This window comes from Primulina huaijiensis, chromosome 6, assembly GCF_012295235.1.
Source record: "Primulina huaijiensis isolate GDHJ02 chromosome 6, ASM1229523v2, whole genome shotgun sequence".
In the NCBI taxonomy this organism is placed as follows: domain Eukaryota; kingdom Viridiplantae; phylum Streptophyta; class Magnoliopsida; order Lamiales; family Gesneriaceae; genus Primulina; species Primulina huaijiensis.
This window is the reverse complement of record NC_133311.1, coordinates 19,335,120-19,398,756: the sequence shown is the minus strand read 5'-3', so window position 1 is coordinate 19,398,756 and position 63,637 is coordinate 19,335,120. Positions and strand designations below refer to the sequence as shown.

The window sequence follows — 63,637 nt, the reverse complement described above, 5'->3', positions numbered from 1 at the left end:
TTTTTTTTTTTTCTAAATAATATTAAATTTATAGTATCTTTTTTTAAAAAAATTAGTATTACCAAATTTGTATATTAAATTCTTCAACTATTTTTATTCTTTTCGTTAAAAATTAGATTAAACAATACTTTTAGATATCATTTTTATTGGGTTTTGTGTAAAAAATTTTAAAGGCTTTGTGTTATTTCACTTAAGAATGTATTTGAATAAATATATCAACAAATATAAACTCATAGTTTATTTCATGTTTATATTTCAAATCTTTATGAGATAAAATAAGATTTTCGAAAATTATTAAAGAATTATTCATTTATTATGAATGACTGATAATCAAGTTCTTTTTTCAGAAAATTCTTGTTAATTTTATCAGAATACCAAGGAGAAAAACTAAGGGGCGATTTATTGTTATTGTTCATGTTGATAATAATAGAGAGTTTTTTTTTTAATCACGATAGAGAGTTTTATACATATACTTGCATATTAGATCTTATAATTTATGAAACCATATGCCGGGAATTTTCCAGGCAGCGCTCCACGCGTTAGAGCAACAATAAATCACCGCTACAATGCAGAATGTTGAAAATTTGAAGTAAATTTAAATATTGAATAAAAATTATGTCTCATGAATGTGGGAGTGTCTTTTGGTTTTCCACATTCTTGAGTTAATTGAAGAGTTTTGACTCTTCATATTCTTGAGTTAATGAGAAGATTAATTGAGTTATTTAATCTTGCATGACTCTTGGTGTGCATTTTGGGGCTTATAAATAGTGGGGTTCATTTCCTCATTTCAAGTACATGAAAATCTTTTCTCTTTCAAGCATTCTCTTGCATTTCATATTGTTAGTTTTTCATTTGGTCTCCGTTAAATCTCGGTTATAAAGTAAAGGTACGTTTTCAGTTCGCCGTAGTAGTGTCTCGTGCTAAGTCATTGCTGGTTGTTACGTTGTATCCTGGGAAACAGACGTCCAAGACGATCCTCGAAGCACATACAGGAGGGGACGTTTGTCCCCCAGTACTATCGTATCAAGTTTTCCTTCAACTTCGGCGCCTAATTTACATTCATTAAACTTAAAAATTCCAAAAAAAAAAAATATAAACCAAGGATAATGATAGGACAAAAAATTTATGTCTCCTACACTCTTTCTTTGATACAGCATTTGCCATGAAGATGTCACAATATTCGGGGATGCTTCCAACAACACCATTATCACCATCAGCACCCTACATCGAATAACCTACCTGCCACAATAAAATGTAAGAACAAAAATTTAAATGAAAGGCCAATTATGAACAGATCAAGCAACAAAAAATACGGCATAGCAGTATGTATTTGAAGTATCATACAGTTCAAAAAATTCATGTCCAATCATATAAACTAGTTACTTTGCACACGCAGTGCGTGTGTGTACAAATTTTTTTATCATTATCGATGGACTAAAGTGAAATTTGACAAATTATGGAAGGACTAAATTGATATTTGAATCGTTGAAATAAAAAAATAATAAAAATAAAAGTGTGTGTTGAATTTTTTTTAAAAAAAAACAAAAGTGTAATATTAGTATCATATAAGGGTAAAATTGGAAGAAAAATTTGATGTCCTTTCTAGGTAGTTACTGTCATGTCCTCAACTTTAATAAAATAGAAAAGATGATAATAGAGTTATTGTTGCATGCCAACTAACTTGGTGAAAATCCAGCATATGTTTATAAATCTCCACTTTGGGCTGATTATATCTTTCACTCGGCCCGTTTGCTCCAGGTTGACGAACTATTAAGGACAAAAGTTATTGGGTCAATCCTTGATGGTTGCCTAACTGGACAATTGGATCTGTTCGTGGGCTACTTTTATCGTTACATTAGGCCCACGATCACCCTTCGGCCTTTTCTCCCATACAAATAGCGGGAGACCCGATCTCATCGTTATCTGGACAAGAACGTTTTACAGTTTGTCCGACCCGATCACAAAATTTTTTTATTTTTTTTAAGATGATCACCCGATGACTGGTAAAGAAATTTGTTTTATTTTAAAATATCATAAATTTTTTGTTTTTAATTTTAATCATAATATTATTTTTAAAAACAAATATGGTTAAAAATTAATTCAAGCATTTATTATAAATGAAAAAGAAAAGAACGATTGATAAAATATTTGCTAAAAACAGTAATAAAAATTTGTTTTATTTTGGGAAATAAAATATATTTTGGAAATATATCTAAATATTAAAAGTGATTTTTGAATTATAATTATAATTAAATTTTTAAAAGGGGAAAAATGAAAATGATAATAGGGGTATTTTGGTCAGCACGAAAAAATTAACACATCTTGTTAAAATAATATTAAACATCATAAAAATTATAACTCTATTATTTATCCTTATTTTATAATTACTTATCATTTGATTACACATATTTTTTATTATCCTGTCATTTAAACCAAACATAACCTTAAGTTATTGATAAAAATGTTAGTTACGTAGTTCGTTGAATATTTTAAAATTGACCCAACTAATCCAATAATTTAGTGAGTATTACATTTGTTATGTTATCATATATCAATATTTATAAATCAATCGACTCGATATATACTTAGAGTGAAAAATAATGATTTCGATATAAAATAATTTTTTCATAGATCATGTCGGATAGAAAACGCCCGTGAGATTGATTTGTAAAACGGGTTTATAAGAATTTTTGTGATTTAATATATCTAATCGAAGACCTTGATAATTAATTTTTAAATGTAAATCCACGTATTTAATGAGTAAAAATTATATTTTGAGTCTTGTAATTTACAACTTTTATACGTTTGATCATGCTAATATTTAATTTATATTTTTAGCCCTACAACTTGTATTCTTTCATATTTAGTAATTTCTTGATCACAGTCCAGCTTGTCGTCCGAAAATTGCTTATGCAACGATCGCATATGTCGACATGAATTTTTAGAAATCCATGTGATATTTTTAAAAAAATCATGACTCTTATGCAAGTTTTCTTAAAAAAATGATATCATTATTTACGTGTAACACATAAATTATTCTTGTAAAAAAAGATAAAAATATGCAAGTTATAAAAATAAAAATCACCTTTGGCAAAAAAAAAATACAAATAAACAAATGTAATTATTTCTATCTCATTAACTTGTAAATTAAAATTTTAAGTTACGTAAATTATGACCCAAAAATACAAATAAAAAAATGTAATTATTGCTGGTTGTTACGTCAATCCTACCCATATTCACAATAAAAAGTAATACTCTTAGCATAAAAAGTAATACTTTTTCATGGATGACCCAAATAAGATATCCGTCTCACAAATACGACCCGTGAGACTGTCTCACACAACTTTTTGCCTACTTTTATNTATATATATATGTTGTTATTGTTTCACCTCACCTTCTGTTTTTGGACTTAGCAGAAATCGATCAATTCAAAATCGGTAATTACTGAATCTTTTCTTGGAAAATAAATGGATTCTTCTTCTACTTCTCCGCCTTCTTCGAACTCCGCCTCGGCTCAGCCGCAGCCCGATGGCGAGGCGAAGAGGGAAGAACGCGAAAAATCGATGGTGTACCGAACAAAAGTCGTACAATTCTTAGGACGGACGACTCCGATCATTCTCCAGAACGACAATGGCCCTTGTCCTCTCCTCGCTATCTGTAATTTCATCCCTAGGGCTTTATCACAATTGTTTGTTTATGTATGCCTCCTCGTAATATGTTTGTTTTATGTTTTATGAAGAATTTACTCCTTTAATTGGAAGAAGAAATGCTAGAAATTGGAAATTTAAATGGAATTGTGAGTTAAATTTTTTTTGGCTCTACTCTTCATTAGAGGGGGTACTTGCGAATGTCAGATGGTTTTATTGGGGTGGGTTGAATTGGTGACGTTTGGGCGAGAAGTAAGAAATGGAAAGCGTTTGCAAAAGAAGCTTAGTTGCACCCCAGAACTCGATAGCTTTTTTTTCCCAGTTAGAGTATGTCTAGGTTGGGTATTTTATTTTAACTTAAAAATTATTTAGACCATTTGTGGCCTTTTATTTTATATTTTATCACGTGGCTCATCATTTCTGATTGTTGATAGCACCTTGGAATTTTATTGGCACTCGTCTGAGGTTGAAGGAATTGTTATCACATCTTGACAAGAAAGCATTTCTAAAATTGTGAATTATGGCTGTATGCATATCAAAGAAGACTTTGTACAGCGGCTGATATTATGAATTGTTGATTTACTAATTTCTGTTTTCATTCCATTACTTGCAATTTGAATCTTGGATTTATTATGTTTGGTTCTTGCTATTGATGACTCTTGTTCTGCGTATTCAAAGCATGTCATAAGTCATTACAAATTTACAATCTATATTGGGCTAGGTGTGTGCTCCGATCAGGCATGTCTTGGCACTTTGGAAATTCAGTGAGTTATTTTGACAATGGATTTCTATCGGTCAAGCTTGGATTAAAGTTCAGTAATTTATCTGAAGTTGGAAATTAAGAAGGGGGTTGGATCTTGTTGAACTTCATTAGTCTTTGTCACATGATTAAATTTTCTTTCGCGGGAATACTTTTGGAAAAACTGTGTGTGGACTTCCATTTCTTTATATCAACCTATTTGTTCAATTACTAATTTCTTGGCACATCGTTAGTATTTTCTGTTGGTTTTTTGGTCCCTATTGCTAGAATGGATTATTGTAGTCTATTTTAGATTTGGTATGTGGCATAGCATGTTTTCTGACTTTGGATACAAACACATTCTTACTCATTGGATGGTAATTTTTGTTGTATTTGAATTTATGAATATCCTGCATAAATTTTACTTTTTGAGTGTATACAGTTCCCATGAAATACCTGAATTTTGTTTGTAATTTCTGTCGTATTAATTTGATGTTTCATGTTACGATAGGTAACGTTCTTTCACTAAAGAACAGTCTGAATTTGAGCCCAGATATTCCTGAGGTTTCGCAGGAGAAATTGCTTTCACTTGTTGCAGAGCGGTTGATTGATTCAAACAGTAACAATGAAGTAATTGCATTTGGTGCATTATCATCTTATTCATTTACTAGCATTGACAAATTGAATATAGATTCTTCATTTCAATATGTTTACTCCGTTTTACAGAACTAAAGCGATCTTTTTCCTTTTTTTGGTGGTTTTCCTTTCTAATTTGATTTGTTTGACCTTGCTAACTGTTTGGCAGAACAAAGATACTGGTTATGTTGAAAATCAACAACAGAACATCGCTGATGCAATTGATCTACTGCCTAGACTGACCACTGGAATTGATGTGAATATAAAATTTAGGAGGTAGAACCGCTCTTATTATCTTTTTATTATTCATCAAAGATTAGACTCTACTAATTATATGCTAGAGGTTATGTCGGTGGTGGTCCTGATGCGCTCACTTTATATGCATAATAAGTAAAGAATATACTATTTATTGTGATCTATTGTGATTTGAATGAGAGCACCCTTTGTTTTTCATTGTAAAATTGATGGGTAAATATTTTATTTTTCAGAATCGATGATTTTGAGTTTACTCGAGAGTGTGCGATATTTGATTTGTTGGATATTCCACTCTATCATGGATGGATTGTTGATCCACAGGTATGTATCTCGTGCCTCACCGCTCGGCAGGTGGTATTTAATTTTGAATTGAATACTTCGGCTGTTATTTTCTTTTATGAGTTTTATTATCTTATTTACTTTCAATCACCCGAGGCATTTTGTGTTCTGTATCATTTTGTTAATGTGTGCTTTAATGGCAGAGGATATTATTTTGCAATGAGGGTTTTTAGAGATTACATATGCTTATTTGCTATGTCTCTCTCGGTGTATTTGTTTGCATCCACAGATTGATAAGTAAAATTCGATTTCGATGTATAGGTTTACTTAGGTATGTTGCTTGGAAGCAGCCTTCTCAATTTAGAGTCGATGATTCTATGCTCGTGAAGAAAAATTAACAAGGCTATTAACAAAAGCGTAGCTCCAAACTTGATTTTTAGCCTGTACTCAATCTTTGGATTTTTTTCCCCTCCCATAACCTGTATCTTCACTGTAATCTTTGGCCCTTTCCTCCACCTTGCACAGCTTCTCACATAACATGTTTTAATCCAGAAGGCATGCAGTAAACAAAGATCCATAAAATTACTCTCAGAATAATGTGTTTAACGATCTTTTGCGTTGACTTAACAATGTTTGAATGCAAACTATGCTTTGAGTGGAACTTCTGCTTTAAGATCTTGGGTTTTGTATTGGGTGATTTGTCTCCTTCCAAAGATGATATAGTGTGAAGAATCTTTGTATTAGTTTAGGACCACTCTGTCCAACCGACCAAAGTGCCAACCTACTTTGCGTAATTGCATAACAGAGATGTAATATTGAGGGGTATTGCAATTGGCAAAGGGAGACTTGGATTCAGACATGAAAAAATTTAAGGTTATTTAAATTAATAACTTTCATTATTCTTCTAAATGATGCCAAAATTAATGGATATTTTCAAATTTTGTGCTATTTCATTATGTTGCATGATTGATTTGACTCATTTTCAAGCCCAGAAGTTTACCATGTAATGGTATGAGATTAAAATGTTTGAAGTGATATATCAGAATGTAGTCTAAATTAACTCGAGTGAATAATCGATTCATAGCTCAGAATATTCAAACACGGAAAACTTGATTTTCCGCCAGGCCTGGTTGAATGGTAAAACAAGGGATACGCGACAATGTTTTACCCCATTCAGAGACCTCAAAAATCAACGATGCATTGCCGGGGCTTATTGCAATGTGAAAATAAATCTGTTAAACGGAGAAAGAATGTTGTCGAGTTGTTCGACCATTTGTTTTTTATGGTATTTCTTGTTTGTTAAAACTTATTTTTCTAGCCAAACTAATTAGTCTATTCAAACATGTTATATCTCAAACATTTTTTCCTTGATAAATTGATTGGCAAAGAAAAACATGTATTTTGCACTAAAAATCAACCTTCTCAACAAGGCTAGAATGTTAGGTGGTTTGAAAAAGTAACTGAAATATTTTGATTTCTAGTTCACATGAATATGTTGTTCTTTGCTACCTTTTTTCTTTTGAACGTTAATTATTTATTGGATGCCAAAATTTTATTCATTGGCGGATGATAGAGCACATGTGAATCTGATTATTGATTCAGGGTCTTCAAATGTCAAGAAATCAGCTTCCAGCAGAAAATGTTTTGATGATATTTTCATTAGAATTAAGGTGGAGTGCAAAAGTATTGAGAGGTGTGGTTCGTTGATTTTTGGGTCAAAATGATTTTAGTCAGACTAATCTCTCCTGTTATGGTGCAATGGCATCTGGCTGTGATTCTTATTTTACCTTTTAAGCTTTAGCTGTCGCTGATTTTCTTCTTCAAAATCTCAGGCATTCATGCTTATATTTTAATGATGGTTTCTTCTGTTGATGTATACCAGGACCATGAAACTGCTGATGCGATTGGATCAAAATCATATAACTCTCTCATGGGGGAGCTTGTTTCATTGGACACACAAACTTTGGAGATGAGTGATGATAAAAACAATCAAGAAGGTGATAGTGTTGATTTTGTGGCTGCAACAACTGCAACTCTTGGAGTGCCTTCACCTTGTCTTTCCCGAGGCCAATCCTTTGATGATTCTCCTCATAGGGCAAAAAAAGCCGACATTGAGGAAGAAGCAGAGCTCCTCAGAGTCCTAAAGTTGTCAGAGGGCGAAACTTCATATCCCCCAGTTGGTGGCGTCGTTCCTGATGTAAATTTCCATGAGATTGCACAAATCAATGAAACCGAACTGGCAACACATTCTGAAGCATTGGAAAAAAATGTTACCGATGTATCTGTAAAGACAGGGACATTTATGTCAGATAATATCAACGTTCTGAGCAATGATACTATAGATCTAAAATGCCCTGAAGAACTTTCACCAGAAGCTGATTGTTCAATCTCAAACGCCTATCCGCAAAACTTCTGTATCCAACCTACTCATGAAGAATCTACTGGACATCATAAAAATGTGGCTGAAAACAGTGGTTCTGGAGCTGAGAATGAAAATGTTCATTCTGTTTCATTTAGACAAGATCCTCCATCTGTGTCCGATAGCTTTCGAGATAAATCCAGAAGTGAGCATGCTCAGAGTGACTTCACTTCCACTACTGACTCAGTGAAACCAAGAGAGAATCAGAATGGTTTTAAAGCAGGAGATTCTGCTAGCATGTTGACCACCACCATTGTTATGGATTCGGCTAGCGGCCAAATGCATATCAGTGCTGAGCCTGAAGTATTCATTCCAAGCATTGACAGTGGTGAACCCATTTATGAAGGTGAAGAATGCATATTCAAGCCAGAAGCTGTAGTTTATGAAAATCGAGAGCCTGTTTATGAAGGTGAAGTGGTGCTTGCAGAGCAATTGGATAAAGATCACGTGGATGACAGGGACCTTAACAGCAAAGACAGAATATCTATAAGACAAGGTGAAACTGCCACAAATGAATGAAAACATCGATTCATTAGTGTCTGACCTAGTTTATTTATACCATTGGAAAAAGTAACACTGTCATTCTTGTTTAATTATTTTAATTCCTAAAGTTGTAGGACATTTGTGTTAATTCATCTCGTCATTTTGGATTGATCATTAGGGGAACTGATCCAGAACTTTATGAAGAACAGCGCTAGTCAGTTAACTATATTTGGGTATGTTTGTTTGCTGTGTTGCCTCATGGTTTAGAAGATTAGTTTCTGATTTTTTGTTGTGTTCTGCAGCCTATTTTGCTTACAAGACAAAGTGAAGGAACGTGAGCTTTGCGTGTTTTTCAGAAATAATCATTTCAACACTATGTTTAAGGTTAGTATGCGGCAACTGGCATTGTCATCTATATCTGTTTCTTCTAGCAACTGTTTTCTTGATCCCCGATAAACTATTGCAACTTGTTTACTAAGTTTATACTTTGTAATATTAACTATTTTGTTATTGATTGAGATATTTACCATATTAGTATGACAGTGCGTGGAAGATGCTCACCTTTCTGGGGTTGATGTATTGGTTTGAATAATGATGAAATTATCCCTTTTTTGTGTGGTTGATGACATGCCTACATCACTAGGTCCAGGATGTTTAACAAGGGATGAGAGATTACTGAATGGATCCAAATTCTACTCTGACCCATCTTAGACTTTTAAAAAAATATAAAAGTGTTGGCTGCATGATTAAAGAAATCAAGTTGCCATAATACATCATTTTGACTTTTCCTATTAATGCTTGTTGATTGTTCGAGTTTCGTGAAAAAATCAGAATCGTTTTCTCCTAAGTCATAATGAACGAGAAACATTTGCTACATGAGACAATATCAACATGGTACATTTCACATTTGTTCATAGGTTTATATATTTATTGCTTGAAACACAAGTCTTCTCTTTTTAGTCAAATTGTTACACTGTGATGGAACCATTATTTTATGTTTAAGACTACTATTCTTTTGCTCTTGACAAAAAAAATGAAGTTCCTACATGGCCTGCTTGCTATTTGTTATTCTACATAAATGGAGATTTTTTTATAAATTAATAAATTCAATTTTATTATAATATCACAAATATTATTGACGTTGAAGTTTCTCAATTAATCTGAAAAACAACATCATTTGAAATGAGTGATGGGATTGTAACCTAAACTTATATGGATTTTTTAATATAAACCTTCTACTGCTTTGTTTATTATACAAAAGTTATTGATGTTGAAGCTTCTCAAATAATGTAAAATCTCACATTTTGCTTCCCAAAAAAAGAAGTCATAATTTCAAATGAGTGATGGATATCGTATTGAAATGCTGAATAAAAAAATATGATAATATTTGATATTTTCTACTGTTGTGACAAACTAAATGTTAAGTAAATTATTTTTATTGATACTTGATGTTAATAATTCATCGGAATGTTAATTTTTAAAATTAGAAACGTCTTCTGAAAGTCCAGTGAGTATGCTGTAAAGCTACTACAAGCTAATTTAGCGAGTTTAACAATTTTATTATGCCCATATTCACGATTATGTTTCTTAAAATCTTGTTAGGTGAAAGAAAATGGCCTTAAAAATGAAAAAAAAAATCATAAATATATCATTTGACTATATAAATGAGTGCTAATCTATCTATCAATACGATTTTCAAATACATGAATCAATTGCCTATAATATTCTCATGTCTCCAAATGCTTTAGGGGTTGAAGTTTGTGTTGATTCTAATTTCAAAATGTGCCATATGGTTTCCTCTCTATTTTTTTATACTAAATTACAGCATGAACTTTGTTTTGTTTCTTGATGCAAAGTTGTTTGTTTTGTACCTTATGACTTTGTTTGCAGTATGAAGGCCAACTGTATATTTTAGCGACAGACCAAGGTTATATAAATCAGCCAGATTTGGTGTGGGAGCAGCTGAATGAGGTGAGCTGATAGCATGGAAATTATTCATTCTGTTTTTATTATTGGGTGATTGGAATACCACTGTTACAAAGATGACAACATTATGGAAGGTATACCATGTCGTGTTTCAGAGTTCTCCACACTGTTTGTTTCATATTTATTCAGTTTAGGTATAAGCTACCTTTGTATTGTCATGCATAACACCTTCCACTTGGTTGAAGTCAAGAGACACTTCTCTAACATTTTTAGGTGATCAAAGATCGACAAAATCATCAAAAGATGTTCAAATCTTGGCTATTCGGATTGTTTAAATTTGTATTCTGAAGCATTTAAACTGTATCAGGCACCTTTATGATACATATAAATAAAGTTTTAAAAGCTAAACAACTATAAGTTGTCCATAGTCGAAAATTCAGAAGATTCTGAATGTAGAGACACTTCCATATGTGACATTCTTCAAAATTCGAAGTAGCAACAAATCCAGCGCCAACTAACAGGTTACCAATTCTTTCATGATTACAATTGAAACACAAATCATGGAGGGGCTTTCATGGTGACAAATGTACCATGAATGGACATATTTTCTCTATTTCCTACTTTCCTTGCCTAAACCTTGTTACACGTATAGATATTATTATGCTTTGCTTATTGCTCCGTGTTCATTAGTGTTTGAAGAACTGGAGTAGACATCAACTTCTTCTCTTTTAGACTTGGTATTGCATCCATGCTTCACATCTCATAACTTGATTCCCATGATTAGGTGAATGGTGATACGGTTTTTATGATGGGGAACTTTAAGGTATTCAAGATGGATGACAATTCCAACAGCATATGGGATGAACAGAATGCCATGTCTACTACTGCAGTATGGAACTTTCAATAATCTCTGTTTCCTGTTATTTCTTTTTTTTTCTTTCCGTATCAATTTGAGCTTTTGGTTTCCAGGACTATCTAGCTAGCATTGACAGCACCCCTCAACAACATTCAAGTTTCAAGTATTTCTCTTAACTTATCTGCGGCCTGTTGTCCTCAATTATCTGGTTTTGTGATGAAAATTGACAAGTCATTTCCGACTGTGACCTTGTACTTCATCCAAAGTTTGATATTTGTCAAATTGGGGCTTGGGCCCCATGTTTCCAATGTTTAATTAACATATGTTTCCATTAAGATTTGTTGTGATAGTGTGTATCGTTGTTTGTGGTATCTTTTCCTGGAAAATTTTTTAGATTTCTCTTTGTTCGTTGGTGAAACAATTCATATTTGCTGCCTATCTTTTTATTCTATGGTCTATACTCTATTATTCGTTTATGGATATGAAGCTGTTCATCGGGTTCTTCTGCATCTGTAATGCATTTTTATATTCTGGGTTCTTCTTTTATTCACCATAGCACTTTTTCAGCTGTTGTCATTTTCTAAATTTCAATTTCTGACAGCAGGAAATCTTTTGTCATGGGAATTCTTTTATGTAAATAACTTGGATGCTGTTTTTGGCAGTTCTGATTTGCAGTTGGCAATAGCTCTCCAGCAACAAGAATTTGATCAACAACAGCAACCACAGCGTATTTCGCAGCAATCAGCTGTAAGTGGCAGTTCAAGGATGGTCACTGGTCCACAGGTAGTTTTGTGTTTTTCCCTTGTGCACGTGCTTACGTATCTGGTGTAATTTTATTGTGTTTCCATTAATGAATGTGCATGTCCTGTATATTTCCTTCCAACTTTTTGCTGGTTTCACAAGTTAGAAAACACCAGTTGTGGTAGGATAACTCAGTGCACAAGTCTCTGGTAACTATTACCATTTCACAGTTGCTGGACCTTTTACACTAAATATAATGTAATGACGTGGTTGTTTTGTATCATTGAACAATATTTCTAGTTTATCAAGGTAACAAGTGTTAGCTAAATATCTTAATGTTATGAAGTTATTTTGTAAGGACCAATACCATGGACCTTGACCTGCTTAAGCCTGTGTAGCTTGTACAAGCTTACTCTTTCTTGGTTCATAAAGTTAAAAGATGTTGGTTTTAATGCTCTTAATATAGGGAAGTTGTATCATATGGACCAAAGTCACTCTCTTGGACTTGGTTTAGACTCCGATTATTTGTACAGGATAACCATACTTTATAAACTTATCATGCTTTTGGTCCTTGACCAATATGAGATGAGAAGTGTTAGACTCTCTCCCCACTTAATCAAACACATGGTGTTAAAATTGTGTCCAAACCTTGACCATGACTGTGTGGATAGCACCTAGAGAGGGATTTGATTTGTATGGACCTGTTAACTTGGGTACCTATCAGCATTTTATCATTTTACGTGCTAGAAGTGCTAGTCCCACTTCCCCCTTACAACGAATTGGGGTTGAGTTTTTACGCATCTAATAGTTTGTGAAGGAGATGATGAAAAGAAAATTTCTTAGTCAGACATTGAGAATGTGCTCAATCTAGTTCATACATTTGGTTAGAGACTTCAAATTAAATAGTTCTTGACTTCAAGAAAACTGGGTGTGAAAGTGGTCAATTGATGTTCGGGTGGGACTCCTAAAGGCTTTTTCAATCTTTGAGTGAGAAATTGTGAACTTAAAAAAAAAATAACATAGAGCTTTCTGTGCTTCTAGAAAACCCTTAAAAAAATGGTTTTCAACTATTACAACAGAATACGAAACTTTTTCAACTTCGTTTTTGAGAAAAGAACACTTCATAATATATGTTTGCAGAGGGACCTTATTGAGCTTTGTGAATTTACACAAAGTACATGAAAACACTGTTGGATTTCCCTTCTAGTGCCTCTGGTCGTTATAGTCCTGAACAGGGTCTGATCCCGTTTTTAGAATACTCAACTGAAACAACAGGCAAAGAAATGAGTCTGTGCTCGTATACTCTTGTGTAGCATTCACACAATTATTTTTCCTCCTTTGTTTTATTCTCTTGGGCGTTGTGTCACCAGAATGTTACTTCATTGTGTACTTCTCTGTTGGATGCAAACTTTTGCAGTTACATTTCTCAAATAGTGTAATACGTGCAGTGCGTACACATATTTACGAAGAAGAAACAGCACCGGAAGCAAATAGACAGTTCTATTCGATCCAATAGAAAATTCTGACCTTTATTACTATGCTCATTTGCTTGAACTTAACAAATTTTCAGGTACCACGAAGTAGTGGGAAGTATTGCACCTCTTCCTCGAAGCAGGAATCAAAATCAAAAGACAAATGCATTGTGATGTAATTACTTGTTCTGCACAAGAAACTTCTGTGAGTGCTATTATCAGTTTCTTGATCCCATAGCAATGTAAACCAAGCTTAACGCCATCATGTTGTTTTTTCGTGTAGATAGATATCACATTTTTCAGCTACATAAATTTGCTTTTGTATCTCACAGTTGTAAATTATTCATTCTAGTCGTAATAATTGAGATGTTAATGGCATCCTCTTGATTTTGTTTTCTGGTCATGCTCAGGTAGATGCTAAGAAAGTATGATCTGTTATTTCATGACTGCATTTAGAGCTTCATAACACTACTTGTATGTGTGTTAAGGCAAATGGCTTTGCAAGTGTGACGTATTATGCAGTGATATTGGATAATGTTGATTTTGAAAATCGTTTACGGTGGGGGGGGGGGGGGGGGGGGTGTTTATTATTTCAAAGCCCGAACACTGGGAGATTGGATTTTTCATACTTTTTGTCTAAGAAAACCTTCTGGGGTCAAGCATACCGAATCAAATTCAGTCATGTTATCCCATAACCGATTCATTCGGGCACACATGGGAAACGTTTGAGTCATGTTAGGTTCCTATGTATCACACTCGCGCACAGATGCAATCCAAGCGAACTCAGACACCATGTCTTTCAAAAAGTGTGCGTGATTGTGTGTGTATCTATAGACAGATACGTACATATATAAAGATTAGAATATCTATTAGATATTTATTCACACGGACTGTACATATCAGAAGTTGGAAGAACGATATGCCAGCAAACGAGTAAATCTGATTAACAAATTTAATCACACTTCGGAAATAACAAGTATGGAAAATGGTGAAAACAAGAGAGATCATACATGTACGTACTAATGTACATGTTCTGTCCACGCATGCAAAATCCTTGTAGCATTTCTTGACTTTTCGGCTCTCCACGTTCTTCAACTCGAGGAAAATTAAAGAGAAAAAGATGTAATAATAAATAAATGTTTATCCGTCCTAAATATATATAGAAAAATCATTGGTTATTATATCATTATTTAATTTAATTTATTAAAAATGGTTGTATATTTTTCAAGAGTTATTTAATAGGGATACATTAGTATGTACACAAGAAATCCTGTGAGATGATCTCATTGGTCAATTTCGTGAAATTGATATTCTTTTTGAGTCATATATTAAAAAATATTATTTTTTATTGTAAATATGGACAATGTTGACCCGTATCACGAATAAAGATCTGTGAGACCGTCTCACAAGAGACCTACTTTATTATATATTAGTAAAACTAATAAAAATTTTAAAAATTATTATTTTTTATTGTAAATATGGACAATGTTGACCCGTATCACGAATAAAGATATGTGAGACCGTCTCACAAGAGACCTACTCTAGTATATATTAGTAAAACTAATAAAAATTCTACTAAATATAAGAATTGGACTATATATTTGAGACGATTGAAAAAAATGAAGCCTATATAATCGAGACGGAGGTAGTATTATATCATGCTGAAAATGTTAAATTGTTTCTTCTTCAAAATAAAAAAGAGAAATAGAAAATGTTAAAAAAAAAAAAAAAATCAATGCTTGAAAACAACCCTTTGTATTTATATATTGCTTTCTCAATTTAAAGACTTTTTCGTAGAATATGGTTAGGATTTAATTACTTTTGGGTCCCCTCTCCACTTCTCTTCAACCTTCCAAACGTGAGTGTGACCATCATTTCGCTGTCCTAACCACCATTACCATTCCACACAAGATAAATTAATTAATCGTATTACCAACATATTACTCCATGTCTCAAAAACATTAGACTCGAAAAAAATATTAGATAATTATAATGGATTAAAAATTAACATATATCATGAAGCAGTTAATCGTGGGTTTAGTGATTCTATTACACATATATGATTTTTAAGTAAAAACAAAATATTAAGCGTCATTTGGTTCGTGTATCAATTATATACGTGGATAACGGTGAATGGTAAGTGTATATACATGTGACGATGATATATCCATGTTTTTAATCTCAGCTAATTGAAACTTGTGAATATGCATAATCTTTAAAATACAGGTACAACTGAAACAGGATGAGGGTTGTCTTAGAGTGACAAGATCTTTTGTCATCTTCATTTTGTTTGTAATTTAAAGATTCGCCAGTTATAGTATAGTTTCTCAAGTCTAAAATCCACCTCTTGAGTGTACGCATCGACCACTTAGTAATGATTCTTGTGGCCCTAATTCAATCACTCGCAAAATATTATTTATTTTGATATATAAGCGATCGAGCCAATAATGTGGTGATGATTATTTACTCAGTTATTGTAATAATTACTATATAATAATATATAATTGTTTAATTAGAAGTTGAGAGGGAAAAAAAAATAATCATAGACTAATATCTTAGTGGAATTTGAAATTTCTTATAGTGGATTAATTTCTTCATTCACGAAAACGCATACAGACTCTAATCGGTCTCTAACAAGGAATAGAGACTGATCAACGACCGATTTTTCAGATATAAAAAGTTTGGTCATTAATTGTTGGAGATCGGCGTTATCTAATATAATAACTTGATCATTCAGTGCACATTAGATAAATTTTTGAATGAATACAATAACGTGATTTACAAGTTATTGTATTAGTTCTAAAGTTTATTAATGTGCATTGAATGATATCGACGGTGAATTTCATCGTTGTCGAATAAAAAAAAGCTATTGAATTATTAAAAAAAAAGGAATAGAAAATTTTAAACTTTTGGATTTTATTCAAGGGCAAAGTTTGATAACAACGAACTTATGGTTTGAGCTTACAATCAAGAATTGGAGGAAAAATAAATACTCGATAGAAACGAGAGTTGCATAGTTGATCCTTACTTTGAAGCTTTGGTTTATTTGTATCAATTTCAATGCTTCATTTTATAATTATTAATATTAATACATCGGCCCGAATGATTATGGTCGAATTGAGTAAAAATAAGTCGAAAAGCCAAATAAACGAATTACAAGATTATATAGTATCCGAAACCAAAAATCAAATCAATTAAAAATAAAACACCAATCGCAACATAGAAACAAATAAGAAAAAACATATTTAATTAAAAAACGACACGATATATAATTGATCAAGTTTGATAAACTCAAAAATTAAAAAAAAAAATTAGAATACAGTAAAAATATTCTACCTTATAGTAGTGTCAAATAATCCCGAACTTACAAGTACAAATGTAAAAACTATTTCGGGCCGGTTTCCTTGGCCCGGCCTTATGACTGTGCATTTGAGTATTTTAATACACGGTATCAATTATTGGGCTTAATTAGTGAGCTGATATTTAATTTTTAAATTGTTATATTAAAATAAATTATATTTCATGTTTAACTTCCAAATTCATAGATGAAGTCAAAAGATAACTTGTATGAGTGGGCAAGCAAGATTTTTTCTTTTTTAAAAAAAATCAAAATATATGATTAGCCATTTTTGCATATGCAATATAGATTTTTGTTGAATCTTCTATATTGTATTTTTTAGTAAATCTTTTATGAGATGGTTTCACAAATTTATATTTATGAGATGAATCGACCCAATCTATAGTTATAGTAAAAAATAATATTTTTGATATAAAAACAATATATTTTCATGAGTAGGATCATATAAAATCGACCTGTGTGAATCTTATAAGAGTTTTTGAGTTTTTTTAATCAAGAAAGTTAAAGGTTGATAAGGACATTTATTTTTTAATTTTTAAACAAAAACTTGTCCCTGAAATTTTAATATTATGTTTTTCATTTAATTATTATAGTATTAGCATAAGAAATTTATGGAGTGAATTTAAGGATTCATTGGTATATATAATAAAAGTAAATATAATATTTGGTAGGAAGTCATATTTGACAAGTTAGGCCAAAACTGAAAAGCAAAATAAAATAGTGACACCTCAACCACTTTTAGCCGACTTTCTTAAATACGATTGAAAAAAAATTGGAGTTTGTACCAACCATTCTAGATTTTACCATTGTTTTCTTTAGAATCATTGATTACTAAAAATTAAGAAAATAATTTATTTATCTATAATATGTACTAGCAATTACCATCACATATTGTGTGTTATTAACGTATATATTATATATTTTACAATACATACGTATATAGATACATATATATATAACCTGTATTTTTTAATTTCAATTTTCTAATAAATAAAGACTGAGTGAGACTATCAATAATACATTTCACAAAAAAAAAAAACCATAAATCAATCTTACTCATAATAATTTTTTAGAAGTAATTCAAATAAAGGATCTTACAAAATTGACTTGTATATCGTCTCACAATTTTTTTTTATTTTTTGTATGACGTAAATTATCACATAAGGATTTATTTAATATATAATAAATCACATATCATTTTTCACTCACGTTCGAGACATACTCTCTTTTTATGCACTATCACTCTTTAGTCTTTACAGTGACTTCGCCTATCGATACGTAATTACATGATAAATTATGAGAATACTACGCATTTGTAAATATAATTTCAGGGTAAAATACAGCAAAAATAATTTCAAAGATATATCCAACTCTGTCCATTTTTTTAGTACTATCTGATTTTTAAAAATATATGATTGTAATATTATTTTATTTTTTATATTCTCCGGTGACATAAATATCAGCAAGCTCGCTGACTCGGTGCAGAAAGTTGTCTGTTTGTGATCCCGATATGGTGTATGCCCCCATCAAGATCAAGAAACAGCCTTTGTTTTTCCTCTCCCTCACAGAAAATTTACACAAAATTATCATGCAAAATCTGAAGTAAATCCAAATATATATATATTTTTCACATGAAAACATCGTTTGCTTGTCTGAACAAGGAAACCCTTTTTCCACCCAGTGGTCCTCACCTGTGAAACTCTCTACTTTTTGCTTTGATCTCCACACAGCTTCCTCTTTTTTCGTTTGTTTCTACTTCACTGCACTGTTCCACTACTTGCATATAGGAAAAGGGGGTAATCGTGTAGTGTGAAAAAGACCGGATCTTTGGGGCCACGAAAATATCTGTTATGCAAGAACAAATGATGGGTTCTGGAGGTACTGGTGGATTTAGTGATGGGCCCATGGCGGTTTCTGTCGAGCACCACCACCAACTCAAGGCGGAGATCGCCGCCAACCCGTGGTACGAGCAGCTTCTGGCTGCACATGTGTCATGCCTTCGTGTGGCCACGCCTGTTGATCAACTGCCGTTACTTGATGCTCAGCTCTCTCAGTCTCACCACATCTTGCAGGCTTATGCCCACAATAACAATCATTCACTCTCTCCACACGAAAGGCAAGAGCTTGACAATTTCTTGGTATGTTTTTCTTCTTCTTTTTTTTACTTACTTTAACGAAATCCCGTGGCGTGTTTTTCGTTTTCTGATATGGGTTTCTTTGAATTTTTTTCCTTTTTTCCCCTTCATTTTTTAAAAACTTCTCAGTTGTTCACTGCTTTTTTATTTGAATGATACAGGCACAGTATTTGTTGGTATTGTGTTCTTTCAGAGAGCAGCTGCAGCTACATGTCAGAGTCCATGCTGTTGAAGCTGTCATGGCCTGCCGTGAAATCGAGCAAAATTTACAATCTATCACTGGTAAATTAATGGTTTCTTCTCATTTATTTCGAATTTTCTATCTGTTAATTCATTATTTTGGTACGAACTTCGAATGGCAGTTCTGTCTCTAGTTGCGTAATAAATTCATCCTTAGACAGTACTTCTGAACTTTTTCTTCCTTAAGTTCCTTTCTTGTCCTTGTTAACTTTATCCATGACTCAAATCCAAGATTTTAAATGTTAGCGAATCAACTGATCAGCCTGTATACCCATTGATTGGGCACTAGTATTATGCCTTTTAATTTCATCCAACCAGGAACACCAACTTATCAAAGCACTAAAAGTGGAAATTTTAGTCTTATTTTTGCAGATAATGAGAAGGCATACTAAGATGATTAGGGAAGTGTCGGTTGTGTATCATTTAATGTAATTTAATTTATGGGGTGTCTTAACAGTCCACGCCTAGCAAGAAATTCATAAATTAGCATTATTGTTTGGTGAGTTTAGAGATGTGATACAACCAAACCTAATATGAAATACTATAGTTTATATATATTCCAATTTGGCAGGAGATTTTGCTTATTTCATTTCGTAATTCTTATGTATATATTGATTCACATTTGGTAGTCAAAGGACCAGAGAAGGATTTAAGGATTCTGTAAGGTATTGTGACTATACAACTACAGGTGGGTGTGGTGGGATCCACTGAGGATTAGTTTATATGGTTTGGAGAGTTACGGTTGGTTGGGGTGATGGATGTAACAATTAAGTGACAATCAACCAACTAATATTTATAAATCTACCTCTACAAACCAATGAGGATGTGTTATGTTATATCTTAATATTTATGCTACTTCCCATGGTCAAAATTAACGTTGGAACTTACATCTCAAACTATACTTTGATATATTGAATGCAACCCCGATAAACTTTAGTAGAAATTAAGGATGTTGATACAAATGAGAAGATGCAAAATAAGATAGACACAAGTTTGTGATGTAAGTAAAATTTTCAATGTTTGAATTTTCAGGACTACTGCTTTTAGGTGAGTTTATTCACTAGATGAAATCTTACTTTAGAGTAACTAGGAAGCATGAGTGGAGTTAGAACATCAGTATTCTTATATTTTGACATTTAAGATTAAGCAAAGACTTCTTAGTCCAATTTGACAATCATATTTAATTTCTGGTGGCGATCATAAAAAGGAACACCATTCTAAGTCTGATAAAAATTAGTTAGATGCTCGAGAAGAATACTGTTCTTGGCACCCTTCTTTTAAAAAGATAATGAATTATCTCTCATTCTCTTGCCATACAATTTACGGTCTCCAGTGTAAAGTAGAGTTTTTTGTCAAAAATCATCCTTTTCTTGATCGTGCCAGCCATTTTCCAACTTTCTTCAAGTGTTTGGTCATCTCCAAATCGCTGACGTCTTCTAGTGGATGAATTACGTGACTTACAATTTCATCTTTGATATGGTATTACATAAAGTTTTAGATCAATCTTAAGTTTTTATTCAATTTTCAAAAGTTAAAACTGAACATATTGCTTAAATGTGTATGTTGTAGCTTAATGTTGGCCAATTTCAAAGCAAAATAATCTAAAATGATTTACTATGATGATAAAATAATAGGCACAATACTGGTGAGTGATGGATAGAGTGATAAGTTGTTGCACATTCTTTAGCTGTATATCTGGTTTCTTGTAACCACTTCCGAGCAGCCTGCAAGCATACTTTGCAGATTTAACTAGAGATAGTTCTCTTCACTTTGGAAAGATATTTCTAGCCTGAGAACCAACCAACTATTATATTAGAGCATAAATCAATTACCTATAGGGCATTTTGCCCATATTCTCTTGCTCTATAATCGGCGAATGTTCTTAAGAACATATGTTTGATATAACTAGCATTGTTCCATTTAAGTTCTTGCACTAAATCTGCATACTGCTTGTCAAGATTTTAATAACTTAAAGTGGTCAAGAAGTAAAAACAACTTGCGGTTGAAGCTTTCCAGGCCATGACCAAACACATTGAGAATTTGGTTATTTTGTTCCCTACAGGTGCAACTCTGGGAGAAGGAACTGGTGCGACTATGTCAGATGATGAAGATGAGCTACAGATGGATTTCTCTTTAGATCAATCAATGGCTGATGGTCATGACTTGATGGGATTTGGTCCATTGCTTCCAACAGAATCAGAGAGGTCTTTAATGGAGAGAGTGAGGCAAGAACTGAAAATCGAGCTGAAACAGGTGAATTTTTTTCTTTGAATAAAAAAGCTGTTTCAAAGCAGGTAACTCAGTAGATTATAATGTATGAATGCGGTTTGATTCAAGCTATGATTTTTCAGGGATTTAAGTCGAAAATTGAAGATGTGAGAGAGGAAATATTAAGAAAAAGAAGGGCCGGAAAATTACCTGGTGACACCACTACTACTCTGAAGAACTGGTGGCAGCAGCACGCGAAATGGCCTTATCCAACTGTAAGTGTCTTTTCTAGATACCTTGTTTCTTGATATCTCAAAACTAGCTCCTGCAACTTTGAACCTATAAATGTCTGGCTACTTATTCATTAAACAATCCAATCATTGGAAACGAACCAAAAAAAATTATGTATTCTCTACAATTGAAATCTTGTTATTATATTTATTATGCATAATTCCGATAAAGATAAAAAGAACCAATGTCAAAATCTATATGGCTAATAGTTTATATTGTCTCTGCTGATTCACGTACAATTCTGGTCGACTGCAGCAGTCTTTGTGTCATATCCAAACTTAAGTTAGAGTCAAGAAAGAGCAAAAAACACAGCGATAACCACCCTGACAAGTACCATGTAATTTTACCACTCTTGCAGGAAGATGACAAGGCAAAGCTTGTGGAGCAGACAGGGTTGCAGCTGAAGCAAATAAACAACTGGTTCATCAACCAACGAAAGCGAAACTGGCACAGCGGCTCACAGTCAGCTACATCTCTCAAGTCCAAACGCAAGAGATGAAAAATTGACTAGTCTTGGATCTGAATGCACATCTGTGTTCGTAACTGAATCTTAGGCAATATGTGAATAAAATTTCAGCGTGACAAACTATGGAAAATTGGGAACTAATACATAATTTTGTGGTAGATGAGGACATGGGGTGAGGTTGGGGTGATACATAAGTATACATGTTGCTACATATTATTTTGTATAAGTAAACTTGCTAACAAGTTGCTTGTAAGAACTGGTGTCACTTCATTTATCTTTATTGTAAAAGTGTCACGGATTTGTTTGATGATTTCTTTGGAATGCCGTCGTCTCAGTTACATAATTACAAGACAAGATATCAAATTAAATAGAGATATATTAATTAAAAAAATATGATTAAATATGGATACATGTTTATATATTTGAGATAATCCAAGAAAAAAGAAGAGTGACTTGTGTAATGAGAACAAATGGAGTAATTATTTTAATGGCTATTTAAGATTTGATACTCTATAGAAGATGATGAGACGGTCTTGTGAGGTTTCTTGTGAATTATTTTAATATTTTCTTATATTTAATAAAAGAAAAATGTATACAAAAACATTGTATGTTTATATCAATATTTTAAAAAATCATTTGAAAATATATTAGGTATTTTAGACTAAAAAAAAAGAAATACGAAGAGTTTTTTTTTAAAAAAATGGTGTGTAAATAACACTCTCTTAAATCTTTACATTGGTCGTATCATTTATTTAATTTCGATCGCGATTTTGGGTTTTTGGTATATTGATTGTTCATATATCGATTTTATTATTATTTAATTAGAACTTTAGCATAAATATTTTTCAAAATGTTCAAAAAATAATTAAAATTTTCATCTAATAAATGAAATTTTTAAATTTTTTAAAAATATTTATTTAATCTTTAAAATTTTCACAGACAAACAATGTATGATTTTTTTAATATTATTTCAGGTTTTTTTTATTAGTAACAGTTCCATTCTATCAATATATCAAATGAAATGATAAATAATTTAATTTGATGACAAGATTATTATCTTTATTTGAATATAATCTCAAATGATATTAATTTTTTTTTATAATATTTAAACGTATTCATTATATCGATAATATTAATTAATTATTTAAATATTCATATTTATTAATTTTAATACTTCATGTATCGCACGAGAGAGTTACTAGTTAATAAATAAGCGACGACTATAATAACTAATTTTTGTTGAAGATCTGTTTTGTAATTACTAATATAGCCCTTATTTGAGGGTTTTTTAAATGGAAAATTGAAAACAATATAAAAAACCATGTCCCAAAAACTATCCCTGCATTGACTAAATTTAATATATGCTATTAAAATATTTTAGAAAATAAATATTTTAAAATTATGCAAAATAATATATACATTCAATAAGCGTGCTCCAATTATCATTATAAAGAAAACCAAAAAATGCAACAACAAAGACCAACACAGGATTATTTAAATTTATTCAATCGAGCTGGCCACATTTCCTATTTTACGTGCGTGCCTATTATTAAACTATTACACAGGATATTCTTTGGGTGCATAAAAATAAGATTAAGTCTCATGTGATACAGTCTCACAAATTTTTATTTGTAAAACGGGTCAACCCTACCGATATTCACAATAAAAAATAATACTCTTAGCATAAAAAATAATACTTTTTCATGAATGACCTAAATAAGATATTCGACCAACGAAATTGATCTGTGAGACTGTCTCATAAGAGTTTTTGTGTAAAATTAATAATCGATTAAAATATAAATTAACATATTTTCAATCTTTTTCACTGACACACAAATTAAAATTATGAAGTTTATTTAATAATATCCGACTAAAACCCTCAACTCGCATGTCAGCACCAACGCACTAACAATGAATATCTTTAATTTATTATTATTATTATTATTATTATTATTATTATTATTATTATTAAGAATAATTATTGCTAATAATTTATGGACAAAAAGGTAATAAGGTATCTTTTTTTCAAATTTAAATATTCATAATAATATATAACATACTTATCAAATAAAAATTAATTAATTTGATTTCTTGACTCGCACTGAAAATAAATTTTAGTTGAAATCAGTTGTAATGCGAATTGTATGATTTCAATTCCATTCTCAGTCATGCCAATTACATTTCACCCTTAAAAATAACAAATGTTTTATACTTTTCCACAATCTATTTATTAATAACATTTCTCAACAAATAACAATTTTGCACAACTTTCCCTAACAACTTAATAAAATAATAATTAAAACAATCAAATTAAGTAAATCAAAATTCTTAAAATAGTCAAACCAATGGAATTAGCCAAGCTAAATATTAAAAATACTATTTACTATATTCTAGAAATTTAAAAATTATTATTATTACAAAAAACATGAGTGAATCCCTATCAACTACATACTTATATATGTATGTTCTGATATCAAAATTTCAAATGATTCGATTTGAGACTTAATTATTACAAACAATCTCGATTCGAATTTTGTGTAGTAACACTAATATCTATTTATGGAATTAAAAAAAAAAAAAAGACAGATAGCATTCATATGTATTTATTTCCCCACATTCATTTCACTGTTTATATTGCATAATTTATTAGGAATACTCCACACAATCGGTTTTCACAGAGGCGACACACACATTATTTTCCGCAATGGGCGCCACTGCAAATGGCTCATCAGCTCAGCCTCTCAACTTCCTGATCTACGGGCGCTCCGGTTGGATCGGTGGCCTGCTTGGGAAGCTATGTGAAGCTCAGAGCATACAGTACACCTACGGGTCGGGCAGGCTGGAGAACAGGGCCTCACTCCAGTCCGACATCGCCTCCGTCCGACCCACACACGTGTTTAACGCCGCTGGTGTCACTGGCAGGCCCAACGTCGACTGGTGCGAGTCCCATAAGGTGGAGACTATCCGTACGAACGTTGCCGGGACGCTGACGCTGGCTGATGTATGCAGAGAGAACAATCTGGTGCTCATTAATTATGCCACCGGTTGCATTTTCGAGTATGATGAGGCGCACCCGCTCGGGTCCGGTATCGGGTTCAAGGAGGAGGACAAGCCCAACTTTATCGGATCCTTCTACTCCAAGACCAAAGCAATGGTGGGTTTTCTTTGATTTTGTCATGTATATATGAATTCGTTGCATATTCAAGATTTCTTGATCTCAAAGGCGGATCTTTGTTCGTTTATATTGTTATGTGGTCTAACCGGTGGATTTTTTTATGGTGACTTGATGCCGGCTGCTAGTGTAATTTATTGTTATTGTTTTGCTGAGTTTTGATTCGAATCTAGTAGATGCTTGTATTGCTGGATTCGTCCATTTAAGTGTCTTATTTTAGTTTAAGAAATTGGTGTATATTATCTAAAATAAGGTAACAAATTCTGTATTTTTTACTCGAGATCTTGGACGTTTATCCTAATAGTGGTTGTTTAAAATAATTTGGCTTAGAATAATATTTTTCTTGGTTCTGCATCTATATTACATATCAATTATCATGTAATATTGGAAGAAAAAGATTGTTTTTAGAAGATACAAAGGTATTGTAAATTCAGTGTTTTTCTTTGAGATGAAGATTCTATCACGGATGAGGCATTGCCCAGCATTAAAAGTGTGCGGTTGTGGAAATTTAGCATTGTGAACCCAGGGGATTGAGTCCCACGAAAAGTGTGTTGTAGTTGATACTTAGTGTGTTCAACACTGACATTCTGATTAACGATGTTGATTCCTTTACTTAAAATCAAGAGAAGAAGTTAGCTACCAATGCTGGTTGCATGATTTGATTTTATTTGGCAAAGAATTGTCTTTGATTTTGGATGAATATTCTGCAGATGGTTATTTATCTCAATGTTGTATAGCTTCTAGTCCTATCCTTTTCATCTTAATCAGAAACCATGATTGAGGTCTGAGGCTGCTATTGTGGTTTCTTTAAGAAAACACATGCTTAGTTATGGTCTTATAGGTGCTTGAATTATTTTCTCTAAGTGCGTCAAGAACAAATATATGGGGATGCATTAGAATGTTTTGAGGTGGGTGCTTAAGGCTTATGATTTGTATTGCTCGAATTGAAAAAAGATAATAATAAATTGATAATAAATTTAACTTCTATTTTCAATTTTTACCTCTTCCTCCCCTTTGATGAACTTAACATAATGTAACCGCCAAATTCAAAAGGTTCTTGTAATTTCATGGTTATGTGGTATATTTTACATTAATAATATACTTTAATAGAGTTAAACGTTGCGAGAAAATTTAATATATGATATGCATAATTATGCCTCCTGATTTTTGTTGTTTCTTCAGGTTGAGGATTTGCTAAAGAACTACGACAATGTTTGTACACTACGAGTTAGGATGCCCATATCATCTGATCTCTCTAACCCACGTAATTTTATAACGAAGATCACTCGGTATGAGAAGGTTGTGAACATCCCAAACTCCATGACAATCTTGGACGAACTGCTTCCCATTTCCATTGAGATGGCAAAGAGAAATCTCACTGGGATCTGGAACTTCACTAATCCTGGAGTGGTCAGCCATAACGAGATCCTAGAAATGTATCGGGATTATATCGATCCTGACTTCTCTTGGAAGAACTTCACCCTTGAGGAGCAGGCTAAGGTGATTGTCGCCCCAAGGAGTAACAACGAGCTTGATGCCTCCAAGCTGAAACAAGAATTTCCTGAACTCATGTCTATCAAGGAATCCCTCATTCAGCATGTGTTCTCCCCAAATCGAAAGACCCCTGTAGCCTGAATTGAGAATCTGTGCCCCGACGATATTATAATTGTTATTGGTCTCTTTGTGTGGTCTGATACATTTTATGACCACAATTTTCTGTTTTGATGTTGATGAACGAGTCTTGTCTTATGTTTTATTGTATTGATTGGATTTCTGAATAAATGGTCTCTTAAAGTATTGGTGTATTTGATTATAAGGAGTCAGTTACTTATCTTTTTCATTTCGGTTGCAAATTTAGAAGCCTGTTACTCATTCTAAACCAGAGAACTTGTTTTACCTTCATTGAATTTTGTAGCTGTCAAGTGACTTATTGACGGTGAAAATGGTTGTAAACGAGTTGCAGTTGGATTCAATTCTGGGAAAACGACTTGATTATTGCAGTGGCTTACAAGTACATGACAGTTTTGTAACTCATTTGGAACCAAGGACTTTACGCCATTGTGACCGAGGTAGCTGATATCTGACATTATTATTGAAATCGGAAATATTAAGCTATAAACCTTTAAAGTGAATGTTGAAGAATGATATGCTGCACAGTGCATCCAAGTGACTGAAAATTATCGGTCGGTTGGATCAAATATGATAACATTGCGGCATTATTTCACGAAGTCCGGTGTAATCTGTAACCTGCCTAAACGAAAACAGGACACCCATGAATTCATGGCTTTCATGCTGTGGGGATAGGCTGTGTCGAGAAACGTTAGTCTTCTTGGAATTGGAGGCAGACTTTTGTTTACAGTTGAAATCATGATTATCTTTTCAAGAATTCCAATCAAGAATGAAATTCCTTGAATGATTTCAGGCAATTTTGTTTATATTTGGTTTTTTAAATGGCCACCACAACTATTAGTCTATTAGCCATTAATAATCCTTGTCACAAGAAAAATTGTTCAGGGGAGTATTAGTTACATTCATGGAAAGTGAACTGCAGTAAAACCTCATTGTTCTGAAGGAACACAAGTTTTGCTTTACATACGAAAGATACAGATTCTATCTATTTAAAGCATGAATTATTGGAATCCTCAGGACAATTCCAGAAGAGTCAATCGAACTTAACACCACTTTTATTTTAGTAGTTTTGTATAAAATTTCAGGTTGCTGTCAGGACACTCCGGTGCCTTAGTTGACACTTTGCCTTTGCAAAGATGAGACTTCAAGTAAAAACACATTATGCTGCTGACGACTGTTAACCAGCTAGAGGAACATATAAACTAGAATTGATCTCCCTCACTAATGGGGCTTCAACCATAAAATTACTGATGCGACATATGGTTCCGGAAGTTCCCAGTTCTTGGATATGCTGGTGAACGCTTCAACTTTGGTTTCTTTTCAAGCACTGAAGACTCATCCGAGTAGAGGCTATAAGGGGCACCCGGAATATAATTATAAACTACAAGAGGTGTTCTTACGGCATGAGTTCCATCACTCCAAGTAATTGCTCCTGACATAATCGGCTGCTGTGAAATGGTAGGTCCAGTGACCTTAACAGTGAACGACTGTGTCTCCCCAATTTCTGAGAATGTCAAAACCGATGGTTCGATGGTGACACTAATAAGCGCCACATCCCGCGCGGATGCGCGCCTATTGCTGCACGTAGGAGCCATCGCCCAGAACAGGGCGCACGGCCGTGCAGCTTCTCGCGCGGGCGCGCGCCTTGCTGTGCGCGCTGCTCAGGAAGGCAGAACGCTGCGCGCGGCCGCGCGTGTTGTTGCGCGGCTGCGCGCGCAGCGCTGATTCTGAAAGCATGCGCGTCCCTTGGCTTAGATGGCATCTGTTTTTGGCCCAACCAATGTATCCCTTGACTAGAATTGTGTCTCTTCGAAGCATCCGGTCTGGAGAAACGTGTCTCCTCCACACATCCGATGATCATCTATAAATAATCCCTCCAACCATTGTCCAAAGTTGCTGAATTTTTTGCTTCATCTCATCCTCTCATATTGCTGCATCAATTTCGAAAAAATACTTAAAAGCTCTACATATTTTGTTGTTCCCTGTGTTCAAGAGTTTGTAGTGCTGCATTCTCTTGTTTGAAGTCGTTGTATCTTGGGGACGATTGCTTGCAACGTATAGCACTTTAATACGGGCAATTTCGTCTTGCGGAGAAAGGATCTTCCTTGCCTCGACTTGATCTTATTGTTGCTGTGATTTGCTCGTGATTCAAGTTGCTGCGTTTTGCTCGTGTTTAAAGACTTCCAACATATCCAGGGTAATATCTCTCAAACACCAGCAAGAATATCCACACCGGGGGCAGTAATATCAGGCTATTTTATCATGGAAAAAGGCAAGAAAAAATTCTCAGAAAGATACAACTGGCTGGAACATACAAGTAGTCAATCAATAACCTTGAGAATATATGGGGAAGTAGGATTCGGCCCTCTTGAAGAAAATGAAACTACCAATGGAGCCATAGCATCTTTCCAAGTCTCACCAACCAAAATGGTCGCCACAGGATGACTAAAAAGTATGCACGAATTAGTGAAATTTACTTAAGGAGCCTTTAGAAGCAATTCTGGAGAAAGAATCGCTTACTGGGTTGATCTTATGTAATCGAGAACCTTTCTGCCATCTTGGGGACTGATCAATGTAGCTGGTAACTGATAACTGAATGCATAAGTTGGATTAATGATCAATTCATCGGACATAATGGTTCCAACTCCATTGGCTAAAAGAATTGTGGAACCGTCTTGATGAGCTTCACAGAATACTAATTTCCCAGCCAACATGTCAGCATTCATGGCATCTTCGAAGCAATATCTTGCAGAATCGGGACTAGAACCAGCAGTATAGTTCACCGCATCTCCTCCCCAGATTAAAGGATAGGTTGTTCCATTCAAATCGTAGGTGTTAATAGAGATCCCCTTCATTTTTTAGATGAAATTAGCCAAAAAATGATCCAACTGCAAATACTTATCGATGAGTGAGGATCCACGAACGGAAAATTCCTACTTACCGTCAAGATTTCACCATTTCCAAGTGCTAAGTTAGAGACAAATCTTCTATCAATTGTGCTAGCAGCAACTGTCAGTGTCCAAGGAGCATAGTTTGAAATACTAACAGGGTCAGGGCCATCATTTCCGGCTGAATTAGAGACCAAAATCCCATTCTTCATGGCGTGGAAAGCTCCGATGGCGATAGGGTCCTCAAAGTAATCTTCGGGGCCCCCTCCCAAAGAAACCGCTATGATATCTACTCCATCTGCAATGGCATCATCAAATGCTTTGAGTATGTCTGCTGTTCCGCATCCATTCGCCCAGCAAACTTTGTACACCGCAATTCTTGAATAAGGCACTCCTCCGCGTGCTACACCCTCCGCTAAGCCGAAAAAGCTCGTTTCTGGTAAGTACACACCAGCAACTGTTGATGATGTATGAGTACCATGCCCTTCAGAATCTCTTGGAGATGGGATATCTGTTTCATAGTATGAGTTGTCACTGTTGTAGTATCGTGCCCCAATCAGCTTGCTGCGACAAAGAGTGAAGTAAATCCTACGGATTTATGATATCTAATTTTTAAGTAGTTACAATCTTGGGTGCATACTTGTTGCAGGTGAAATTTTTGGTCTGGCATGTACCCTTCCATTTAGCTGGTGGAGAGCCATATCCTGTGTCATTGAAGCTAGGATGCTCCGGCCAGGCTCCTAAAATTTGTAGATACAAGACATAAGCAGGTACATATAGGATTTTCAGTACTAGTGAAATTTCACGTACTTTTATCTGAAGAAGCTACTGCCGTTGAAGTAGCGTGCAAACTCATTAAGGAGAAAGGTTAATAAATTAACATATCCGTTGGTTTACCTGTGTCGAGTAGTCCAACAATGACCTCTCCCTCTTGAGCAGCTCCAAGTTTTCCCTGGCTGAATCCCATGAAATCCCAAGACCTTGTGGAGTGTAGTTTTAATATTCGGTTCGGAATTACAGAAATTACTTCTTTCATTTCTGCATCCATTTTTCATGTCACTTTCTGCAAAAACTACATATATATATATAGATTTTCTCATGTTTGCTGCTTTGAAAATTATTGTCTCACTTGATATGCTTTCTGCCTCGTCTTTTGTAAGTTTTGCGGCAAATCCATTGAAACTTCTGCCATAACTATATATCAACGACTCTTTGGCCGATGAAGCACTGTAATCAGATATTAAAACTTGAGTAACAGAGCAAAAGCCCCACTCAACTGATCAAATATTTTTTATTAAAAAAAATATCAACTTTCGTCCCCGATTCCACCAATCTTGATGTATACTCGGAAGCATTCTACCTGCCAAGGACACTGTGCAGCATGGAGAAATGTGAGTGATACCCTTGTAAGAGCCCGGGTCATGGATGACCCGGGATATCAGATGGATTCTCAAATCAAGGTCAATCTGCAGGATGGATTCTTGTGAAGCCGGGCAGGTGCAAGCCCGGGCTCTACTCCCCGGGCAACCAGACGCCTGGGCTCTTATATAAGCCCCCGGTAGGCATTCTAACCGGACCACCTCGATATGAGCACCGCACTCGAGTACACTAGCAGAATAGGATGTGGGCGATTGTCCTATCTCTGACAATAATCCAAGTGGTTGACAAAGTCAGACAGGCGGGATGTGACTAGTGTATGATTTGACTTGTCAGAATGTAGCCGCCCTACTATAATTAGTAGGTAGCACGCAGAACGAGGTCATCATCACATCTCCTACTATAAATACCAGGTTTCATCTTCACATTTACAATTCATTTTATTGCCTACACTCTTACACCAATATCACAACAATCACTTGGTTACATTGGTTTTTTGTTGAGTCATTCACTGACTTAAGCATCGGAGTGGCCACGCCGGACTCCCCTCCGGCGCCCATTCACGAGTTCATCTCCTTGTGTGCAGGTTACAGCTGGAGCCATATTACAGAGATATATCTTCATCACAGATATACTCTCCCTTGCTCTTATTTCCTTCATTATCTTGATAGCAGATCCGTTGGAGCTCCTTACCCAGCTCGTCCATTTCACCCGGATCGCATCATTGGCGCCGTCTGTGGGAATTTGAGCTCAAGACGTAGATATGGTTTCCATTCAAAAATAAGCCCAACTCTGCTTGGCAAACATACAAGTCCGACCAGCTCGGCACTCAGATCTTATATGTAGATTTCATATGGGCTCAAAGCTCAGCAGCTATCCCGGATTGGCATGAAGAGCATTTGCTATGTACTCAGTAGCATACAGTTATATTAGTCACCTAATTTAGCTCAACCAGAGAAGTTTCACTCTATCGGAAATGAATTCAGATTCAGTATTTCCAGGTTAGTGATTTGGTTTTTAATAAAACTAATATAGCAGGAGAAGCAAAAATCTTTTAAAGTCCGGGAGGCACGAGGCCCCGGCACATTATCTTAAGCCCGGGAGATTTGAGACCCCGGCACCGTATATTCAAAGTCCGGGAGATATAAGGCCCCGGCACATTATTTAAAGTCCGAGAGGTATCAGGCCCCGGCATATTGTCTAAGATCGAAGGCACTATACCCTGGCTCGGGGAACCACACCTCGATCAACAAAAAGCCCAGGGTTCTCAAACCTGGCTCGGGGCTCCGCACCTCGACCATTCCCAAGTCCCGGGACATGTTCCCCGGCCCAAGGCTCCGCACCTTGGTTATCTATAAGCCCAGGGTTCTCAAACCTGGCTCGGGGCTCCGCACCTCGACCATTCCCAAGTCCCGGGACATGTTCCCCGGCCCAAGGCTCCGCACCTTGGTTATCTATAAGCCCAGGGTTCTCAAACCTGGCTCGGGGTTCCACACCTCGACCACTCCCAAGTCCCGGGACATGTTCCCCGGCCTAAGGCTCCGCACCTTGGTTATCTATAAGCCCAGGGTTCTCAAACCTGGCTCGGGGCTCCGCACCTCGACCATTCCTGAATGCTAGGACATGTTGCCCGGCCCAAGGCTCCGGACCTTGGTTATTTATACGCTCAGGGTTCTCAACCCTGGCTCGGGGCTCCGCACCTCGACCATTCCCAAGTCTTGGGACATGTTGCCCGGCCCAAGGCTCCGAACCTTGGATATTTATAAGCTCAGGGTTCTCAAACCTGGCTCGGGGCTCCGCACCTCGACCATTCCCAATGCTTGGGACATGTTGCCCGGCCCAAGGCTCCGAACCTTGGATATTTATAAGCTCAGGGTTCTCAAACCTGGCTCGGGGCTCCGCACCTCGACCATTCCCAATTCTTGGGACATGTTGCCCGGCCCAAGGCTCCGAACCTTGGTTATTTATAAGCTCAGGGTTCTCAAACCTGGCTCGGGGCTCCGCACCTCGACCATTCATGAAGGCCAGGGCTCCGCACCCTGGTTATCTATTAAGTCCAGGAATCCGTACCCTGGCTCGGGACTCCGCACCTTGACCATTCATGAAGGCCAGGGCTCCGCACCCTGGTTATCTATTAAGTCCAGGGATCCGTACCCTGGCTCGGGGCACCATACCTCGACCATTTCGAGCCCGGGAGACACGAGGCCCCGACATCTTATCTCAAGTCCATGAGACACGAGACTCCGGCTCCTCATCCCATCTCTGGGAGACATGAAGCCCTCGATGCATTAATAAAGTCAGATTGATCATCTCTTTGGGAATCCAAGCATGACTAATCGGGACAGCGAGTATGACTCTAGCCCGACTATTTAAGAGATGTGTGATGATACCCTTGTAAGAGCCCGGGTCACGGATGACCCGGGATATCAGATGGATTCCCAAATCAGGGTCAATCTGCAGGGTGGATTCTTGTGAAGCCGGGCAGGTGCAAGACCGGGCTCTACTCCCCGGGCAACCAGACGCCTGGGCTCTTATATAAGCCCCCGGTAGGCATTCTAACCGGACCACCTCGATATGAGCACCGCACTCGAGTACACTAGCAGAATAGGATGTGGGCGATTGTCATATCTCTGACAATAATCCAAGTGGTTGACAAAGTCAGACAGGCGGGATGTGACTAGTGTATGATTTGACATGTCAGAATATAGCCGCCCTACTATAATTAGTAGGTAGCACGCAGAACGAGGTCATCATCACATCTCCTACTATAAATACCAGGTTTCATCTTCACATATACAATTCATTTTATTGCCTACACTCTTACACCAATATCACAACCATCACTTGGTTACATTGGTCTTTTGTTGAGTCATTCACTGACTTAAGCATCGGAGTGGCCACGCCGGACTCTCCTCCGGTGCCCATTCACGAGTTCATCTCCTTGTGTGCAGGTTACAGCTGGAGCCATATTACAGAGATATATCTTCATCACAGATATACTCTCCCTTGCTCTTATTTCCTTCATTATCTTGATAACAGATCCGTTGGAGCTCCTTATCCAGCTCGTCCATTTCACCCGGATCGCATCAGTGAGGATGCAACCGAGCTAACATCTTGAAGCCGATCTTCCATGTAAACCACATGAAGCTACATATAAAAAGAAAAAAAAAAAAAGAATGTCGATAAAAGGTGACAAATCAACAACGCAGCGGCCCTAACCAGTTCGAGTTAGATATACCTTTCTTTCATCGCATTGACATTGAAGCACAAGGTTTGTAAGAAACAAAGAGTACAAGAACAAAAGAATCCCAGATTCTGCCATCATGATTATCTGATTATCTCTACTATGGTTAAGTTTAGTTCCATTTTGTATTTTAACATCTGAAGTAATATAGCATGGTTGCTTGAATCGTTTTCTCCGAATGTCACAAGAAATTTAGCTGTAAAAGTTCTCATTGGGCAACTTGTTTTTGAGATTATCGTTCACTTCTAATGCCTAATCATCCTTGTATCATTGACGGATAACTTTGTCTCAAATGATTTTGTATGATTTAATTTGGGAGTTTTAAGAACATAAAATATCCTATATTTTGTTGCTTTGTTACTCGTTTGTTATGACCCAGTGAACGTTGTGCAGTAGATAGCGGAATCGCTGTTGTCTTTTTCATATATATGGATATTTGAACCGAACAACTCTTCCGTAAAAGAGAGACATTATGTCATCAAGTCAAGAGGTTTGTGACGAATCGTTATTTCTACAAAGAAAAAAATGAAATTTACAATTTGTTAAAATATAAAAATTTCAACCTTCCGCTAATATTTTCCGAGTGTTATTATATTTTTACTAAGTATATGTGTGTGTGTGTGATTCAGTGTGAAGTAAGCAAGAAAGAAATAAATAAGTGGTACAAAGTAAGTGTAGAATGATTCAATTTTTAAGGTGTTGAACTCGCTCCACTACTATAGAAATAGGTGGAGGTGACCCTTTTACGTAGACCATGTATCCTAAAAGATCGCTTGACTAATGGTTTCCGCAAAATATTACATATAGAGAATTGAGTAAGTTTCATTACATATAGAGAATTGAGTAGGTTTCTTGTGAGGCGATCTCACGAATCTTTATCTGTGATATGGGTCAACTCTATCGATATTCACAATAAAAAGTAATACTCTTACCATAAAAAATAATATTTTTTCATGGATGACCCAAATAAGAGATCCATCTCACAAAATATAACTCGTATGACCGTCTAACACAAGTTTTTGTCTAGAAAATTATGCCAATAATTTAAGCACGGAAATTGTGTTTTAAAAGTTTCCATCTTCAAAACGTTTATTATCCAGTATAGCTATATTATATAAAAAAAACTATGTAATGTAATTTTATAAATTTTATGTAAGTAAATTATTTTGAAAAATATAATTTGTTGTGCATACAAATTGAAATATAAAAAATTATTAGTAATGTTATAATAAAATATATCTTTCTAAAAATATATTATATTAGTGAATCTTGGTTCACACTATGTGTATATTTCCTCGCTAAAAAATAAAAAAAGGAGTAGTTTTTATAAAACTTTTAAAATAAAATTTATTAATTTTTTAAGTTGTAATGATAGGAGAAAAAAGTTTATAAATAAAAATATTATTATAATATAGTAAAATCATATAGTTATTTTGATAAAATGTCAAGTGCTCTTGTATTATTAAATGAAGTACACCATACAAATTATTTTCGATCTTTTCCATATATGCATTGTCTGTACGAATCAAGATCTTGACATGTGTCATTTTTTAATAGGATGATTATGGCCCGTACAAGTAATACCTGCACCGATAGTACGCTGGAGTACCTAAAGGAAGCTCAACATTTTTTTATATAAAAAAAGTGACACATTAATTGAGAAAGATAGTTTGAGAAATGATCTTTTGAGTTGTGACTTTTTTTCCTTTTGATATAATAGGGTGGGGGATTTTCTTCTAACTAAACCCACGGTTGTGGGATTCAAACCCAAGATCTCTGGAGTGTTCATCCGTGCCAACAGATTAATACCGCTTGGATCTTGAGTTCTCTCATAATTTGTCCGTAGGCCAATAGATCCTTGGTTGAATTGTGACATTTTAAGAAAAAACAAAAAAATTTGCAAATGACCTTCAAAAGTCTCTAGGTATTCCAATAAAAATATAATTTTTATTTTTATTTTTTTGTTCTCTCAAACATAAAATGAATAAAAATGGCGATGTGATATATAAATCTTTAATCATATATATCTTCTTCTTTCTGTTAGAATCGCCTGTTTTCAATTTACTAAGCGATTTCTTGAACTTACTAACTTATCAATGTGATTATTATGCGATTCTAACTTTGCATATTCCGTTTGAATATTCAATTTTCCGCAAAATAAGATCTTTCTGCCGATGAACTGTTAGAACGACGCTTTCAATATTTTATAACTTTGAATTGTCCGATTAGTAAATTTTTCCTCTTGAAACATTTTTAAATAGATTGACTGCGCTAATTACGAATCTATTTACTCTTTTCATTTTGAACACGTCTTCTACACTTCAACTATTTGCCTGCTAATTCAACATAGAAATGGAATTCAAGAAACCCACAAAAAATAAAGTAAAAACTAAAATAAAATTGAAAAAGGGAATATCAATTTCCAATAAGCCAAAAGGGGAAAAAGAAAAAGAAACTCAATCATTTGCTTGTACTTGACAATGAAACAAGGTTATTTTTGCACGTGCCAGAATAAGTAGACACAAGAAACCGAACCATTCAGACTTCAGTGGCCATTGGCGAGGGTGCCGTTCTCACTAGCTTTCTTGGAGTAGAATCGTCTGTACTTGGAATCCACTTCAGTGAGATAATATGTGCCTGGTGCAAGAACACTGCAATCCTTGCTCGTTACAAAGTCCTTGCCCCCGTACCTATGCTCCATCACCTTCATAGTTTCGACGAATTTTTCGGGAGGGAACTGCAGGATTTATAATCATTCATATATCAGAAAACCAGAAAATATTGAATCCAAATGTTGGCAAATGCACCATAATGCATAAAATATATAGTTTGGTGGATTAAATTTTGAATCGAGGAAAAAATGGCCTACCTCCTGTCTTGACTTCAACTTCTCTGATATATTCATTACGGATGCAATGTTTGACAAGTTAAATGGGAGTTGAACCTCGTTAAGACGGACAGAAAACATGGATGATGAGAGACCACTCCCATAGGAAAACAACATCACTCTTTGTCCAGCCTGAAATTAGGGGGGAAATATCAATTCCAAGATCGCAAAATTTTGCTTTTGCTAAAATTATCGAGGCTACAAGGATTTTAAATGAGCATATTGGTTTGTACTTTACCAGAGTGCTATGTTTATTGTGAATGAGGGATGCAAATGCAGCATAAATCGATGCAGTGTACATGTTCCCGACTTGGTTTGGTACTAGGGTAGATGGCTGCACTTTTGAATCATAAAATGGTTTTGCAACTTGTTGGGACGCCTGTAGATATAGTAAAGTTAGGGTTGAAAACGAAATTTTGTTAATGGAAATTTCTATAGTGATTCAAACCTTCTCAAGATCACGGCTTTGATAGCTTTCATCGCTTGTTAACGATGCAAAAGGTGCAAGTTTTTCCTTCGCAGACTCGTTAATAGAGCTGAAAATCAATAATAGACAAAACAACTAAGCAGAAACCTTTTAAGCAGATTACTGCTCGTTCAAGGCCAGAGAAAGTTATTACCTGGCACTCCTTAAAAAATCATTGAATAGCAATCGAGCGAAGCTTTTCTGTACTAGCTGCATTTTTCGAGTAAAAATGTTAACAAAACTTAGATCCGGTAGCTCTAAATTTCAATAAGAAAAGAAAAACACAATTTCTTGTCAAGTACCCTTTTTCTACATGTAACTACCTTATTGTATGGAGAATGGAATACAAAGTAGTCAACATCAGAAACTGAAAATTGTTTGCCCTCAAGCTTTTCATACCTATATGCATGATATGCAGTTAAGAACCTGGTGACAAAATTTAAGCAGGTTAAGGAGGAAGTGTACAAAAAATTCTTACTTGTCGCATAAGCTTTTGTAACAAGAATCGAGCGCCATGAGGTAACAAGTCTGAGAAAGTTTTCCATCAACAACCTACAAACATAACATTAATTGCATGAAAAATTAATAGGAACAAAGTTCTGTGATTCAATCTATTGCCAAATAGTATTTATGGTGCCAAGGTAAGGTCATCGTCGAACAAGAAAATTTAATCAGTCGCAAAGTAAACTTGCAAAATGATTAGCACAATGTAAAAAGGGAGGTAAAAAGGGATTTAGCAAATAAACAGTAGGAAAAAAATCACAGTGAGGACAAATACAATACACGAAGTATATACATGGTTGTTTAATAGTCATAATGGTTCTTAACAATTATGACCCATGTAGAAATACGACCTTGCATAGGGTCTATATAGAATGAGACAATGCACAGTATTGACTGTAAAAATAACTAACAAAAGTAGTAGTTATTAGAGGTTAAGAGGAAGATTACCGGGTATTCACTGGCAAGATCGGGCTTGTAAAAATCATAAGCATGAGCCATGTGACTTGCCCTGAGCTTACTTTCGAAAGAAATAGGTGCATTTGGCCCTATGAGCATGGCAATTGCAGCAGCTCCCCCAGTTGGTCTAGCTGGTCCCTCAGCATAGACCTGTTACAAATAAATCGTTGGTAAGATATTGAAAAACAAACACATTTATTGTTTTAATTTAACGCTAACGTTTGTGAGATGACCATACAATAGCGACCTTATCATAAACTTTAATGAGTTTTTACAAAAATGTCACCTCCTATTTTACATGTTAATCTAGAATTGGAAAATATGTGATGATAACTGTCATACCGCACTGTCCGTACAGACAACGAGGCCATATCGTCCATCCCACGAACTACTTTCCACCCAATTCACACAGTTAAACAAAGCAGCAGTTCCTCCATAGCACGCATTGGTCGAATCAACACCTTCTATGTCAGTATTTCCACATTTCTGTTCATTCGAACGGACAAAGACATGGATGAATACCCTAAACACTCTAAGGTAAATGCTCAGACCACATGCCTCAATACCTCAAAAATAGGCATCAAGAAGGTTTTAATGGATTTGCTCTTATCAAGTACGGTCTCACCTCCAACTTCCAGACGACCATTCTGCTTTGGATCAACCCCATACTTCTCAAGGAGTGAAGAGACAGCGGTCAAACTGAATGTCAAAAAGTTAACTAACAGTTACCAAGAAAGCAACTAGTAATCAACTAAATTCACAAATAGTTAACCACATTAACCTGCCACCAGATTTCTACTTAACAATTTTGAAACACAAACAACAAAAGGTGGCAGTTTCCATCCATGAAACCCATTAAGCGTTTCAGTCCTTCCAATAATGCAATTACAATGACGCAAAAGATATATAATTCGTTATTCATTGTATAGTTTCTAGCAAATATAGCAGCATAACAACCTTTAAGAAACAGAAAAGCAGCACATGCCTTTACATTTTGAATATTCTCTTGCTTAATTACAAAGGGCACATCTCACAATGAATTTGCAAAAAAGTTCAACCAACTTCCCATCCGATAGTCTAGTTGCACGTGGCAAGATGTTCAGGAGTTGGTCGATCATAACTTCAACAACTATGTCTGCTTTTGTGTTGGCCAAGTATTCTCATACTTGTCAATCATGCTTTAAGAAAAAGACGGTGTAGTCTTTACATGCAATCTGCCAAGATTCTCAATAATAATGGTAAAAATACTTTTAAAATCCTCTTTCCCCAACCCTCTCTTTAGTATTTGTTAACATTTGCAACAACTGAATATCTATTAATTATGACATATAAATTAAATTTTTAAAATGTTAATTATTAAGGAATAAACTATATGGGTCCTTCACCCAAAAAAATAAAAATATTCAATTTCTCAAAAGCGGTAAAAAGAGATTGGGGAAATCTCTCCACTCCCTCTGCTTACTCAGAGGTAGAAAAATATGCGTTATTTCCTCTTTTTCCCAACTTTCCAACATTTAATATAACTGAAGGAGAATTGAAAACCTCATGGAGATCACATCTTCAACATCAGTACAAAATGCCATGCAATCTTGGCCAAGCCCAATTGTATATTTACCCTTGCTTGCTCCATCATGAGCCTCCAGCACTTCCTGCAGCAATTACACCGTTATTCATTAAAGGGCACCGAGATCTGTTTTCCTCCATTGCAAAACAAGCAAGGATTGCAGTAACAGAATGGAAGAAAACCAAGGAAAATTTCTGAAAAACGAATCTGAAATCACAATCCTAGGAAACACAGGCGTTAAAAACTATGCGACGAAAACGGATCAAAAGTTCATGGCTAATAACATCAAAATCATTAGGCTGGTCCATCCTATCGATTTTCTTCCCCATTCAACGTCATTCTTGAATCCCACAAAATTTCTTGAAAAAGACCACAAAAATAGAGGCCAACAAAAAAAAAAGAGACACACAATCACACGCGCAACTCTTCCCAGACGTGTACCTACATGGCACGTTTGATTCCCAATTGAACTCACGTACAACAAAAACAAACAACACCCATGATAAACGAAAACACAAAATCAAACCTGCTGGATGCAAGTACGAGGAAAGTAAACTTCCATGGCGAGAATTCCAACGTTCTTGGGTTGCAGGGCCATCTCTCTTTCTTCTTCTACCCTTTCCTGGCTCAAAAATGCAGAAAAAAAAAACAGATCGAACGGGCCAAGAAACTAGTATTTCCTGAGTTTAAATTCAGGATGTATCCACAAAGACAGGCGCGAGTGAGTAGGAAAACAGAAGTTGGAGAAGGGATAAATGGGTGGATGAATATGATGGCGTCAATGGCTTCTTTAGTTCTTTATTTATAGTAGAAAAATTAAAAGGAGTCGTAAATAATATTACCTAACTTTTAGCATCGATTCCATTTTATTTGCTTTTTACACCCCTCTTTCCACTCAACAACCAACTTCGGACCTAGTACAAAGTCCATTACCATATATTTTTTAAAAAGTTAAGTCGGGTTAGTTTGAGAAAATGTTGATATGAAAAATCGAACGTCTCTAGTTCTAATTCTTGTTCCTCAAAATGTTTATCTAAAATTCATAAATTGATATACATATTGAGGCAAAAATGAATTTCGGACTCAACAAACACAAATATTAAATAGTTTTCAACCATATTATTGGATACAAAGATAAATAATTGTCTTTTCTATGAGAGCAATCAAATCTTTCTGTTTGAGTCATTATACAGTTTAAGAAATTGAAATTGCAACATTATCATCCGTTATAATTTTTTAATAACGCATAATTTCAAAATTCTTGATCATGTTAGTAGAATTAACTCCACCACAAAGTTAAAACATAGCGTTTCATAGCTACTGAATTCACTGGAGTACCAACAGAACTTTCCCATTTAATATATAGCTGATATTCGAAATTTCTTTAATTTAGCAAAAGAAGCCTATTTTTTTCTCAGTTTTTTTTATCTCGTATTTAACTTTTAGGCTGGCACTTGACATATTGAAATTTTAGGAATAAATCAAATTCGTAAAAATTAAATTAAGAACTATAAAATATAAAATTTGAGAGACAAGAGATGGCCCCGACAACCGTTATAAAATTAATGAAAAATAATCAGAATTTTGGATTATTTTTAGGTGGCAAATCTATCACATGCACTGAGTTCCATTTCTGAAAATTGGTATAAATATTCTGAATTATATATCTGTCTATGAGGACAAATTACTTGTGACTGTTTTGAGTATTGAAATTATATCAAATCTATAATATATAAAAATAAATTTAACCTCAATCAAAATAGAAAATATATAAAATAAGTGGGGGCATCTTTACATTAAGGTACAGAAAAATAATTATAGTCCACGGTAAGAACAATTTCTAAAAAAATTTGGCGTTTGGTGTTTGTTTACCAATAAAAATATCTTTTCAATAGCCTTATTTTTTTCTTCCCTCTAGGAATACCAAAAATTGAATCTTATGAGTATAAGGAAGTATATATAATCACTAAAAAAAGGTTTTGGCTTTTAACTTAAAATAATCGATTTTGTATTTCAAGGAGAAAAAATTGAAATCTAAAAGTTGATGAGACGTTGATTCTGGTTCTACAAAAGTGATTTTAATAAAAATTTAGTGTTTAAATAACTTATTTATCAAACACTACGCACTTCTGATTTTCAATTTTTAAAATTTTTTTTAAATACTACTCATTTCTTATTTTTCATAATATATATATTTAATAATTTCTTTAGAGTTAAAATAACTTATTTATCAAACACTACTCACTTTTGATTTTCAATTTTGTTTTTAAATACTACTCATTTCTTATTTTCATTCATTTTTCATAATCTATAGATTCAATAATTTCTTTAAAAGAAGAAATTATTGATAATATTCTCTACGATTCTTATATTATTACAAGAGAGGATCACAACGGGGTAGATTTTGTCAAATCTGGGAGCTACCCTGCTTCATTTTAGACTCGTTCATCTTGTGAACTCGACAGGTCCAATCTGAATTTTAAAAAAAATGCTTTAAAGATTTTAGTCAATACAAAATAAAAAATTTAATAAATCGTTAATATTTAAAAAAAATATTATCACAATTTAAAATCTATCAATTTATATTCAATTAATAACAAAATGAAAAATATAATTATATATTTTCATATTAAACTAAATAAATTTATTTTAATATTAAAATGTTATAAACTAGTTATAGATTCAGGTATTCACTATTCAATAAAAGCAGCAATTTAAATATATCATTAATAATATATAGGTATACAATAGAGGATCTGGCACGAGTCTATTAAATCCTAAGACTTGTTTGTTAACATGCTTAATCAGGTCTTAACTGCTCTAGCGCAGAGGTGGATCTATATTGTGAATAGAGGGTGCCACGAAACCCAAAAAATTTTAAAAGTCTTATTGTTATACACAAAAAAAAAAAAAAAAAAAAAAAAAAAAAAAAATAAAAAAAAAAAAAAAAAAAAAAAAATCAGTATGTCTATTAATAAATTACTTTTAAGTCAAATTAATAATCAAATATGCAACTTAAATGGTACGAAACTAGTTTTCTATACTAAACTAGACTAGTGTTACATGGTTCAATACCTCTCATTATTATTTTGGAGGATGGAACTTGTAAGTTATAACCGCTATTTTTCGATCATACTGATTAAATCTTTGAGTTAATAAGATAATTTGTAAATCACGTCAATCAGATAAACTGGACAAACTATGTGTGACGAGCTTATCAGAAAAAATAATGTTAGGAAATCAAACAGGCAATCAGATAAACTGGACAAAATATGTGTGACAATTCTTTTTTTATTATTATTTATGGGAAAACAGCAGTTCTTTTAAAAAATTATATGTGCAAATATAATTAAAAAGAGTTCAACAAATTTCGCATACGTATTTCATATATGTGATTCACATTTTGAAAATCGATCCCGAAAGATATGTCGATATCAAATTTATCGTTAATTGAATAAATGTCGGGTGGCGAAGTCAAGAGAGGTGAGCTCCAATCATGTCAGTTTTGTTGCGTCATCTTCCATTAACTAATTACATATTTCACGCAATCAAATATCAAAGTGATATTAGTCGCAGTTTTTATCATCTAATATATATTTTATTTTACAAATCGTTAAATCATTATCATATTATTTTTCAATATAAAATAGTGATGTATTATAAAAGGTATAACATTAACAACCGTCGCGATTTAAACCGGTTCATGATGAGTTCATCGGTTCTAGATTGAATTTGACTGATAAAAAAAAGTTTATACGTTTGATCTGAACCAGATCCGTGACTAAGTTTTAAAAACACTGAGCACACATTTGGTGTCGTGTATTTTTTTAATACAAAATTATCAATTGAGGATCTTGCGTGTCTCTCATTTTGTTGTACGAATTTGAAAAATTGTAAGTTGAATTGATAATTGATGGTCTTATGTAAAAATTACATAACATCACATGATGTGTTTATCCCTCAGCAGAGAATCCAAGTCCACACACCCTAATGCCCTACATCATACATTTATATGACTTTAAGCACCTCAACTATGAATTTTTCTTTGGCATACATGCAGGGAATGTGAATGATTAACCACATCTATTGATATGTTGAGATTCGGAGATAATTACTTCATTTTGTTCATAATTTGACTTATTTATTGGCAAGATAGAAAATTGTGGCTTGAATTTTATAACAAGACTGCAGATTTTAAACGTTACACATTTCAAAGTGGGACAATCTAAAAGGGCACGCCACATTCAATGCAAGCAATGTATAAATCTATGTTGGTGGCTTACAAAGAGTCGATAATTAATTAATTTGTTTATACAAAAATAAAGATAATAAAGTTAGGGGTAATATTTAACTACTAAATGTGCCACGCTACTGAATTGTAGGTACTAAACATTTTTTTTTTAAAATATAGAATATTTTTCTAAATCAAAATTAGTGTATTATTCTAAACAGTAGTATGAATGGATATAGTGGCTAAAGATCTACTCCATAATTGGAAAAGTTAGACACTTTGAAGTTCCTCATATGGTAATGGAAATTTATTCAAAAAGTGACATAAAATAAAATGGTGTGAATCCACTAATTATTTTCCATGAGAATTCTAAGAGATCAACAAATTGACTTGGTTGGTAATAGCCCAATGAGTCCGACGCACACNTTTTTTTTTTTTTTTTTTTTTTTTTTGAGTACGTAGAAAGCATAAATTTCAATAATTCACTAAATTTCGAGATACAATGATACCAAACCAACGAGGACAAACATCATCTAACTACTCCAAATCCAAAACAAGTAACAAGGCTTTGCGAGCTAGTGGATGAGCCACACTATTAGCTGACCTTCTTGATTAATAGATATAAAAAGAGTAGACTCGATTAAATATCGAATTTCTAAGACCAGAATACCGTCTGGACTTAAAAGTCATAATCAGGGTTTTGTATGGCTGTGAGTGCTTCTATGAAATCTGAAAATATACATACATTAATGATATTGCGGCAGAAATCCATTCCACAACTAGGGGATGTATTCAATGTATGAGATTTATTGATTTTTAACAACTTTTGTAGATTTTAAAAGTCTAGATGTATTCAATTAAGACTTTTACATATTCCATAAAAGTCTAGTGGTATTCAAAATAGACTTTCATAGAGTTTTAAAAAGTCAAGTGGTATTCAAAATTGACTTTTAAAAACTCTATAAAACTCTATAGGTATTTAAATTTTCAACAGACTTTTAATAAATTCATTAACATACAAACATTAAAGCTTAAAGTACAACCGTAAATTGTCAAAAATTGTATTTGATTCAACCCAAAGATTTGGATGGATTTTTAAAACTTCTAACTCATACACAAGCTATTTATTTCTCTATGTCGCTTCACACCTACTCTCTTCTTATCTCCTCTCCTCTCATCTCCTCTCATCTATCTCTATCATTCTCTCAAATTTTCGAAGTGTATCTCTATATATATTTTCGTCTTTCCTTTTCAAATTTTTCATTTTTTGGCTGATTGTTCATTTAATAATTTTTTATTTTAATATCATAGGAAAATTTTGAATTCTAGAATTGATTTTGTAATTTTTAATTTATGATTTATACAAATTAATGTAATATTCAATAATAATAAAATATGATCTAAAAAATATCGTTTAATTCTTAATAATTGAATAGCCTCACAAAAACTATGATTTTTAAAAAAAATTTAGTATTTTCAATTAATATATAAACTATGATATTTTTATGCAAAATTATATCCACACAATGCTAAATAATATTATTTTCACCTGTATATTATCAATTCAAAAACAAAATTACAGATTAATCAATTGATGTATTTTAAAAAAATTTACAAACATGCATACAAATCCACATATATACACATGTAAGGATTAAATGATTTAACTTTTAAATAAGTATATTTATTTATTAATATAAATATTGTAAAACTATTTCAAACTGAATATGTTATACATGTCAATTAATTATTGATTCAAATAAATTAATAAAAAATAATATGTGATAATTAAGTACAAAATTTATAAAATTCTATAAAAAAAATTTCACAAAAGTCTATAAAAATCTTGCAAAAAAGTCAACATGAATCCACATAAATCTGTTTATAAATATGTGAGAATCAATAAAAATCAATAAAAATCTATCAAATCTATAAAAGTCTAACATTTGAAAAAATTATTAAAAGTCGTCACAATTCTAAATTGAATACACCCACTAAGATGCGTATTTTCGGCGGAATATGAAGTTTCCAATCCAATTGTCGCCAAGAATAATTTGGCTACATTGATTGAGAAGGTGGGGGAACCAACTAATTAGTGACCAAAAGATAGCCGGCCTATTTATACAGCAAGTTTGTGATCAAATAATGTAGGGATAATATGCATTCATTAGTCTTACGTGAAACATGATATATTAATTGACACACATTTTTATTTCGTTTTCATCTAACGTTTATATTATACATCAATCATCATCTTATCTCACGAATCTAACAGTTATCTATATATGAATAAAAGACTATTTTCTCTCCAAGTTATTTTTAAAAAATCTTATTTAATCCGCTTAAACATCAAACTAGGTTTTTATTATTTTTAAAAAAAATCATAGATTAACTTCCCAGAAACAAAATCTAGAGGTTATTATTATTATTATTATTATTATTATTATTATTATTATTATTATTATTATTATTACTTTGCTGTAGTATTCTAATTTTAAAATGTAAATGCATGGTTCTAATAAAATATATAAAATTGTTCACGCTAGCGACTTGATTTAAAAAGGTACATGTGTTGAGACTCGTACCTATATATATATTCAATCAATACAACTTTGGACCGCAGAGAAATGGTTTATTATGAAATTCACATGTTCGCACGATTGTCTGCAGACCATAAACTAATGAAAGTACACCAGACTTCATAATTATTAAACCAATTAGTTCCAAAATGTTAATATAATACAACTTAAAAAGATTTAGGAGAATAATAATAAAAAAAGGATATATGTAAGAATAATATGATTTGTTTTTTTTAAAAATATTATTACCAGTTCGGCTTAAAGTTTAAATTCATTGGATTTAAGTTAAAATCCTACGTTTATATATTGAAATTTAAAAAGAAAAGAAATATAAAAGATAATATTTGCAAGATTATGATTTTATGATAATGATTATGCTAATAAATGTAAAATGATATTATATTCAGATTGTGTGAGTGCGTTTGGATCGGTATATCAGAATTCAGATTGTATTACAATTCCAAATAAAATAAAATCCTTGAATTCGAAACATTATTAAGAAGTAATGAGAACAAAAGAGAGAAGAAGAAGAAATGTCGTTTGTGATACTTTGAAAAACATGAAGATGATGAATGATATTTGTACAGCAAATGCGAATTGAGACATGTGTTAAAACATTATTTCCTTAATAAGAATTTGTCGCGTCTCGATGCTTGAGTTCTGTGATAATCATTTCTCAAGATATAATAATTATTTTTGCAAATACAATACAATATTTTGCAAGAACAATAACTAGAAATAGAGTATAATATCTTTTGTATAAAAAGAAATATGAAAACTCGATATATTAACACACATGTTCGTAAAAACAGTCTACTGGGTGGTGGAATTGCTAATGCGCTCTTCACCACCTGGTGTACCCCACGCTGGGATGCCACCCTGCCTGGATATTCCAGGCAACGCCTCAGCCCAGACCATGCTCTTTGGAAAATTTTCAGACAGCTTTTTTGTATGTTATGAATCCAGGTTGGAACTCTGATGCTAACTTTTCTGAGTTTTTCTTAACTATCTTACTTAGTTTTCATTCATTAAACCTCTAAATTCCAACAAAAAATACATGGGACAACGAGCATGGATTTCAACAGACCAAAAATTAAATCTTGCTCAAATCTAATTCCAAACGCAGGCTAAGAGAAATTAGATGAGAAAGAGCACCGACAGCTCAATACTGAGCCATATATAAAAATAAATGGTCCACATTTGGGCCATCTATAATGGGCCCGAATGACACAGAACGCAAATCAACCCACATCAAGCACTGGATTTAAATGGCACACTAGCAATCATGATAGGGTGGACCCATTTCTCATTTCTAGCTCAAATATTTTGGTGTTTTCGGTTTAGTTTTAACATTTCAAAAAGTTTGTCCGAGTCTATCCTCCCGTCAATTTAATGATTAAAATTAATAAGATAAAAACTCAATTCAGTCTCGGATATTTGGACCCTTTCTCAGTTCGGTCTCAAATATTTCGGCGTTCCAAATTTTGTCTTAAAAGTTTACAAATTTTGATTAGTTGATCATTCCGTCAATTTAATAGTTAAAATTAACGATAAAGTCACGCTCCTAAAATTCCCAAAACAACTCCACTCGTTGTTTTATATGTTCCACTCGCCGTTTTATCACATCAGTTAGCCTCACAACCTTTGATGCATGGATGCGATTCTATTTCTAATTCTAACATCAAAATTCAACTTCATCATTTTTTCACATCGAGTAAGATTTTGTGTTGAACCGGTGCTGTAAGTTGCACAATTTGCATTTGTTGTAAAGGAAACAATTGGTGGTGGTTGTTCATCTATATAAGAGTTAAAAATTTTTATTGTCTCGTCCCAGCTCTAATAAGAACTATAGGCAGCGCTACCGAATTTGTTTATTTGAGTATGTAATTCATCCCTAGCACTCATAAACAAACCGGGAGTTTATTTTAGTTTACTATTTTTAATTTCCAAGTTGCAATTTTATTTTATGAGTAAATAAAATATAGTAAACTAGAAGTTCAAACAAAAATTATGTTTGAAAAATTACTCTAAAATTATTTCATTTGGAACCAGAAAAAATAATTGATGTTCTTGTATAAAATCATACCTAGTGTAGCACAATAGACTAAGCTCTTGATAGGTTTGATATGACAACTTCCTAACTACGAAAACTACCTGATTTTTTTAATTAATTTTTAATTTATTTTATGTATATTTTAACCCTCATATTTACAAAAACGACCCTTTTGTTTAATTAATTTATATTTTATGTAATGTATATTTTAATACACATAAAATATATAAAAAAAAAATTACTCCAAAAATTGTTTGAGAAAACTGTATACACAATCGTGGACGAGATATTTTTGACAAATTAATTAACTATTTTTCAGCACACACAATTACAAACATATATAACACGTAGACCCGTATCACATGCCAAAAATCACTATAAAAAAATTCATATTTAATCACTTGATATATCATTCTTGATAAATAATATAAAATTTCAAGTTATCTTTATTAGTATATAATACTTGAGTACCTCATATTAAATATTTTGACTTGTATAATTTGTTATGTAACTTTGATGCTTTGAACTTATTAATAATATGCATTTCTCTTTTTTCTTCCCACTTTTTCTTCGACTTCCCTATTTTATCTCAAAACTCAAATCTTTTTTCTCTCAAAAATTTTTTTTTTTAAAAAATATTTCTTTACAAATTATTAAATTATATGAGTATGTGAAACTCACTTGCAATGATTATTAGTATATATATTATCTTATTAAATGAGAGTGGTCTAGAGAAAATGTTTGATATGGATTATGAAGCCAATTTGGAAATTTCATAAATATATGTTACTACTTTATTTTTAATACACAAGTTAATCCAAATTTCAAAAAGAAAAAAAAAACCTAGTAAACAGTCTAACCACAAGTTAATACCAATTTATCATTGTCGGAAAGCTTAATTAATGAAGATTAAACAAGAAAGACACGAAAAAATACAAAATTATTGTAGCCGTGGGGTGCCACTGTTTGGGCATCTCTATGCCACTGGAAAATTTTCAAACGAGTTTATTCGAAAGATGAGCGTTGGGTCCCTCGGAAAGTGGCGCGAGGGCGTCCATAACGTTTGTTCGAAAGAAAAAAATATTATTGTAGCAATTGAGGAAGCCATTGTTTGGGCGCTCCTAGAAAATTTTTTCGGGTGGGTTTATTGAAAAGATGAGCGAATGTGAGTCCAGTAAGGGGGATGAAGGTGTCGGAAATGTTTGTTCACAAAAAAATATTGTTTTTTTCATAGATCAATGCTTCCAAAAGGTGTCATTTGACATTGTGGTTAGTTTTTTGCATGCTAATAAGCCTATATCTGATTGAACTAACATATATATCATATACACAATGCACTATATAGAGGATATATAAGAGAGAAAAAGAACATATTTTTGCATTTATATCGTCATTGAAGATTTTTTTTATTCTTAAAGAGATTTTGCTACATTTTTTGTTGTTGGACTTGTGATTTGTAGTGCTACTCTCACAAGCTAGAAGTCGTTGTATATTATAATATGATTGCCATATCTTATTAATATCATGTGCAGAGCAAATTTATCTTAAGGAGAAAAAAACATCTCTTGAAGATATTGTATAAAGATTTTATCTCTAGGATACTCACTAAATTTATCTTAAGGAGAAAAAAACATATCTTGAAGATATTGTATAAAGATTTTATCTCTAAGATACTCACTTGTGGGATGATTATTTAACTAAATGGTTTGAAATCTAACATTCTTAATTTTCACATTTAATTTAGACTTTGTATTTTGTATGTTTGAAGATCATATTGCAAAATTTTTTTTAAGAGATCATAAATAAAAAAATATTTTACCAAACTCATTTTTCAAACTACCATAACTTATGGACACATATGTGAACACCATCGAGGTGAAATTCATTCATCAAATGTACAATTTGAATCAAATGTACAATTTTATAATACGATGGACGCTACCTCAATGATGCTCACATATGTGTCCATAATGGGTTCCTAGGAGATCAAACATGTGTGTGTATTTATAATACGTTGTTCGCCCACTTTGTCTAATTCTGTGTCTACCAATGAGATAACACTCATCTATTAAATACGATAAAACGTATCCAAATGATTCATTCAATAAATGAATGACACACTTATGTCACTGAAATGACGTCAACTGTAATAAAAACACATCAAAACTTTAGATTTAATAGGTGGATTGACACCTGATGCACCTCTCTAATAACAACGTAATAACTAGATTCATGTTGCGTCAATCTGTAAATGGCAAAAACTTATGTGAGACGGTCTCACGTGTCGTATTTTGTAAAACGGATATCTTATTTGAGTCATCCATGAAAAAATATTACTTTTTATTGTGAATATCGGTAGGGTTGACCCGTATTACATATAAAGACTCGTGAGACCGTCTCACAAGAGACCTACTCTCTGTAAATATATTCTACAAAATAATATAATATTTTTTTTATTTAGCATACAAATTAATTAATAATTTATTATTATTTAAATTGGTCATTTGGACGAGGTTGTTCATGAATGAATATATGGAGAAAGAACGAGGATTTGGAAAGACTCTACACCTCAACGGTTGTCTGATTGAGAGCAGTGTAGCGCCACCGTTCTTTCTCCACGAAATCTGCGTCAAGAAACCTGGAAACGAAGCTCCACAATCTGTACACATCTTCGAAATTTGTTTGGAACCCTATTGAAATCGATACCACTCCTAAACCGTAATCTTGCTTCCCGTTCTTCGATTTTTCCAGCATTTTTTCCTTTTCTTCTTGAAAATTTTCAGAGGGCAGTATGTTTTTCAGGAACCCACAAGAAACAGAAATTTTGTTTCGATCGGCCAGTTTCTGTACTAAAATGGGGTCGACCCTTTCGCCTTTCCAGTCGTATACGTTGAATGCTATTGATGCGCCACGGTTTAGTTTGATTTTGGGACCGAAAATTCTGATAAGAGGAATACCGTTTCCTGAATGTGGGTGCCTGAGACAAAGCAATGCGTTTAGTAGCCAATTTATAAGGCATCTGTTTCTGCTGCTGATTAGGATTAGGCCTAATTTGTCTGCGTGATCTAAGCCGCGGAATTCGATTCCTGAATCGCCAGAGTCATCAATTTTTTTGTCCACCTCCATTATTTCGGAAAATAACGGCTGTTTCTGCTTGCTATTGGTACCGTTTACTGGAGATTCTTGATTTCTGTTCTGGTGGGAAGTTGAGCTAGAAGGTGTTTGATGAATGGTCTGATCAAAGACTAAATTTTCAAATGGCCCCTTTGCTGGAATTAGGCTGACAATTCCCATGCTCGTGGAGGATTGTCTCAATTCTGAGATACTGGATTTCTTGACAATCAGGCTGCAAAACCCTGATGGATTTTCCCCAAAAATCTTGAAAAACGATCCAATTAGGAAATCTGGTTGGAAAAGAGAGAGGCCTAAGGTTTCCATTTCCTTGGCACCTAATGCACACGCATCAAGCAACACATGCCATCCATTTTCTCTTGCTAGATTCATCCATTGATAAGAATACTGTGATCCGGTCACCCTAGATTGAAGGGGGAAAACGAATAATCCTCGGTTTTTTGGCTTACTTTTCGTCACGATCATTTTTCTCAATCTTTTTGAGTTGACCCTGAAACTAGGCCATGAAAACACAGCTGACAGTGTTCGGGCACCTTTCCTCTTTGCGGTATCGATCATTGCTTCCACAGCCTCATTCTCATAGTCATACACTGTGAGAAGGTTTTGATTAGACATGAAGGGATAAGAGTCTGCGAGAAGCCTAAATGCTGATGACTGGTTAGCTGTGAAAACTAACGTGTAGTCCTCTTCAAGCACATTCATGTATCTCAAGATTCTTTTTCGCGTTCTGCCTTCAAATTCCGATTCTTGGCACCCATAAAGTAAGCAAGAACTCAAGTTCGCTGACTTGTATGAAATATCGAAGAAGGGCACATCCATTTCACCCTGGGAAGGTGATACTGCTACGGATGAAGATGATGAGGCAATTTCAGCTGTTGGATTACAATCTTGTCGTTGGGAGTACGAGAAAAGGCCTTGGCCAATGTAATCAAGACAAACATGATTCGAGAGGGAAAGATGGTAGTATTCCTGAGCTCGAATTTTATCGGCTAGAATGGTATTCAAGTACTGTGGCAAGGCCTTTTGTAGGCAAGAAACCGATTCGGTTAACGAGGGAAGAGTTTCATGGTTAGTGAAAAAGGTGTTGGGTTGAATAGAGGAGAGTACGGCAGTGGCGAAATCAGCACGAGGATTTGCTGCAGTCTTAGGAGGAGAACTACGAGGATCAGGCAAGCCAAGCAGAGGATTTACACAACAAGCGTGGAGACATGTACTTGATGCTTCTCTGATGCAATTTGATTGCATTTTTGTTTCTGATATCTGACTCAATCATAATCTTTTGTTTTCCCCTTCGTATTGATTTACCTTGTTTTCATCAACTTCCTAGGCTCCTAATCTTTATCGTTATTTATTGTTGCTGCTGCTAGAATTATCTATAACCGTAGCTTTGGCCAGGTTGTAGAATGAAGAACGTGCTAGAGTTGACAAAGTCAATNTGTTTTTATTGTTATTATCAAATTAAAATTCCAGATTTTGACTTGGTCTAGCTCACTATTTTTGTAGATTCTTAAATAAATGCCATATGGTGTCCGAATGACTTGAGAGAGATTAAGTCTATACCCCTCTGATTACATATACGTATTAGTGTTTCTAGAATCAATTTGGCATATATGCATTGTGCTGCCATAGGGTGAAATTAAGTTAAGACGCCTGTAAGCCTTGGCCTAAATTCGATTTTGTCTAATTCATGTGCATATACTTCGTCATCTGACACCTACATTCTACGCATCCTGTGAAAATACTTACAAAATCATCACACGATAGGACAGAAGACCGATGGTATCTAGGTCAACTACCTCTTCCAAGTTGTGGGGCATGCACTTTTTCTTGCCACTCCTTTTTGTGCTCAAAAATTAAACTGACGACTCCATGCAGTCCACTAACGGATGATGATATCAAGTAGCAAAGTGATGCAAGGTGTAAAGTAAAGTTGATTGGTATTGTTGTTTGTTTGATGCAAAAACCAAAAAAAAAAAAAACAAAGAATATGATTTTTCAAAGTGGCAGTCATCATCACCGCTGGCCATAAGCTTTCTTGAAAATGGCTTTTTCTTTTGTCCGTATGAGCTGGAGAGCCTCGTCAGCGTAAATATCAATTCATTTGCCTATTGAAAAATAACTGATCACTTGGCATGTCATGGAAGGTTTTTTCTTTGGGCCTTCTGAGTTCAGGTGACCTTTCCTAGCTGCCTCTCTCGACTAGAACAACACCATCGTCATGTTTTAAACCCAAAACTAAAGGTGAAATATGGTTAGATAGATGATATTATGGCCATTCAATTAGTCCAATGCCTTTTTGAACTGCTTTTATTGATTAGGGTGCCCTACTAGAGGAAAGGCAAAATTGCATTCGATGAAACTGACAAATGACAGTAACGTGAATCGTTGGCACATTTCAAGTTATGTAAGCACTCTCTTCTCCCTTCTCTTTTTGGGCACATGAACGAATTCAATAACTAAAATAAAAGGAAACCTAAAAACAAAAAATCACATTAACATATAGGATGGGCCAAGAAATCAAAGAACAAGGGAACGGAACAACGGGATAATTCTATATACGATCAAGAAATAGTAAGAATTGCTCTCAAGAGTGTCCAAATTGGTAAAATATATGAGTGTATGATCAATGATAATGAGTTTCATTTATCTACCAACACTTTCTCGAATGAACTTGTTGCACATTACTTGTTTATTGTGGTTTACCCGACTAGCGTGTTTTGCAGACAACTCGTGTCAGCGCGAAGGTTTACATCAGAGTTTTCACGTCGTGAAAAAAAGAGAGAAAGAAAATAAATAATATGAATTTCAGAAAATTAATGTACAAATTATCAGTTCCTTCGCATAACTAAATGCTCTCCTACTTGTGTAGTCACTGATGAGAAATTGACAATATTTGATAAGACCCAAATTAGAGGTAATCGTGGATCGTGAGTGATATAACCATTAGAACTTTATGAGAGTGTAGTTTTCTCCATTAATATAATTTATCATTTACAGAACTTTCCATCGGACAAGGGTAATTGTTTTTAATGTAGTCAATAGCGATTTATCATAATAATATTTGTGTCACAAAAGTGTGAAAATTAAGGTATTGAAAAACACGTGTCATAGTTATTAGTATGATTTTACATAATATTTATCTCAATCTACGATGATTTATTACAGATATCTCTTGTCACGCGATATGTGCATACACAAACAAAAAAAGCTTGTAAAAATTAATTACAATAAAAAATTATATAGATTATTTTTATATGATTTTGGTTTCTTATAATAATAATGTGTTGATACATATTCGATTATAAAAAATTAAATAACGAGTTTTAAATAAAATAAAATAAAATAAATCTGATACTGAATAAAAAGACGAATATTGAGACCAAAGTTTGTTAGAACAGGAGTGTTTAAGTTTAACAAGATATTATAGATATAAAATCAAATCACCAACAATTTGTTTTTTGTTTTTTTTTTCCCATGTATCAGTGGAGATGATTGAGACCTGAGAAACGGCTAACCGTCGGGAAAATTTTATAATATAAGCTGAAGTATTGCCCTCTCTTATGTGTTATTGTCTATTTAATTAGTTAGAGTACTTAAATTGTACTGCATGAATTAAATATTACAATTTGTTGATTTAGTAATTAGAGATTACTAAATAATTAATGATTTTAATGAATGAAATATGACATAATTTGGTCATATGAAGTACAAATGATTTGAAATTTTGATATAACGTAGAAAACTCAAAGATATAGATGTTTCATGTTTTAAGTTTTGACAAATTTGATCGTTTGACTGATCCAAATAGATATACCGTGTTAAAATGTTAAATATGATATATTATATTATTTTATTTTATTTTATCGTAAAAAAATTCTTTACAGAAACTTTCAATAGAAAGATGAGAAGTGAGAGAAAATAGGTTTTGAATTTTCTTTTTGATCTTGCGACTTATCGGTTTATCCAATCGACGAACCGACTTCAGTTCTGGAATCGTTGACACGAGGTCTTCGATTTGAGGTATAAATTTTATAGTTTTGGTGATGTTTGAAATTCGTCGATATTTGGAATAAATCCGATAAATTGTTAAACCATACTGAAATTGAAGATTGTTGAATAGTGTATGATTTTAACGAAGAAGAGAAGATTATAGTGGTGTTGTGTTGAAATATTCTCAATTTATTATAATTAGGGATTTTTAATCGTTGGATTGAGATTGGAGAGTTGTTTGTCAATTGTTATTAATTCTGATTGTATATTCGGAGTCTACGAAGTATAAGCTACACGTTGATATAAAGTTTTCGCAATTTGACGGATGTTGTAAAATAGCCTATTATTTGATGTTAAATTAATTAGTGTGTATTTGATGGTAGTATTGTGAATTAAATACACTAGAATATTAAATTGATGAACGATAAGAATTTATAATCGAGTTTATATGTTGTGAATGAATTATTGTTGGGCTATTTGATGTTGTATATTGAAGATGTTATGATTGTATTGATACAATGATAATGATCTGCTAATTGTTGTTGAATTATTTAGATACAACACAAGTCTCGGGATCAAAGAAATAGCCAGATTATATATATACTCGATTATCAGATACGTGTTGACGTACGAACATATGTTGTTATTGTTTAGTATCGATGAATACTATTGCGTTGAACGATGATAAATCACTGGTATTGGGTGATTTGATATTATATCTGTTGTTGTTTATTATCGTTGATATTGTTGGCTACCCTTTGTTGGGAGACGTTACGTTGATGTTGTTCGCTCGACTATATTGCTGTCGCCGGAGTAGGGGTGCGACGTGTCGTTGATGTTATTCGTTCGACGATATTGCTTTCGCCGGTGTTGGGGTGCGACGTATCGTCGATGTTGTTGTTTCACTAGTATGGGAGTGATGACGTTGATATCGTTGGTGGTTTGATTGTCCAGAGACATCAAATGGAGTATTTCTGTTATCATTCCAGTTATATTTTATATTGTTGATAATATAACTGTTATGTATTACGATGATGATTGTTGTGTATGCTCACCTTTTGGAGGCTGTTTCTGTTGGACAGGTTAGAAGACTATGCTGTGAGACAGGATAATGGTAAAGGACTAGGTGTGTCTAGTCAAACAGTCCTGTAGTTGCTAGTAGATAGAGACAGTATAGTTTATTGTCTTACTTGAGTTGTATGTGTGTATTTATTATACTGTTTCTGCTGCATTGACGTAGATAGTGTGATGATTGCACTATTTTGTCGTATATANTATATATAGTGAAGGCCCTAATTAAAAACTTTGAGCCGAAAAAGGTTTTCGTATGCTTCAAGCCCATCAAGAGACATGTAAATAGACCATTTTTTCACATTGCAAATGTAAGCTCTAGTAATTGCTGATTTCAATGTCGGAAAGTTTACGTCAAACACACCCCAAGGCCTTCAGCGTTTTATTCCCAAGGCCTTCAACGTTTTATTCGTCGCATATGATCATCCACTTTCTTTACTATTTGAGTATGTAAAAGCGACAACTGCATACTTAAATTTGTTATTATAGTGTTTACCTGAATCTTCTTAATTCGATTCAAGAAGCGCTTTTATTTGGCTACATCACTCTCGAATTTTATTTTCTTTAATCTTAGCACGAGTAGGTTTCATTGTTTATTTTGTATCTACAATTTATAAATTCCTCAATGATTTGCATTGTTTTTGCAGCAAGTTAATGGAAATTTCAGTTCATTAAAAAAAAAAAATTTGATTAGAGTAATGTGTTGGATGACTGAAAACCAACTCGAGCTTGAGCCTACAAAACTATCAATCGCCAAACTGCTCTCTCCAAGAAGTAAAGATAAAGAATGGCAATGGTGTTTCTTCCAAATCTACATTCCCATGACAATAGTCCAATCTCATAAAAATACTAAAGAAAATTCAGACAAAATCCTTATATTCACACAAAACCTCGTAAATTCGAAAAACTCAAATAAAATAGATCATTTAACTTCAAACAATAATAACCAGATCTCACAAAAATAAAAACCACACACAAAATTGATGATTTACATTCACATGACAATATACAAACCTGGGAAAAACCCCAAAACTTCAAATGAAATATATTACAAACAACAATATTAAAGAATGAACCAAAATCGATGATCTCGGACGCTTGTCGACATGAGGACATCGATTCAACACACAGAGTGGCTTAGTACAAAGAATTGAAGGTAAAACATGTAGCTACTATAGACACCATGCAAATCACAAGCGAAGGTACGAGGGTGATGTTTAAGAGCTTACTCTCCCCCAAATATCCTGCTAGGGTGATTGTTGCATCTGCAATCACTCGAGCAATTGTCCCAGCTTCTGTCGATAATAGGCCACCATTGTATGTTCCGCGAGAAAGCCTGGATGACATGACTCTCGAGAGGAGCGACAGGTTTACCCCTACAACAGTACCAAATCAGTGCAATGTTAAAGCTACAAACTTGGGAACATACAAGTAAGCACGAACAAACAAATTTTGGTAAGGTGGCCATCTTTGTGTTTTTGGGGACAAATTATAGTTAAACTTGAAGATATTCCTACAGGACCTCCGCAGCTTGGATGTCCAAGCTTACCCCTCATAAAAACACTGTATACAGGCTCTATTGCTGTCCTGACACTCATATGATGAGAAGGTAACATGCATCATCGTTGAGAGGCGAAACACCGATATGGTAACCGACAATCATTTCCAAAAGTTTGCGAGTACTGAAAGAAATTATTTAAGATGGTTGAGAGCAACAGAAAGTAGAATTCTAACCTTCTAATACTTCAGCAGATACAAACATGATGAGACCTGAGCATACATATTGTGGCACAGAGTATGGGATTATAAACTGGAAGCTGAAAAGTATACCCAAGAAGACAACAATTTCTGCTGCCAATAATATTTGCCTGAAAAAGTCAATAACAATATTGATCAGTAGGTAATGATCAACGAGACAATTGGCTGACATGAAACTAAGTTGCAAATCTTCACAAAATAAAACCTACTCTATATCAGAGACATCTGCATAGAAACTTGAGCAAAAAGACAGTTTGCAAGATGCCAAAACACAATTGAACTCAATTTAAAGGACAATCTTCATAAGAACATTGCAGGTACCATTAATGAAGCCCACTTCATTCCTAAAAGCTAAACCTCAACATGCATAGCCCAGGCATAATATTGAGAATCATAAAGATCAATACTCCAACAATTTTCTTCAAGATGTTTTCAATAAAATAGAAGTGCTACGATAACGAACTTCGATCCCAGAAACTAGATCTAAGCTTGACTTAGAGAACCGATTCAGTGATTATATAATAACCGTAACCAAATTCCACCGAGCTTTCTAGTTCGTTGGATGCCAGTCCCACTTCTTCGAAGATTAAAAATGATAAAATCTAGATTTTTAACACATCAAAATGAATCTTCACAAGTATAATTTGTTGCAAAACCAGAAGAATTCCTCACAAGTTTGAGAGGAAAACTCATCATTATTGATGAAAAATATCTTCTCTTTCCATAGCATCTTGTCCTAGCATTTATATTTGCATAAGGAGCTTGAACAAGCATAATGGGCTTAAAATACTTCTTGATTAAACCCAAAAATATTTTAACTAAAGTAACCCGAAAATTAGCATGAAATAAACAAACGTAAGGCCCATAAACACTAAATAAGCCTTATTTGATATCACACGCATTCCTGAAATCTCTGATGTCAAGCACCACCATGCCGCTTGAGTCTTGACAGTTACCCATGATGCCACACAATTAGTCCAAGTTGTGTATTTAAAAAGCATATTTTCCAATTCATTGTAAACAAATTCTTTCACAAAAAATGAGCTCTACAACACAGAATTCAACAGTTACCATCTGCTCGCCAAATCAGAATTATCTTAATAAAAATCTGTAGAGATTACGTAAGAAGCACCTTTTAAACATTGAGGAAAGTATAATCATGAAATTACCTGTCCTGATACATATTGCTTATGTAACTTCCAACAATAATATTCACTGGAAGAACTGTTAGGCCAAGGCAAGCAAGAAAAATCGACACTGTGCTTGTTGTCCAGCCAAAATAGTAGGTTGTGACAACACTTGATTCTGAAAGTAGAATCTCCATTGCATATTTAAGCATAAAGTAGATCAACAGCTGAACCTGTAAGACATGATAAAAACCTTACTAGATCAAGTGAACAGAATCTTACCACAACTAGCCTGTACAGTGTACGCATTTAGTGTTTTATCAGTCACTTTCAAGACAATTTCGACTTTAGAGACCAATGATCTGAATAAAACATGTTCTTTTGTTCGCTTAGTCTTCATTGAAAATGAACAGTACCTACATGTATTTAAAGTAATGATTTTTCGGTAAATGCTGTCCAACATAAAACATCTAATCCATAATGATGTTAAAATTGAATCAACATGTATGGTTGACCTCAGGAAGTTAACCTTAGATCAACAAGTGGAATCCTTGGTACGGGGTGGTTTGAAATTTCCGTTACTCTATCTTGATAATACCTAGAGGCTGTGGCACCGTTGATTTACATGATGTAGTGTTAGCCCAATAAATATATTAAACTTTCAAAATTAAGAACATTGCCTACCTTTACAGAAGGTGTCAATAACCGATAAGCAGCTACCAGTGAATTGGCTGGTCGATGTGAGTCCTCTGAAGACTCTTCACTCTTGTCACATTCTTCATCTCCGTCACCATCTTCATTTTCAACTGATGTTAAAAGTAGTGGTTGTACAAGACCCTTTTCAACCTTATCGTGCTCTTCTACCAAACACAAAATATCATGTCACCAAGTGTCATTATTTGGTTCTGTAATTAACATAACCTCGAGAAAGTTATTTGTACATATACAAACTGAAGATATAACTAACTTTACCCGAATTTTAAAAGAGATATAAGATGAATAAATTTGTCAATCTGAAATTTGAGTGCATATTATATATTTATATTTAAAAAAAATTACATTAAATGAAGTAGATCTAAATACCCTGTAACTACTCGTAGATGTTAAGATTATGCACTTGAAAAATTAATCCTTTTTCCTTTCACACCATGTTATCATCATGAGATTAAGACAAACGGTAGAGAAAAAGAAAGCAGACGATACTTAGTTAACCAGTAGAAACAAAGATAACCATCAAGACAACAAAGTGGCAGAGACACACAAAAGAAAAAAAGGAAATCAGATCACATGATCAACACGAGTACAGACTCTACATAATCAGATTTTTGTAGGTAACTAGAAGACAAAATTCAAATTCTTTTGATAAAAAAATTCCTGGTAGGCTGGATTTTCTTTCTTGAAATAAAGGATTTTAATTCTAATCAATGTGTGATTTCATTTCAATTTTTTTTAGAACTCTGCATCTAGAACTAAGGATTTTGATTGAACTATGATCACAATTCAGCCTAATAATTCACTTTTAAGTTTGTAAGTAGCAGAGTGTATGTGATTTTGTCCCTGGATCATTATTCTACCCTCTCATAGCATCCTCAAGGATGAGTATTCATGATGCTATCACCTGTGAGATAATAAAATATTTGGAAGCCACAAGCTTAGGATGATAAATCTGTAGTTCGGATTCTGATTAGGCTCTATTCTGTTTAAAATTCTCTAAAATGTTTCTCGTTCTATTCAGGATTATGTTTTATGCCATCGTATAATGTATATTTGAAATATTTCTAATATTATGCATGCTTATGATGATTGAGTTGGCAACTTCCTTTTGCCTTGAAACAGGTTTTGAATGCTTTAAATAAGGAATCAGAAGGATAGGCCTAGAGGGGAGCTCGGGAAAATAAGAGTGGGGGAGAGCTTGGGAAGTTAGGAGTCGGGAAGTAGAAGTTGGTTCTGACTTAGATTTTTTTTTTTTTAGAGTTTTCCAAAGTTTAAAACAAATTTTAAGGTAATTTATTATGTTAATATCTGATCCATGAAGCATCAGATTTTCGATAAGAATTTTCTTGCAATGTGTTTAATCTTATTCTCCAACAAAAAGAATTCTGTTATTCTTAAAATTTTGCTTCCACTTTATTATTCCGTGCTACTTTTTTTGTTCTGTTTGTATATGTGTGTTCCGCCTAAGTAATTAAACCTCGGGTCTTCATCTGGTTGAGAGCTCTGAACTATTTTTGCTTTTGGTCTGTTCCACATAAACTTAAAAACGACACTTAAGCAATCTTTGAGAAAATATAATTGAGAAATCCTGATTTAAAGTACTGTTTTGGTTCGCAATTAAAGTTCAAGTAATACAAGAGCCTTGCGAGCAGCAAGGATCACGGCTGACTACTCGTCTCTTCCACTTCATCATTCTAGAAGGGCATGGCGTCACTGTCGCAAGATAACATACTTGCACGATTTGGTTTAATGAATGAGCCCAGAATTTTATACAATCAATCAACACAGATTCAATACTCACATTCTACACTTGTCTATCAACCAATAATTTAAAAAAGGACTCCGCATGTATGAAGTGAATAAGATGGCTAAATTTCAAAACAAGTTATCAATTGTAAGATGATAATTTAACTCTTCTTTGGTTAATGATGCAGACTAATATGGGCTTGCTAAACAGTACATCTTACTTGATGTTAAATGCAATTTTACAAATTTGTGATTTAATGATGTTAATAATCTGTTTGTTGGGAGGCACCAAACAACTAGTTATCAGTTAACTGACAGAAGACATGGTATGAAAGATAGATAGTAAGGAAACAATACCAGCACTAGATTCTTGTCGGTCTTGATTGGTTTCAGTCTCATGAGCAGGTTCTCTGAATGAGATCCACAGCCATACCAAATACATTAACCAGCCCAGAGCCATCACCCAACCAGGTAAAGTGTTTTGATTAAATGTGATTCCATAAATCTTGAAGTTAGTTTGGAGAAAACCAGCAAGTGCAGGGCCACAGGCCATTCCTAGAGCACTAGCACTAACAAAAGCTGCTGAAGCCTGCATGCGAATTTTAAGTGGTACACAATCACTTATGTAGCGGCGATTAACGGCCCTGGAAGAACCAAAACTGCAAAATAATGAAATGAGGGAAGCCATCTTGAGATCATATCCAAATCAATCACTCATTTACAACTTTATCATTCAGTTAAAGTATTCAAATGTATGCATGACTGTACGTGAATCAAAATTAAAATGTAAAAATTCCAGATCAGATGATTGAGCATATTAGGACAGAATGTGCCACCGTCATTCTTATGGTATGAATTGTCTAAATTGGAATTTTAAATCTTCTATGCTCGCTCTCTT

The 63,637-nt window shown here is 33.8% G+C and overlaps 7 protein-coding genes across 9 annotated transcripts in view; 3 read left to right on the top strand and 4 right to left on the bottom strand.

Annotated features, from left to right (window-relative positions):
- Positions 1–3,387: 3,387 nt before the first annotated feature.
- On the top strand, positions 3,388–13,843 carry LOC140977996 (uncharacterized). Its single transcript, XM_073442704.1, has 12 exons — positions 3,388–3,657; positions 4,898–5,016; positions 5,192–5,298; positions 5,511–5,598; positions 7,439–8,471; positions 8,637–8,691; positions 8,761–8,842; positions 10,349–10,429; positions 11,169–11,273; positions 11,354–11,403; positions 11,903–12,023; positions 13,552–13,843. Exons 1-12 carry the CDS (start codon positions 3,468–3,470, stop codon positions 13,630–13,632), a joined length of 2,112 nt encoding a protein of 703 aa, XP_073298805.1. The 5' UTR covers positions 3,388–3,467; the 3' UTR covers positions 13,633–13,843.
- Positions 13,844–18,293: 4,450 nt separating this feature from the next.
- LOC140977997 (homeobox protein HD1-like) lies at positions 18,294–22,461 on the top strand. Its single transcript, XM_073442705.1, has 5 exons — positions 18,294–18,949; positions 19,108–19,228; positions 21,249–21,439; positions 21,538–21,669; positions 22,044–22,461. Exons 1-5 carry the CDS (start codon positions 18,662–18,664, stop codon positions 22,182–22,184), a joined length of 873 nt encoding a protein of 290 aa, XP_073298806.1. The 5' UTR covers positions 18,294–18,661; the 3' UTR covers positions 22,185–22,461.
- Positions 22,462–24,778: 2,317 nt separating this feature from the next.
- On the top strand, positions 24,779–27,133 carry LOC140977994 (bifunctional dTDP-4-dehydrorhamnose 3,5-epimerase/dTDP-4-dehydrorhamnose reductase). Its single transcript, XM_073442703.1, has 2 exons — positions 24,779–25,305; positions 26,506–27,133. The coding sequence occupies exons 1-2, from the start codon at positions 24,856–24,858 to the stop codon at positions 26,956–26,958; spliced, it is 903 nt and encodes a 300-aa protein (XP_073298804.1). The 5' UTR covers positions 24,779–24,855; the 3' UTR covers positions 26,959–27,133.
- Positions 27,134–27,869: 736 nt separating this feature from the next.
- Positions 27,870–31,637, bottom strand: LOC140979163 (cucumisin-like). Its single transcript, XM_073444501.1, has 10 exons — positions 31,628–31,637; positions 30,970–31,116; positions 30,738–30,878; positions 30,481–30,580; positions 29,894–30,404; positions 29,473–29,801; positions 29,286–29,397; positions 29,166–29,204; positions 28,731–28,813; positions 27,870–28,530 (listed from the first exon to the last, which is right to left on the bottom strand). Exons 1-10 carry the CDS (start codon positions 31,635–31,637, stop codon positions 28,197–28,199), a joined length of 1,806 nt encoding a protein of 601 aa, XP_073300602.1. The 3' UTR covers positions 27,870–28,196.
- A 5,197-nt stretch (positions 31,638–36,834) lies between these two features.
- On the bottom strand, positions 36,835–41,122 carry LOC140977991 (hydroxymethylglutaryl-CoA synthase-like). The gene is made up of 12 exons (XM_073442699.1): positions 40,865–41,122; positions 40,317–40,423; positions 39,341–39,473; positions 39,117–39,260; positions 38,766–38,924; positions 38,293–38,366; positions 38,138–38,213; positions 37,969–38,024; positions 37,797–37,884; positions 37,587–37,727; positions 37,331–37,480; positions 36,835–37,198 (listed from the first exon to the last, which is right to left on the bottom strand). The coding sequence occupies exons 1-12, from the start codon at positions 40,934–40,936 to the stop codon at positions 37,007–37,009; spliced, it is 1,392 nt and encodes a 463-aa protein (XP_073298800.1). The 5' UTR covers positions 40,937–41,122; the 3' UTR covers positions 36,835–37,006.
- A 10,513-nt stretch (positions 41,123–51,635) lies between these two features.
- LOC140977988 (uncharacterized) lies at positions 51,636–53,762 on the bottom strand. Its single transcript, XM_073442696.1, has one exon. The coding sequence runs from the start codon at positions 53,576–53,578 to the stop codon at positions 51,764–51,766; it is 1,815 nt and encodes a 604-aa protein (XP_073298797.1). The 5' UTR covers positions 53,579–53,762; the 3' UTR covers positions 51,636–51,763.
- A 4,530-nt stretch (positions 53,763–58,292) lies between these two features.
- The window catches only part of LOC140977987 (SPX domain-containing membrane protein At4g22990-like), an 8,617-nt gene continuing 3,272 nt past the window's right edge, over positions 58,293–63,637 (bottom strand). Inside the window, exons 6-11 of one of the 3 annotated variants that reach the window (XM_073442695.1) lie at positions 63,097–63,398; positions 60,964–61,139; positions 60,322–60,512; positions 59,825–59,888; positions 59,129–59,262; positions 58,442–58,770 (exon numbers count right to left, since the gene is read on the bottom strand). In XM_073442695.1, the coding sequence (XP_073298796.1) occupies positions 59,140–59,262; positions 59,825–59,888; positions 60,322–60,512; positions 60,964–61,139; positions 63,097–63,398 (856 nt within the window). In that variant the 3' untranslated portion in view covers positions 58,442–58,770; positions 59,129–59,139. Of the gene's footprint in view, positions 58,771–59,128; positions 59,263–59,824; positions 59,889–60,321; positions 60,513–60,963; positions 61,140–63,096; positions 63,399–63,637 lie in introns of all 3 variants that reach the window. The other 2 variants (XM_073442694.1, XM_073442693.1) reach the window with 2 other exon arrangements.

Excerpts from the sequence above, each read along its gene's own strand:
- LOC140977996 (XM_073442704.1), top strand. The coding sequence starts at position 3,468 with ATGGATTCTTCTTCTACTTCTCCGCCTTCTTCGAACTCCGCCTCGGCT. Across the intron at positions 5,299-5,510 it reads GTGAATATAAAATTTAGGAG|AATCGATGATTTTGAGTTTA; the intron begins GTAGAACCGCTC and ends TTTATTTTTCAG. Across the intron at positions 5,599-7,438 it reads GATGGATTGTTGATCCACAG|GACCATGAAACTGCTGATGC; the intron begins GTATGTATCTCG and ends GATGTATACCAG.
- LOC140977997 (XM_073442705.1), top strand. The coding sequence starts at position 18,662 with ATGCAAGAACAAATGATGGGTTCTGGAGGTACTGGTGGATTTAGTGAT. Across the intron at positions 18,950-19,107 it reads AAGAGCTTGACAATTTCTTG|GCACAGTATTTGTTGGTATT; the intron begins GTATGTTTTTCT and ends TGAATGATACAG. Across the intron at positions 19,229-21,248 it reads AAATTTACAATCTATCACTG|GTGCAACTCTGGGAGAAGGA; the intron begins GTAAATTAATGG and ends TGTTCCCTACAG.
- LOC140977994 (XM_073442703.1), top strand. The coding sequence starts at position 24,856 with ATGGGCGCCACTGCAAATGGCTCATCAGCTCAGCCTCTCAACTTCCTG. Across the intron at positions 25,306-26,505 it reads ACTCCAAGACCAAAGCAATG|GTTGAGGATTTGCTAAAGAA; the intron begins GTGGGTTTTCTT and ends TTGTTTCTTCAG.
- LOC140979163 (XM_073444501.1), bottom strand. Across the intron at positions 30,879-30,969 it reads CGAGGCAGAAAGCATATCAA|AAATGAAAGAAGTAATTTCT; the intron begins GTGAGACAATAA and ends AAATGGATGCAG. Across the intron at positions 29,802-29,893 it reads GAAATGGTGAAATCTTGACG|GGGATCTCTATTAACACCTA; the intron begins GTAAGTAGGAAT and ends TAAAAAATGAAG.
- LOC140977991 (XM_073442699.1), bottom strand. The coding sequence starts at position 40,936 with ATGGCCCTGCAACCCAAGAACGTTGGAATTCTCGCCATGGAAGTTTAC. Across the intron at positions 38,925-39,116 it reads TTGTCTGTACGGACAGTGCG|GTCTATGCTGAGGGACCAGC; the intron begins GTATGACAGTTA and ends TATTTGTAACAG. Across the intron at positions 38,025-38,137 it reads TCCATTCTCCATACAATAAG|CTAGTACAGAAAAGCTTCGC; the intron begins GTAGTTACATGT and ends CGAAAAATGCAG.
- LOC140977988 (XM_073442696.1), bottom strand. The coding sequence starts at position 53,578 with ATGCAATCAAATTGCATCAGAGAAGCATCAAGTACATGTCTCCACGCT.